Below are 66,884 nucleotides of genomic sequence, written 5' to 3'. Positions count from 1 at the left end.
TTTTACAGTTAAAGAAACTGAGAAACACAGTTTAAAAAACATAACAAGGTCACAACTCCACAGTGGTGGAGCTAAGGTTTGAACCAAGCAGATACAGTACTGTTAACCACTCACTTACCAGCACTCATTCCAGGGTAATTTTTAGAGAGTTTAAACAGTGGACAGAAATCCTAATAGAGTCTATTTTACAGGGGTAGTTCTAGGTAATTGATGGTTTTTGGTTTTAATCATATTGAGTCAAAGTCTGCTTCCCTGTAATTTATACCAACTGGTCTTAGTACCTCCATCTAGAAAAAATATAACAAGTCAGAGAATCAGTAGATAATGATTTGAAAAAAAACCTTAACAGTTACATTGTCCAAATATCAAGTGCTTCCTCATCTAAATGGAATTTGCGGAGAGCTATCATATCTCTTGTACTATTCCTGTACTATTTCCCAAGCTTCTTTTTTCTAATTTTTTTTTTTTTTTTTTTTTTTTGGAGACAGAGTCTCACTCTGTCACCCAGGCTAGAGTGCAGTGGCATGATCTTGGCTCACTGCAACCTCTGCCTGCCGGGTTCAAGCAATTCTCCTGCCTCAGCCTCCCAAGTAGCTGGGATTACAGGCATGCACCACCAAGCCAGACTAATTTTTTGTATTTTTAGTAGAGACAGGGTTTCACCAAGCTGGCCAGGCTGGTCTCGAACTTCTGACCTCGTGATCCACCCACCTTGGCCTCCCAAAGTGCTGGGATTACAGGCGTGAGCCACTGTGCCCAGCCGCTCTCTTTTCTAATTTTTTCAATCTGGCTCTTTGGGAACCAGACTGGGAACCACATTTAAGATGTACTTTGGGAACCACAGCAGTTTGTCAAAGTTTCTCTTGAGTTTTGATATGCAGAATTGAATATAACATTTTAGTATAAAATTTGTATACCACAGAATGAGAGAAATTATATTATATGTGATATATAATGTAATTAAATTATAATATGGTAATAACATGGTTTGAAGGAGAAGATATCCCTGTTCTGCCCACATGTGTGTATCTCATACTAGTGTCAGACTATTGCATTATGACACAGTTGTCCTAATGAGGCCACGGTGTATTGTAATGCCAACCACATGAGTAGAAATTGAGGTCTCACTGTAATGAAGCAGTCACTCCCAGTGCCAGTTATCCATGGAAAAGATAAATTCTGGGAATCGAATTATAACTTGGAAGAGAGTCTACAATGAGAAAAAAAAATGAATCATGTTCTTCACTCTACTCTGAGTCTTCATAAGTGTTTGGAGGGCTCTTGGGTGATGGGGAAAATAGACACTGCACAAGGAGGCAGACCAGGTAGTTAACAAGGAGATATAACCCTCTCAATGGACAGGGGTCACACCCACAGTGGACCCAGAAGACAGCTAGGGTTCTGTTATTAAGAAAAGCCATTCCCAGAGCCCAATTGTATATGATGCTCCTTATATAGAAATTCTCTCCAGTTTCCTGAAGGCTTTAGTTAAATTATAGTCATAAGACTATCCTATCAGCTTAAATTATGGCTGTGCCAGAATAAGAATATACAGGGTGCAATTTGTTGGTGCCCATGAAGTTTCTTAAAAGATAAGAGAAGAGCTGTGAGGTCCAGCTGCCCCCCCTATCTGGAGACTCTCTGTCCATGACCAAGCCTGGAGAATTGGAAAATTATTCCATTAAGGGAGCTGGCAAGTTTCCTTGTAGCATGCTAATACTTTTAGCTTTTCAACAATCACATTACACTTTATAGTTACAGTAAACTTTAAGTCAACTAAAATGCTCAAGACTTTTTCAGATATCTTAACTGTACATATACCATACTTTTCGAAATATATATATATAATGTTTTGTTTTGTTTTGTTTTGTTTTGTTTTTTTGAGAGGGAGTCTTGCTCTGTCGCCCAGGCTGGAGTGCAGTGGCGCGATCTCGGCTCACTGCAAGCTCCGCCTCCCGGGTTCACGCCATTCTTCTGCCTCAGTAGTCCCGAGTAGCTGGGACTACAGGCACCTGCCACCATGCCCGGCTAATTTTTTGTATTTTTAGTAGAGACGGGGTTTCACCGTGTTAGCCAGGATGGTCTCGATCTCCTGACCTCATGATCCGCCTGCCTTGGCCTCCAAAAGTGCTGGGATTACAGGCATGAGCCACTGCACCCAGCTTTGAATTATATTTTTAAATTAAATATGAGACTTCACAGTTCTCAATTACATAAGGTTTGTTTTTGCCCTAATATCCCAGCATGTCAAGATCATATAGTCAAACTCCATTTGAATTGTTTTAGTACTAGTGAGCCCTCCCAGCCTTGGCCATATTCAAGTTGGACAAACATGTGTCATTAATAGATAAGGCCAAGGATATAACCTTGCTTTATTTATTTGCCCAGCCTTGAAACTTGAATTTGCTTACTATTAACTAGTACATATTTCATCATCAGGTACTCAAGGATATCATAGGAGGCTTGTCAAATGCCTTGCAGCACTTAAAATACACTATATTTATATCATCCCTGGATAACCTAGTGATTTTACTTGCAAAATAAAAACAAATAATTGGTTAATTTTGCTGTTATCAAATCTATCTTATGGTTCTTGTAATCAACTTATTCTTTTTTAAAATACCAAACTATCTGCTTAATACTTGTTTTGTACTTTTTGCCAAGAATCTATTTCAGCATTAATAGAATTCACATTTCCAGTTTTCAAAAAATATGAAAAGCATTATTCCATCAATCCATTTTCTTCTTATGAAAGATAAAAGTAAAAACAGCAACATACCAGGTATCTCTTCCACTAACTTCCCTTTTTGCCGGTTCTAGGTATTAGGCAACAGAAGCAGAACAATAGAGATGTAAAGCCAATAATCAGAGATGGGCTTCCTCTGTTCCAATAGTTTTCAAATATGAGTGACCATTGGAACTAAGTGGGGAGTGTTTTTTTTTAATTGTTGGCTGGCTTATTTTCATATACATTCCTTGGACCCATCCCCTAGTATTCTGACACAACAGGTAAGAGGAAACCAGAAACCCCCAGGTAGTTCTGTTTAAGAGCCAGGTTTGGGGACTACCATGCTCATATCTATAATCTTTTCTTGGATATGATGGAACAAATTATTTTCATAGAGAAACAATTATTACCGCATTTCATAGATTCCAAGACACTTTTTATGCATTTTAATATTTTCTAAATGGGGACATATTTTACAATTGGTAATGTTAACAGCTTAATTGACAGCATCTTCTTTTGCTGTGCTTAAAATGATGGTTCATCTTACAGTTGATGGCGTATTTGATTCAATGACATATGGTTGGTACAAGTTGTCAATTAATTTCACTATGTTTTATAGTCACAAACTTATCTTTAACCTTTAATCACGTGACAGATAAATACATGCCTTTGGTCACAAGGTGGAACTAGTTGAGAATGCATAGGAGAAACTACACATTTCCTTAGGACTGCTGGAAAAATCAGCAATCATCTTTGTGTTGCAAGAAAAGCCAATAATATCTAGGTATTTTTGGTAACAAAAATCGAGGGGAAAAAAAAGAAGACTTATTAGGAGTTATAGGCAATTCTAAGCTCTCAGCTTAATGTGGCCAAGAGAAAGCTTTCAGGAATAATAACTCGCCTGTAATCTCAGCACTTTGGGAGGCTGAGGCAGGCAGATCACAAGGTCAGGAGTTTGAGACAAGCCTGGCAAACATGGTGAAACCCCGTCTCTACTAAAAATACAAAAATTAGCCAGGTGTGGTGGCGGGCACCTTTAATCCCAGCTACTTGGGAGGCTGAGGCAGGAGAATCACTTGAAACTGGAAGGCAGAGGTTGCAGTGAGCTGAGATCGCACCACAGCACTCCAGCCTGGGCGACAGAGGAAGACGCCATCTCAAAAAAATATTATTAATCAATTAAAGAGAATGAAACTGCATGCCACATAGGAGCCTTTTATTTTCTTGCTTTCAGGAAAGCTTCCTTGAGGTGGAGGTAAAGCTGGAAATGAAACTAATAAATAAGGGTCAGACTGTGATCCATGCCAGCACATAAGGGTAGGCTGCACGATGAACTACATGTGACACAGTCATAGCAGGAAAAGAATTCAGGACTACCAATCTGGCCTAATTAATTGTAAAAAAGAAGAAAATGAAGAAGAGTTGCAAAACTGTTTAGTGGCAGAGCAGGAAGAGGAACCCAGGAGCATGGCTCTGAGTCCAGTGTTATTCACACTATGTTACATTTCTTGACATCTAAGCAGAGTGTACAATTTCCATGAACCTTAGAAGTCAACACTTTTAAAAATGTTTACATTATTTCAATAATCTATGAAACTTACATATCTTCCAGATATATGATGCTAACTACATTTCAGTGACTAGGCTGCTTCTTTTTTCTTTATATAGAAGTCCAGATTTTTTCAACAAAAATATGCTTTATCTTCAGAAAAATATTTGACCCTAAGCATTTATCCATTTTATTTCTTGACAATTATTCAAAAAGAAACAAAAGCAAAACAAAAATCAGTAAAAGTCACTTTCTCAAGACCATAGTCAGACCTTGCTGTCACCTTGGTTTAAGAATCATTAAAATTTAAGACTGGTTAGTCTGCATTAGCAGAAAATAAAAACTTTAGAGAAATCTTTTACCATAGATTTCAGATACTTACATAAGCAAAAAGATACAGTATAAGTGATGAAAAAGAACATTTTTCTCAGCTTTTACTTCCTGTGGTTAGTGTTATTTAAAACCAGTTGATTAAGATGATATTGAAGAACAATGGTCTTATCAGTAAGTGGCACTGGTTAAATTGGATATCCATATAGGAAAATAAATTAATTTTGACCCTATATTCCATGATAAAAAAAAAATTCTAGATATATTCCAGGTGTAAACATGAGAGGTAAAACAATAAAGCTTCTTGAGAACAGCATAGTGATATGGTTTGGCTGTGTCCCCACCAAAATCTCACCTTGAATTCCCATGTTTTGTGGAAGGGAGCTGGCGGGAGGTAATTGAGTCATGGGGGCAGGTCTTTCCTGTGCTGTTCTTGTGGTAGTGAATAAGTCACAATGAGATCTGATGGTTTTACGAGGAGGAGTTTCCCTGCATAATCTCTCTCTCTCTCTTTGCCTGCTGCCATCCATGTAAGACATGACTTGCTCCTCCTTGCCTTCCACCATGATTGTGAGGCCTCCTCAGCCATGTGGAACTGTAAATCCATTAAATCTCTTTCTTTTGTAAATTGTCCAGTCTCAGGTATGTCTTTATCAGAAACATGAAAATGGACTAATACACATAGTTATCCTCTAGATAGTATTAATGGCTTTGGTTTAAACAAAGATTTTTTAAGCAGGACATAAATATACTATCCTTACAGAAAAACGCTGTTAAATCAGGCAACACGGACATTAAGAACTTCTCTTCCTTTCTTTTTAGGAAAAAAGAGGGGGATCTTCCTGTGTTGCCTAGGCTGATCTTAAGCTCCTGGCCTTAAGTGATCCTCCTGCCTCAGACCCCAAGTAGCTGGAATAAAAGCACGTACCACTGCATATGGCAGAACTTTTGTTCTTTAACATAGACTGTTAAGAGAAAAAAAGGCAAGCTGCCAGAATGGGAGAAAATGTTCACTAGACATTTAAGTTGGACTAGTGTTGCTATGGGCATTCTTGAACCTCTTCTTTGGTGCACATTCTATACATTTCTCTTAGGTATAACCTAGGAGTGGTTTATTACATAAATCATATATGTGTGTGTGTGTGTGTGTGTGTATTTGTATGCAATCAAATATTAAACATCAATGAAGATGAACAAACTACCATCAAAATGGCATGAATGAACATCACAAAAATAATATTGAAGGGGGAAAGGCAGGCACAAAAGGGTGTATACTATTATGATTTTATTTATATAAATTTATAAAACAAAAAATCTAGGATAATAGAAGTCAGACAGTAATTACCTTTGATGGGGAGGGTGGTAACTGGGAAAGAACACAAAAAGATTTCAGTGTAAAAATGCTTGACACTGCAGATGTGTAATCTGTATACTTTATGTATGCTATACTTCAATAAGACTATTGTTATAAAAAGAATAAAATAAAAACATTATAGTAATAATCATGACTTGTAGAACTGATTGTGAATTAATAGAGTTGTGAACTAGAAATGATCCAAAATAATCAATAAATTTTAGCTAAAACAATTACTGAAGATGACTCTACACATTTCTGGTTACAGAGGATATTTATTAGTATATTAATCTTATTCTAGATAAAATTTGTTTTATTTTGAAGTAATTAATAAATTTACCAGGTGGTGTTTTTAATTTTTTAATATATTCTTATTATTTTTCTCTTTTGAGATAGGGCCTTGTTCTATCACCCAGGCTGGAGTGCAGTGGTGCAATCATGGATCACTGCAACCTTGACCTCCCAGGCTCAAGTGATCCTCCCACCTCAGCCTCCTGAATAGCTGGGACCACAAGTGTGTGCCACCATACCTGGCCAATTTTTTTTATTTTTTCTAAAGATTGAGTCTTGCCATGTTGCCCAGGCTAGTCTCAAACTTCTGGGCTTAAGTGATCCTCCCACCTTGGCCTCCCAAAGTGCTGGTATTACGGGTATGAGCCACTACACCTGGCCTATCATTCTAATTTTTATTTAGTTTGCTTCTATAACATAAATTAATCTGGAGCAATTTGATGAATTGCAAATTTTCTTCAGAGTTGCTTTTTTCCTGGTTAATTCTCTAATATTAGGCTTTCAATAGAAATTACATTATGTAGTTTTCTCTGATCATAAAGATAAAAAATTCAGTAGTTCATATGTTTAACAGACTATGGAACCTTTTAATCTCATTTTTCTAGAGAATATATACTTGCTATGGTCTGTGTATTTTTGTCCTCGCAAAATTCATATGTTGAAATCCTAATCCGTAAGGTGAAAGTGGGCTTTTGGGGCACTTCTCTCATGAACAGAATTAATGTCTTTATAAAAGAGCTCCCAGAGAGCTGCCTTGCCCCCTTCTTCCATGTGAGGACACAACTAGAAGGTGCTGTCTATGAACCAAAATAGGACCTTTTCCAGGATAGTATAGTGATATGGTTTGGCTGTGTCCCCACCCAAATCTCAAAGCACCTTGATCTTGGACTTCCCAGCCTCCAAAACTGAGACATAAATTTCTGTTGTTTAAAAGCTATCCCAATTTATGGTATGTTGTTACAGCAGCCTGAATAGACCAAAACAGCACTACTATATCTACTTGATTTTGACAGACAAAGAAAGAAAACAAAAATCTTCAAAATAGAAGTACTAGAGGCATGGAGATCAGGTAGGAGGCTGTGGCAGTCAGCCAGGCCAGAGAGCATAGCCACTCACACTAGCTTAGCAGCAGCGGAGGTGGTGAGAAGTGGTCAGATTCTGGACATATTTTGAAGGCAGAGCCAACAGGACTTCTGATAAATTGAACATGTGGTGTCAGAGAGATGTCAGGAGTGACTTCAAGGACTCAGGCCTGAGCAATCAGAGGAGTTGCCATCAACAAGTATGGGAATAGAAGGAGGATCAGGACATCAGGGCTCCAGGAAGCCTACAAGGATCCTAGCTTTGTGGAATGCTCTATTGATCTCAGACCAAAGAAGGGATCCATGAATAAATTATCAAATTAGAAATGATCACTGAGAAAGAAACACATCTGTCATCAAGACTGTTCCTCCTGTGGAGTAATTTTCTCAGGGGTTAGAATGTGGTTAGCAGCTTCCTAAATACGGATGACATCCTCATCAAAATTTAGAAGGTGGGTTGCAACTTTTTCTACCCTCTGGATACTGAGGCCTAAGGAGAATGAGTAACTTACCTAATAATAGTCAATAGTAATTCCCAGGTATCCTACTAATCCTAGAATAAATACATCTTTAATCTTAAAACACTTATTTTTTATCAAATGAGAATAGAAAGCTAGACACAGGAAATTTGACTCGAAAAAATTCTTAGCAATGATAAAGCAGAGGTTCTACATAAACTAAACTGGAAATTATCAGTTGCAATATTCCCAGTAATAATAATAAATTCAGTAATTAGTAATTTATCATTATTATTATGAAATACTTCTTCTAAGAAAGGCATCACACTAAGTTCTTTTATGCTTTATCTCATGTAAACTTCATCACAATTTCCTGATTTAACAGATGAAAAAAACCTTAGAGATGGGTTCACAGCTCGGAAGCATGCATCCAGATCTTAAATCTACATCTGTCTGATTCCACAAACCATGCTAGCTAGTTAAACTGCAAGAAAAAGTTTAACAATTTAGAATTAGGTAAGTCTCTATCTCTTCTTCTCATATTGCTTCATTTTGATATATATCTTCATTGGACGGACTTAGGAGTTTCCATAAACACATCTTAAAATAGAAAGCGTTAATTTGAGTTGGCGTGGTCACTTTTCCAGTATCATGTGATAGCTACCAAAGGGCTGCTTTATCTTGAACAGAGCCTCCTCATGACAGAATAGGGTAGAGGAGAGGGACTTTCTGGGAGACCTTGAGGTCCTATTCCAGAAAGTGACATTCTTTCATTCTTAAGTTATTTTCTCATCTATTATTCATTATCTTAATTTGTCCTTACAATAATTACATGTGTTAGACTTTTATTAGCAATCTCATGTTAGAGAAGAAAATTGTTGCCATAAATATTGAGGTGATTTGCCTAGAGTCTGAGAGCATGTTGGTTCCATCTCTGGAACTAGAACAGTTAGATTTATTTTTTAAGTGAGCTGTGCATTATTTTTCTCCTTAAAAGCAGATTTATTAGGTTTTATTTTATATGTAATAAAATTCATCCATTCTAAATGTACAATTCAATGAGTTTTGTTAAATGTGTATGGCTGTGTGACCATCACTACAATTAAGAAACAAAACAGCTCCTTCTTACCCTCTATAGTCAATTTCCCTTCCTGACTCCCAGCACCTGGAAACCACTCATCCACTTTCTGTCACTAGAGATATGTCTTTTCTAGAATTTCATATAAATACAATCCCATATTCTATAATTTTTTGTGTCTGCCTTCCTTTGATTGCCATAATGCTTTGGATATTTACCCATATTATTACGTGTTTCAGAAGTTTGTTCTTTCTTATTGCTGAAGAGTATTCCCTTGTGTGGACGTACCACAACTTGCTTATACATTCATCAGTTAATGGACATCTGGGTTGTTTAGAGTTGTTTGCTGTTATGCATAAAGCATAACCTAACATAAATTAATATCAACATTCACAACAAGTCTTCGTGGGGACATGTTTTTTGACTTTTTCCTTGGTAAATGCCTAGGAGTGGAAAGGCTGGATTGTATGTTAATATATGTTTAACTTCATAAGAAACTGCCAGGTTTCTAAAGTGGTAGTAGCATTTTAAATTCCCACCAACAGTGTGTGAGAGTTCTGGTTGTTCTATACTTTCACCATCGTTTTGTATTTTGGCCATTATGGACAAGTTACTTAATGCCCCCTAGGCCTGGTTTCCTCATCTTTAAATTGCAGCTGATAATAGTACCAACCTCATAGGATGGTTGTGAGGATTAAATAAGTTAAACATATTCATATGTCACACCACTGCATTTCAGTCAATGAAGGACTGCATATACGAGAAGTTTCCATAAAATTATAATGGAGCACATATAGAAACCTGATATATGGCACTTGATATTGGCATTGCAGACCAAGGTGTGGAAAAGACTGATATTCAGAAGTGGCATTGGAACATTTGGTTTTTTATATTAAAAAACATGTAAATACAAATATGAGCCAGGTGCAAAGGCTCATACCTGTAATCTTAGAGCTTTGGAAGGTGGAGGCAAAAAGATCCCTTGAGGCCAGGAGTTTAAGACCCATCTGGGCAAAAGAGCAAGTCCCTGTCTCTACAAAAAAGTAAAGAACAATTAGCCAGGGGTGCTGGCACACACCTGTATTCCTAGCTAATTGCGAAGCTAAGGCGGGAGGATTGCTTGAGCCCAGGAGTTCAAGACTTCAGTGAGCTATGATTGTGCCACTGCACACCAACCTGAGTGACATAGCAAGACCTGGTCTCTAAATAAGTAAAAGCAAATATACATACCATCTAGGTTTGTGTAAGTACATCCTATGATGTTCACACAATGACAAAATCTCTTAATGATGCATTTCTCAAAATGTATTCCTGTTGAGTGACTCATGACTGTATGTGCAACATTTAGAACAATGTCTGGGGTTTGGTAAATGTTTAATAAAGATTAGCTGGGTTTTTTTTTGTTATTGTTGTTACTATTATTATTATCTTAACTCAAAAAGGAATTGAAAACTTTTGCTATGTGGTCACACTGTAAATAATCTTCCTAGAGATGTGAAACTTGTTGCAACTGTTTTATAACACTAGTGGGGAGAGTGTAATAAAGAATGGTTTGGGAGCATGTCCACTTCTTCCATCCCCACATACCCCAGATACCAAATCCATTGGCAACAAGCAAGATGGTGGTTTACCTGGTTTCCATATGAAGAAGGGGGAAACTCATTTAACGATTCACACACAAAGGCAATACAATATTGGGATTGGAGTTTAAGATAAAAGACAGAGAAGGAGGAGAAAAGCACTTCAAGATAGATGCTCCAAGGACAAGAGGGGAAGGAAGACTTAGGGAGTAGAAGCAAGTCAGTCAGTCATGGACAGCTCTGGGAATGATGGTTAGAATGAGGAGAAGACAGGTAGGATAGAAAGGATTTCACAAGCAAGATCTAGACCCAACTAAAGAGAAGATCAAATTGGCACTAGAGAATTAAATCAGATTTGAGAAGGGGTAACCTGGTAGTTTTTGTAGGCTGAAGATAGAATCTTTCTATAGTTTCTCCACACTGAGAATTATAAACTCCATTCTACCCTCAAGAAAGCCAGCAAATATTTCTACAGACAAAATAGTAAAACCCTCATGACAGATAGATCACATCTACATCAGGGAAAGAATGTGAGTCCAAGTCTTTGGCAGATAACTTCCCACTCTTACCCTGGGCATGGTAGTCTCTAAGCATCATAGTCTGTATGATCTTAAGCCACATACCTACCCACTTCGACCTTCCTACCTTGACTCCTAGGCCAATCAAAACTCTTCCTCCATCTTTCTAGATCTATTTCTGATGGATTTTTCTATCCCACTCTCCCCATCCTCATCACTTCTACATTCAGCCTCGGTCTCTGTCTCTCTACCTGCTGCTTATCCTGACACATGGCTTTTGATCTCTGCTTTTTCCTCTTCACCTACACTGGCCCATCCTTATCCCACCCCATTATCTGAGCCTCTTCAGTCTAACGAAAGGCACAAGGCATACATTTAGCATCCTTGTCTGCTGAATTGTATTATCATCACTGTGAAAAACACCGTCGGCACTGCCAAGTCCCCCTGTGCTCATCTCCTTGACTTTGTTGAGCTAACAGGGCTTGGCTTCACATCAAGCTCAGTTCTTGTTTTGGTCTTCTCTGGAACTCCCCGTCTCTCTCTCTGTGACCTTAAGTCAAATAGATGTTTTACCGCTTGCTTGGAGGCAGATAAAAAATGTCCTACTTCATGGGAGAGTTGTGAGGACTAATTAAAAGCTCCTGAGGTATTTTGAGAACTTGCTTGGTTCTTAGGAAACCTAAGTTCTTGGCAGCCTGGCTGCACAGGTTCCTTGTAAACATGTCTGGGTTTTAGGTGCAACTTCCTCAAGGTAGGAATGGACTAAAATGAAACTGCAGTGTGACCAGCCATCACTTCAAATGCAACCCTAATCAAGTATTTGTTTGTATAGCATCCCTTTTTGTGTTCAAAGTGATTCAGATATAAATATTTTCTTTATTCTGATTTCCTCATTTAGAGGCTTTCATATGGGAGACCCAATGGTTACTACATGCAAGAGTATGTAGTAATACTTTTTTATGGTAAAGAAAGTAATCTTGGAGAGAGGTTTCAGGCCAAAGTGTCTCTTATGTTACTTGGCTGAATGAAATCCCTTGCTAATTTATATCTACAAATATGCCTTTGAAGTGACAACAATCTATCTCAAAATATATGGTATAATCAAAATGTGGATGAGGGATACTAAAAGAAGCAGATGATGCCACCCAGAAAGTCCATCTGTGTGACTTTCAACGTAACTATCTTAAGCAGGAAGATAGTTCTGCCACCACTGTGGCAGGAAGCCTCAGACACTGTTTTAGAATCAGAGTCAGAAAGGAGTCCAGGAGATTTACAGGGCTGTGGACAACAGCATCCTTAGCCCTAATCTTCCTGAGAGTAGCAGGGTGATGGGCAAGCGCCGTTTTCTGCTCTGTCCCAGTTTACTCTACCATGCTACTTCACAGAATCAACCTAAATAAATAAAAATGGCAGAAATCAACACTCCCTTTCTATAACCTTAAGCCAGATGGATAATTTTACAGGAAAAGATACGAAGGAGGAAATTCAAAAATATAAACAACAGATAAATCAAGCTTGATCCAGCTGGAGTCATTTCCCCCAGGCAGAACAGGCTCCTCCGTTGGTTGTAGCCTGACAGAATTCCTCAGAAAAGGAATAGCACGTGTTTGTATGGACCCTAGAAAAGAACCATGCCCCGACGCTATGAGCCTCTTTTAAAAGAATTTATTTTATTATTTGATGTTCTTTTTCTTTCTCTCCTCTCTGTGTTTCATTTCCTGATCATACAAATGAAACTCAAGGCGGTTACAATACAGTTTCATGCCACACAGAGGTATCAGGGGTACTACTGAGTTGGTGCAAAAGTTACTGTGGTTTTGGCTATTACTTTCAATAGCCAAAAGTATTTTACTCAGGCCTGACAATAGCTCACTAGTCCCTCAAATTCCTTCTCCCAGACAAACAGGGTCCTACACCCCTGGGCTCTAGCTGAAGCTGTTTCCTCAATTCCAGGTCAAGTGGAGGCATGTGTTACTTGCACTCAGACTGAGGTGTGTGCAGCCAGCAGGTCAGGATGATCTGAGAAGCAGCTTCATGGAAAGAAGCCAGTTGGATGTGAGCATATCATCCACGGGAGGCATCAACCTGAGGGGCAGAGCATGAAGTTCACTGAATACAATTGAAAATCAGTCACCAGGGGAAATTTAAAACACAGCAGAGAGGACAAAATCTGATTTCAGTCCCAACTCTCTTACTGCTATCTGTGTAATTGTGGCTATGTCATTTAGCATATCTAAGCCTCAATTTCCTCATCATGGACATAATGACAGCTTCTATCTCAAGTATTATGAGGAACAGATGTGAGGATACATGCAAAGCACTTATTAGAATACTTGACATAAAGTAGAGGTTCCTTATATTTCATCTACTAGAATTACTACTATTATTGTTATTGTTACTCATCCTTAACAAAGAGGAGAGTGGCTGTATCCATATTTAGAGGTCATTCATGTATTTAGTGTGGCAAGGAGGGATTAAAGAAATCCTACTTGGGCAAACACAAGATGCCTAGCACATGTTGACCCCAACTGCTCTCCCATATTAAAAATGAGAAAACAGAGGCAAAAAGAGATTAAATAATTTGTCCAGGATCAAAGAAATAAATAGTAGAGTTAAATTCAAGCCTGAGCAGTTAGCTCTGTCTCGATAGCTAAACATTTCCCACATAACTCTTTAGTTTCTTAGTGTCATCCACACTCCCCGACATTTCCCAGATTATGACATCTCCCTTTTTAGTTTCTGCCTGGAATATCCTGTCTCCTCTTCTCGACTTAATAAACTTCTACTCAACCTTGAAGTTGCAGCTCAAATGTTATCTACTGGGTCCTTGTGAAGCCTTTTCTAAGGCCACCAGGAAAGGGAGTTTCTCCTTTCATTGGGCTCATATGGATCTTTGTCATCACATTGAATTTGGGGTTCAGTTGAAGGGGCTATCCACTCATTTATAGTAAGGATCTTAGCCTGATGTCTGCGGAAGGGCATCAAAGGGAGGTCTGTGAATCAGGCATGTGGATATGTACCTGATGCACACATACACTCACAAACAGAAATGCACACGGATATGCAGCAGTGATTTTTATTTTATTTACCCAAATCTTCTTGCTGTACACATTATTTTCATGTCTATTATGGGCTGCTCCTGTAGACAAGCACTGTATACTCATCAGTGTTGTCATGATATGTCAGAACAGCTTCCCACTGGTAGGAATTAGTGAATCTGTGTCCTGCAATGATGATGATGAGCATCTATCTTTACTTTAGGACTGGCTTAAGTTAGAAAAATGTCACACACAAAAAAAACCTAACAAAAAATATCAAATATCCTTTGGCTTTGCTTTCTACTATGTGTGATAGAATACCAAAGCCCAGGTGCTTTGTTTATGACAACATTCTTGCTAATGGAAGGAGCATTAAGCCAAAAACGCTGAAGTGGCATCTCTTACTTTTTGTTCCAAAAATATATTAGCATAGATCTGTTTTAAGAAGGGAAGGCTGGAGTTGAAAAGGCAAAACTTCGCCAAAATTTGATCTGACTTGACACTAGGCAGCAGCATAGTGTCAAAATAGGAACAAGGTAATTGGTAAAAGCTATGTACCCCAGAAATAATTTAGTGTGTGATTTGAGCAGAAGAAGAAGGTAAAAGTAGTGCTTATATAAAATGAAATTATTGGCCAAGCACGGTGGCTCACTCCTGTAATCCCGACACTTTGGGAGGCCGAGGCACAAGGGTCACTTGAGGTTAGGAGTTCGAGACCAGCCTGTGCAACATATCTCTACCAAACATACAAAGAGTTACCTGGGTATGGTGGCACGTGCCTGTGGTCTCAGCTCCTCTGCATAGGCTGAGGTGGGAAGATCTTTTGAGCTCAGGAGGCAGAGGTTGCAGTGAGCCAAGATCACGCCACTGCACTCCAGCCTGGATAAAGATTGAGACCCCATCTCAAAAAATAAATAAAATAAAATAATTCCATGATGACTGACTTTTTAAAATTAGTATTTTGAGACATGTGATGAAGGAATTAGAAGATTCTTTATGCAGCCGGCTGATGCCTTCAAAGATGATTTCCTATTTAGCAAGTCCTTTTTGGAATTTAAAATCCATCAACATCTTTGGAATGTTGATAAGCTTCTGTTACATATAAACCTCACTGGACACTTTGTGAACAAACAGAACACCTGTGGTGCAGAGTAGCACACCTTGGAGTTTCACAGTTTTAGAGGAGGAAGTATCTTTATGCAGTGTGATCTGACTCACTGCTTTCTATGGTCCTGCTTGTCTATAGCAAAGTGTCAACTAATGCTAGGACTTTGAATCATTGCCTTTCGAATATGTTTTCACAGAAAATGAAAGCAGAATATGAACTTTTTTTTTTTACAAATCCGTGATATAGAAATATGCAGACAACCCTCAGCATAACTCTTTTTAAAGTACTTCTGCTCAGACAACCCTTAAATTGAAACATGGGCTCTTCATCCTTCCTTTGCTGACATCAACAACCTCCCCTTGCTGAAGATGAAACTCAGTGATGTGAAGCCAGTGATAGTCTTGAAATATTTTGTTGTTCCCTCATCACAAGCCCACTGTCTCATCTGTGAGCTTGAACTGATTCTGTTTGCTACAACATGCTGTTGTGAGCCCAGCTTTTTAGAATGTGTTACCATCAAAACAGAAAGTCTACAGGAAAGTGAACATACTGCCATGTCAAAAACCATTCTCCAATTTCAGATCTCATTCAAAATAAAGAGGAGGCTGGGTGTGGTGGCTCATACCTGTAATCCCAGCACTTTGGGAGGCCGAGGCGGGTGGATCACTTGAGGTCAGGAGTTCAGGACCAGCCTGGCCAACATGGTGAAGCCCCATATCTACTAAAAATACAAAAATTAGCTGGGCGTAGTGGTGCACGCCTCTAATCCCAGCTACTTGGGATCCTAAGGCAGGAGAATCACTTGAATCTAGGAGACAGAGGTTGCAGTGAGCCAAGATCATGCCATTGCACTCCAGCCTGGTCAAAAAGAGTGAAACTCCATCGCCAAAAAAAAAGAAGAAAAAAAAAGATAAGGAAGAGATGCTTTCTCATTAAAATTTATTTTTCAGCAAAACCGAAATTTATTTTTATTTATACACTATGGATTTCTCTTTTTCTTCCCCCAATTTTTAAGCATATTGCCTGAAATTATTTTTCCATGCTAAAATTGATGGAAAAGGCATAATTCTTTATAAACGGCATTTTGATCCAATGCAATAAAATAAGCTCTGTACATAATTTTTCTTATAATCTTATATAAATATCTTCTGGAAGAAAATCGATAGGCTTCATCAGATTCCCAAAGCCTCCATGATGTCAAAAAGGTTGAGGATAATACCATGAAAATCTGATTATCTTGAGGGAAGGTCTATCTTTGTAACTTGCCTTCTTCCCACAGCATCTAGGAGAGTGACTGCACTTAATACCCAAGGATGCTGGTGATGATAGTCATGGTTTTTTCATTTCCTAAAGGATATTGATCATGAGACAGAGTTACCTGAGTAAACAGAAACATATATGGATTTTAATTTTAAAACTGAGTTCAAAACTGTATTCCTTATAAAGTGAAGGAAGAAAACCTCTTTATTTAGTATCTAATGAATTGGAAAAGGAAGACCAGACTGGGAGGATGTAGAACAAAAATGTATTTCCTTTGTTTGCTACCACAAAAGTATGGAATAGAATATGTTTCTTTACTTGTAGTGCATGCATTTGTATACTGGATTCCTCAAAGTTAAAGTCTTTATTAATTAAAATAAACATCCTAAGGGTACTGATTTTGTTATGGACTGAACTGTGTCCTTTCAAAATTCATATGCTGAAGTTCTTAAACCCTAGTGCCTTACTATAATTATTATTAGTAGTAGTAGTAGTACAGATGGGATCTCACTGTGCTGTCCAGGCTGGCCTTGAACTCCTGGCCTTGAGCAATCCTCCTCTCTTGTCCTCCCAAACTCTGGGATAACAAGCATTAGCCACTGCACCCAGCCTTAAACCCTAGTATCTTAGAATGTGACCTTATTTGAAGACAGGATCTTTAAGAGGTAATTAAGTGAAAATGAGGTCTTTAGAGTGTTCTCCAATCCAACATGACTGGTGTCCTTATAAGGGGAAGAAACATGGTCACAGACAGAAACATATGGAAGACACAAGGAGAAGATAGTCACCTATAAGCCAAGGGAAGAGGCCTGAAACACATTTTTCCCTCATGACTCTCAGAAGAAACCCATTCTTCTGAGAATTGCATCACTAGCAAATATAATGGAGATATACAGAATAAATCCCAGGAGACTTCAGGTGAAGAAAGTGAACCCGGACTAAAGGACTTGAGGAAACACTAAGCTGGGGCATAGAAGAAGATATGATTTATCGATTCATGTGACCACCACTCTAGGAAAAAGAGAAACCTCTCTTAAAACACAGAGCTAGCTCTGAGGTTCCAAGTTCTCAGTGCCTTCACCATACATCAAAGCTATTAGATATTCTATCCAAAACAATCTATAGATTCAATGCAATCCCTATCAAAATACCAATGTCATTTTTCACATAAATAGAAGAAACAATCTTAAAATGTGGGTGAATCAAAAAAAAAAAAAAAAGCCCAAATAGCCCAAAACAATCCTGAGCAAAAGGAACAAAGCTGGAGGCATCACACTACCTGACTTCAAAATATACTACAAGGTTATAGTAACCAAAAGAGACAGCATGGTATTAGTATAAAAACAGACACATAGACCAACAAAACAGGACAGAGAACCCAGAAATAAATCCATGTTTCTATGGCCAGCTGATTTTTGACAAACGTGCCAAGAAGATATATTGGGGAAAAGACACCCTTTTCAATAAATGGTGCTGGGAGAACTGGATATCCACACGCAGAAGAACGAGAATGTACCCCTATCTCTCAACATATACAAAAATCAACTCAAGATATATTAAAGACTCAAACATAAGACCCCAAACTAGAAAAATACTAGCATAAAACATAGGAGAAATGCTTCACTACATTGGCCTGGGTACAGAATTTATGGCTAAGACCTCAAAAGCACAAGCAACAAAACCAAAAACAGACAAATGGAACTATGTTAAATGAAAGCCTTCTGTGCTGCAAAGTCAACAACCAACAGAGTGAAGAGATAACTTGCTGAGTGAGAGAAAATATTTGTGAACTGTTCATCTGACTAGGGACTAATATCCAGAATATATAAGGAACTCAAGCAACTCTACGGTAAAAAACCAAATAATCCCATTTTAAAAATGGGCATGCCAACCTTGGTTTGCATCTTGACCCTAGCCCTTGTTTTCTAGTGGTTTACTTTGGGAAAGTTCGTCAGAGTAAGGTCTCAATTTCTTCAGATAATAACAGCGTCACCATCACAGGGTATTATGGAGATTAAATGAGAAAATGCCTATTATTTCTTAACACAGGCCTGGCCCAGAGCAAGTAATCAAAAAATATGAGCTAAAATAAAAATAACAACAATACAAGCGTATGGTGCTTACTATGTACCAAGTACTGATCAAAGAGCTTACACATATCCATTCATTTCATTCTCACACAGATGAAGAAACAAAGGCATGGACAAGTTATGTAAACTGCTCAAGCTTACACACCCAATGAACGATGGGCCTAGAACTCAAACTCAGGTAGTCTGGCTCTAGAAACCATATTTTCAAGCTATTAGACACACTATCTCTCTCTATTATTATCCATTGTTAAAGACACTGCCCTTATCTTTTTATTGAGCTTTGAGATCACATGGCTTTGGAAAAAAAAAAAATTGTCAAGATACCCTACAGCCACCTCAAATACAACATGCTCAAAACCTAATCCCCCAAACCTGCTTCTCCACCTGTGCTCCTTTCTCAGGACTCGATGACATTGTCCTAGCAAGGAACTTGGTGTCAGATTGAGGTTAGGAGGCAAGACTTTACTCCAGATCAGATTGAAGATTAGCTGAAACATGAAAGAGGCACCAAAAGCAATTCTCCATAAGACACGCCTGCCAGCGTCATGACAGTTTTTCATTGCCATGGCAACACCTGGAAGTTGCCTTCTCTTTGCATGCCAATAGCTCAGAAGTAACCACCCCTTTTCTAGAAATTTCTGAATAACCTGCTCTCAGTTTGCATATAATTATAAGTGGGTGTATATACGACTGCAGAACTGCCCCTCAGCAGCTACTCTCAAGCCCTGCTCTGCAGCAGCAGTCATGAAGCTCTAACACTGCCACCTCAGTAAAGCTGTTTTCTTCTGCCTCTGGGTCACTCTTGAATTCTTTCCTGAGCAAAGCCAAGAAACTTCCTAGGCTAAGCCCCAATTTTGGGGCTTATATGCCCTGCAAAAAATTAGGTTCCTTGCTTTCCCTTGACCCTCCCACATCCAATCATCCAAGTATTGATTTCTAATTCTATCCTTTTCTCTCTATCCCTAATACTTTCCTAATTCAAGACTTTATCCTCCCTGGCCTAGATAATGGCAATAGCCTTCTAACTAGTTTTCCTGCCTCCAGACTCAAAGACCCAGTTTCTCCACAATGTGCTTTCTCTGCAGATTTAAAATACAAATCTGGCCATTTCAATCCGGGCTAAAGGATAAATTGCTGTTTCACTAACATCACCCCAGAAGACACTTCATATCTGACACCTACCTTTCCAGCCCCAACTCCCATCTTCCACCACATCCCCCTTCCTTCTTGCATTTCAGCAATCTCCAGAGGCTCTCACACTCTCTCCATCTCTCTAACACACACATACATACATACACTCACACATGTGTACACATGCACACACACACGCACAGACGCCATGCTGTTTCACAAATACTACATTGGAGTCTACGTTTTAAAATTATCAGCATACCTAATAAGAATATATAAAACAATCACAGGGAATATACAATCACTTAGTTTCCTACCCTACCATTTCCCTCACTGACAAAATAACCACAAAATTAATTTACTTGTAGAAAAAAAGTTTAAATCAGTTTTATAAGTACATTTTTAAAATTGTCTTTCAAGGACACAGGAGAACTTGCAGACAATCACAAAACAGCAACATTGTGCATATAGTGTTTTTAGCATTGTAATACCAGATTTATCTGAAATATAAGCTGGCTGATTTCCTTCAGGATACGTACTGTGACTAGCACTGTGACTAGCTATTATTTCTGTTTGCTGAAACTAAAAGGCTTCAAGGACACAGAAATGTTACTGTTGAAGAAGCACAGGGGACTTGATGCCATTATCTTACTGCCCCCTGCTGCCATTATTGTATGTTATAAACAAGGCCCAGGAAATTTTAAAGTGATACAAACTTCTAATAACCTAAGCTTCCTCTTTTCTCAATTGCCAGTGTCTCCTTTAATCCATAAAAGCCATATTGAAAGTATATAAATAATTAACAGACAGTCCTTGATAACCTATTCCTTATGATATAGCACTCAGAAAAAAATTGTATTTTTTTTGCTTCAACCTTTAAGTTCCAGGGTATATGTGCAGGATGTGCAGGTTTGTTACATAGGTAAATGTGTGCCATGGTCGTTTGCTGCACATATCAACCCATCACCTGGGTATTAAGCCCAGCATCCATTAGCTATTCTTCCTAATGCTCTCCCCCTACACAGGCCCCAGTGTGTGTTGTTTTTCCCAGTGTGCCCATGTGTTCTCATTGTTCAGCTCCCATTTGTAAGTAAGAACATATGGTGTTTGGTTTTCTGTTACTGTGTTAGTTTGCTGAGGATAACAGCTTCCAGCTCCATCCATGTCCCTGCAAAGGACATAATCTCATTCCTTTTTATAGCTGCATAGTATTCCATGGTGTATATGTACCACATTTTCTTTATCTAGTCTATCATTGATAGGCATTTAGGTTGATTACGTCTTTGCTATTGTGAATAAGGCTGCAATGAACATACATGTGCATGTGTCTTTATAATAGAATGATTTATATTCCTTTGGATATATAGCCAGTAATGGGATTGCTGGATCAAATATTATTTCTGTTTCTAGATCTTTGAGTAATAGCCACATTGTCTTTCGCAGTGGTTGAACTAATTTGCATACTCCCCAACAGTGTAAACGTGTTCCTTTTTCTCCGCAACCTCACCAGCATCTGTTGTTTCTTGATTTTTTAATAATTGCCATTCTGACTGGTGTGAGATGGTATCTCATTGTGGTTTTGATTTTCATTTCTCTAATGATCTGTGATGTTGAGCTTTTTTTCATTTGTTTGTTGGCCACATGAATGTCTTCTTTCAAGAAATATCTGTTCACATCCTTTGCCCACTTCTTAATGGGGTTGTTTGTTTTTTTCTTGTGTATTTGTGTAAGTTCCTTGTAGACTATGGATATTAGATCTTTGTCAGATGGTCAGATTACAAAAATTTTCTCCCATTCTACTAGGTTATTCCTTTGATGATAGTTTCTTTTGCTGTTCAGAAGCTCTTTAGTTTAATTAGATTCCATTTGTCAATATTGTTAAAATGGCCATATCACCCAAAGTAATTTATAGATGCAATGCTATTCCCATTAAACTATCATTGACATTTGTCACAGAATTAGAAAAAACTATTTTAAAATTCACAAGGAATGGAAAAGGAGCCCAAACAGGCAAGACAATCCTAAACAAAAAGAGCAAAACTGGAGGCAATACCCTATCTGATTTCAAACTATACAACAAGGCTACAGTAACCAAAATAGCATTGTAGTGGTACAAAATAAACACATAGATCAATGGAACAGAATAGAGAACTCAGAAATAAGACCACACATCTGCAACCATCTGATCTTCAACAAACCTGACAAAAATAAGCAATGGGGAAAGGATTCCCTATTTCATAAATGGTGCTGGGAGAACTGGGTAGCCATATGCAGAAAATTGAAACTGGACTCCCTTCCTTATACTTTATACAAAAATTAACTTAAGATGAATTAAAGACTTACATGTAAAACCCAAAACTGTAAAAACCCTAGAAGAAAATCTAGACAATACCATTCAGGGCATAGGCAAGGGCAAAGATTTCATGAAGAAAACGCCAAAAGCGATTGCAACAAAAGAAAAATTCTTCATGATGGATGGATACCTATGGTCAGAAGCTATTCTGAAGCCTGGAGTGAAAAGGAATAGGAACTAGTTCCCTTGTGTTATAATGTTACTTGACTTCACATCCTTGCAGGAGCAGTATTGTATAATGGTGGAATGCACAGGCTTGGGAGTCAAAGCCACCCACTCCGATCTTCTTTCAGCCTCTAGGACTTATTAGCTGTCTGACCCAGGGCAAGTCACTTATCTAAGGTGTAGTTATTTCAACTGGAAAAAAATAATTAAATGAGAAGTTGCATGTAAAGCATATGATTGTTGTATAATAAACAGAAGCTCTTCTTATTTATGAAGAATTGTGAAGTGGTGATTAACAATTTCAGTCAGACTAATTGTCAGCATCACGTGGAAACAGAACATCACTAAAAGTATTTGTCACTAAAGTCAACTCTAACTATTCAGGGACTAAGGTTTCCTACAGGATACAAAAATTATACATTTATTTTTGGCTGCTCAGCCCTCAAAACCATTTGTATAATACATATTACAGTTTTAATGGTTTTTCCTACTTTTACGAAGTGATAAGCACAGTATATTAAACCCAGAAATGTCTTTACCTCCAGTCTTTAATTAAAACCTAGTAGTGCCGCATGTGGTGGGTCACACCTGTGGTCACACCTGCACTTTCAGCTACTAAGGAGGCTGAGGCGGGAGGATCCGTTGAACTCAGGAGTTCAAGGTTACAATGAGCTATCACCATGCTAGTGCATCCCAGCCTAAGCAACAGAGTCAAATGGCAAGATACCTTGTCTCTTAAAAACCAAAAATTTTTAAAAAGTCAAAAATTTAAAATCTAGCAGAGAAAAATAAAATCATTTATAATGATATAGTCTAAAAATTACATAATTGAATATTTATCCTTGTCCTTATATCTGTTATCTAGGATTAGCAAATTAGAATAAAAGAAGTGATATGTGATACATAATAAAAATTATGTATTCCACCTACTACTTTGAGGTTTATTATTAAATATATCCTGTATTGAAATGATTAGAAACCAAATAAATGAGCAAAGTTATATTAGCATAAAGTTTTAAATATTTATAGAGTCTAATTACAGATGTAATGCATCAGTGATAATATAAAGACCTTCAGGGAGGTCCCAATATTTTTCTGATAATTGACATGTACATCTAATATAGTATTTTTAAAAAATGGCACACAGTGCTTAAATTAGATAATTTGTAGTTTTCAGTCAAATTAAAGATGTTATAAATACATTTTACTTAATATACTGTCTTATAAAAATATTAAGTCAATTTTATATTTCAAATATAAACCTTAAATCATCAAATAGAGGGAAAATTTTGGAAACTAGATACATTCTCCAAATAAATAATCATTGCTATGTATTGAGCACGTACCATTCTTATAACAAGCACTGTACTAGCTAACTTTTGTTTACTTTCTCTAGTCTTCTAAATAATTGACCTTCTATTTGAGGAAATAAACTCAGAGAGGTTAAGTAAGTTTCCCAAAGTCAGCAGTTTACAAATTGCTAAACTGGGATTAGCTTGCTCTTCTCCCTATATCCTGCTACCAAGAATTGGGCTTCCCATGAAAAACTAACAGCTCATGAACTTTTGGATTTTATTTAAATGATATTTCTTATAAAAAAGTAATTTGCCAAAACTTTGTATAGCCTTATGCCTTTATAAAAGCAATGAGAGTCAGCAGATAGATGAATTTGTAATTCTTTGTAACTGATGTACTTTAAAAATATAATGATGATTATCATAGACAAATGCCACATATAAAATATAAGGGGATAAAAAAATAAAATGTTCTTTTTAATGCTAATCTTTGGTTTCTCTTTTCATACTATAATCTAATGGTATCTAAAAAGCCTTATCTTAAATTTTAGAAATGGCAGCGGTCTACTAAAATCGAATTTAAGTATAAATGAGAAAACAAAGTTTACTCTGAAAAAAAATAAAAGATACCCATAATAAACTATGAAAAAAATGGCAACATTACTGATTAGAAACCAAGTTAAAATGATATGTCATTTTCACCTATCAGGTGAACTTAGGTGAACAATGACTGCAGAATTGTACAAAAGACCACTGTTGTTCATCTCTATTAGTGAGATCATTAATTGGAACAAAATTTTTTGAAAGATAATTTTGCAGTATCTATCTAAATTAAAATGTATGTACCCTTCACATCAGCAATTCCATTTCATCCTGGCAAAAGTATGCCAAGGTATATATGTACATGATACTAACTATAAAATTTTTGGTAGAGAAAAAAGTTTCCATAAAATAAATATTCACTAACAAGAACTTTCCTTTAAAATTTTCATATAGTGGTTGGCATGATGTGGTCAGTACAAAAATGTACTGATATGGACAAACACCCAAAATATATTGCTATATGGAAAGCAAGTTATCAAAAATTATGGCACCAGAGCCCAGTGTGTTATTTGTGTATATATACACACACATTTGCTTCCATATTATTAGCAAATTTACAGAATTATGTACAAAAAAACTGAAACCAGGAGTTGCCACTCATAGAAGGAAGAGAGAAGGAAACTTTTAGTTTTCCACTTAGTATTGTTTCATAATGAGCAGCAATGACTTTATAGAATAAAAAAAATTTTCACAACTCAAAATTGATTAAAGACTTAAATGTTAAGACCTGAAACTATAAAACTACTGGAAGAAAATATTGAGAAAACACTTCAGGACATTGGTCAAGGCAAAGATTTTATGGGTAAAACTATAAAAGCACAGGTGACAAAAACAAAAATAGGCAAAAGGGACTATAACAAACTAAAAAGTTTCTGCATGGCAAAGGAAAAGCAAGGAACAGAGTAAAGCAAAAATCTGTAGAATGGGAGAAAATATTTGGAAACTATGCATCTGACAATTGATTAATATATAAAATATACGAGGAACTCAAACAATTCAACAGCAAAATCAACCTAATCAAAAAATTGCTGCAGGATCTGAGTAGACATCTGTCAAAACATACAAGTGACCAAGAGGTCTATGAAAAAAATACTCATCTTTACTAATCACCAGGGAAACGCAAATCAAAACCACAATAAGATATCCTTCACCCCAGTTAGAATTGCTATTATCAAAAAACAAAATATAGCAAGCACTGGCAAGGATGTGGGAAAAGGGAACTCTTGGTGAGAATGTAAATTAGTCCTGCTGTTATGAAAAATGGTATGGAGGTTTCTTAGAAAACTAAAAATAGAACTACCATAGTGATACGGTTTGGCTGTGAGCCCACTCAAATCTCATCTTGATTTGTAGCTCCCATAATTCCCACATGTTGTGGGAGGGATCCAGTGGGAGATAATTGAATCATGGTGACAGATTTCCCCCGTACTGTTCTCGTGGTAGTGAGTAAGTCTCTCAAGATCTGATGATTTCATAAGGGGTTTCTCCTTTCCCTTGTCTCTCATTGTCTCTTGCTGCTACCATGTAAGAAGTGGCTTTCGCCTTTCACCATGATTGTGAGGCCTCCCCAGCCACGCAGAACTAAGAGTCCTTTAAACTTCTTTTCCTTTATAAATTACCTAGTCTTGGATATGGCTTAATCAGCAGCGTGAAAATGGACTAATACACATAGGATACAGCAATCCCACTATTTATCCAAAGGAAAAAAATCAGTATATCAAAGAGATATCTGCATCCCGTGTTTATTGCAGCACTATTCACAATGGCCAAGGTATGGAGTCAGACTAAATGTCCATCAACAGATGAATGGATTAAAAAATGTGATATATATACACAATGGAATATTACTCAGTCATAAGAAATATGGAGTCATGTTGTTTGTTGCAGCAACATGGATGAACTAGAGGCCATTATCTTATGTGAAATAAGGCAAGCACAGAAAGACAAGCATCTCATGTTCTCACTCATATGTGAGAGCTAAAAAAAATTGAAATCACAGAGAGAGGAATTATTGTTATGACTATTAGAGGGTAGGAAGGACGGGAGGAGAGAAGGATAGGGAGAGGTCAGATAATGGGTACAAAACAGCTAGAGGGGAGGAATAAAACCTAGTGTTCTATAGCACTGGGGGGGCGACTATAATTAGCAATAACATTGCGTATGTTCAAAAAGCTAGAAGAATCTTACATGTTCCCAACACAAATAAATGTTTGAGGTGCTGGTTATCCTTATTACCATGATCATTACACATTGTATGCATGTATCAAAATATCACTCTCTACCCCATAAATATGTACAATTAGTACACGTCAACTAAAAAGAGAAAAAAATAAAAAAGATTTTAAGCTAACATAATGTAAAAGACTATACAAGTGGTTCAATTTTAAAAATTTCAGCCTTAAAAATGCATAATAAATTTTTTTAATTTTTAAAAAATGCATAATAATAATTTGAATTATTTTTATTGTTTTTTAGAGCTCAGTTTCATTTCAGATATTAAACAAAGCTTAAACATAAAGAAATGAGATCTGTAACAAGTAAAACATTTTCCTTTTTTTTCACGGAAAATGTAATGCCTCAAAAAAATTAAGATCCTAATGACTTGTGTCATAATTTGAGAATACCTAGCTGAATGGATTTGGAATATGTGGTCTCATCTCTTTTTGTTTCTAGGGAGGCATGGGGAAAGGAAGGAGGCAGTAGTAGTATTTGTACAGGTCAGACTAGGTAAGGAATTTAGGTACAACTGCTCTGCGCTTTCAAAGAAAGTCGAAGGTTAATTGTATATGCTGAAAATATTCCTTTCGATCCTGTACAAATTAGAGTCTTCAATGGCACCAGAGAAAGCAAAAAATACTAATACTTTTCCCTTATCTCTTCCCTCCTTTTGTTTTCTTCTTTTCCACCCAAACTTTTTCCTTCTCCCTCTCTCTCTTGATTCTGAGCAGAGGAGAAATAGAAATACCCAAGCACTCTAAATGTTATTGATGGCTTGTATTGAAAGGGTTTTCACTTTCGAGTTCTTCAACATTCTATATCGTTTTATTTTATCAAAATGTCAGTATCTTGTGCAGAATGATAGTGTTAAAACAATCCTGGCAGTTTTGCAAGTGAAACAGATAATATGAGTTTCTGTACTCTAAACGGCAGAATTTACATAAGCTATTGATTCCTGGAATACAAATCCCTGAACTCATGGTTGAGAATTCATACAATATAGCAGTGTTTGTCAAGTTCAAAGGAAATCATCATTTCCTAGGTATAGTTATTCAGAAAGAACTTTCCAAAAATGATCTTTCAACGAGAGCTGTTCTTTTCAAAGATTTAATTAGTCGAAAAGGCACACTTTAAGATGGACATATTGTTCATTTCAGCTAACCTGTGCAATTATAAACTCACTACAGAAGAAATGATAAGAAACAAAATACTAACAATGAACATTGTGGCAGATAGTGTGGAGGGTGAGGCATTGTAGAAAATTTGAGATTCTTCTGTCTCCATGGGAGGTTTTAGAAAGGCATCTATACAGACACCATCAGCAATACACACATCAACAGCATCAGTGTCTTTTACATCAGCTTTCTCCTTACAACTCAAGGTGCTATAACAGCTGCAATAAAATTTTTCAGAAAATTGCTCCAGGTCTTCAAGTGTCGGTTTTCCACGTACTGTGAACTTTCCACCTTTCTCAAGTTGAATAGCAAAATTATCTGGGTTGAGGTGAAGATAGTCACTTGAATTCCAGTCTTTCCTTATACACACTCCTTGCTCCTGGCAAAGCACTTGGCTACACATTTTGGCTGCTAGTGTGACGTTGATTATGTAAGGATTCAGTATAGTCTCCATGTAATTGTCTAGGAGCAAGCAAGATTTCTGTAAAATTATGAGACAGTCAGAATATCAAAGGACAAGTTAGTTCAAATGTGAATTAATTTAGTGTATTAAGCAATTTTTTTTACAGAAGAATGCAAAACCAGAGGTAGCAAGAAGTAGAAGATAATTTCTTTTTTACCTTAACCAACAAGATTATTCCAACTGCTTTTTGTAAGACATATAAGTTTCACATGCCACTTCATTCCCCTGAATAATTGACTAATTGAGGCTTAGTATTCCTTACCCTTGCTCGTCCTTTGTAATTCATAACATAATCAGGGGATAGAATGCTACAGCTGTTACAGTGTGTTAAGAGTATGTTCTCTAGGATATTTGCCCTGATTGGAGTCCCAGTTCCATTGGTGACTAGCTGTAGGAACTTGGGAATTTCTTAAGCTTTCTAAGTCTTAGTTTCCTATCTGGGTGACTTTGGGCAAATTGATTAACTTGATTATGCTTCAGCTTTATCATCTGGAAAATAAGGATAATTATGATGCCTACCTCATAAAGTTGTTATAAAAATAGATAAAAAAGAAAAATACATATAAATGTGCTTAACACAGGGGCCTACCATATTTTCAGTTGACCCTCAATAAATTATAAATAAATGTAAGAAGCACATTTGTCAGACAATTTTTTTTTCCTGAGACAAAGTCTCACTCTGTTGCCCAGGCTGGAGTACAGTGGTGCAGTCTTGGCTCACTGCACCTTTGATCTCCTGGGTTCAAGCAATCTTCCTGCCTCAGCCCCCTGAGTAGCTGGAACTGTAGGCACATGCCACCAGATCTGTCTAATTTTGGTTTTCTTTTGTGGTAGAAGTGAGGTCTTACTATGTTGCCCAGGCTGGTCTTGAACTCTTGGACTCAAGCAATCCTCCCACCCCAACCTTCCACAGTGTTGGGATTACAGGCATGATCCACCATGCCTCACCTGCCAGACAAGTTTAAATAGCATGGAAAAGGATGGCTTACAAATTGCTGGCTTGAATACATTAAATGGGTTCAACTGACTATACTTTCTATTAAATGTTATATATAGTCAAGTTATGGATAAATAATGACAACTCTTTTACAAATTTGGCAGAGTATGAGTGATAACTAACTAAAATGATTCATCTTCATCTTGAGACTGGTATGTTCTAAACCCTGGACACTGTCCTTTGAGAAATATTGAAGTTGATCACTTTTTTTCATAATCAACAGTTCCATTGAGTGAGGTAGTTGTGCTAATCCTTTATCAGGCCAAAGGAAGTGGTATTGTTAGATATGCAGGCATGTGAAGGAATCTTGGCAGCTTCCATCTGAATATATTTCTTTTCATCTTCCTTGAGATGATGTCATCTATTGTTGGCAGAATAACTGATTCCCAAAAATGTCTGCAACCTAATTCCCTGGAACCTGTGACAATGTGAACTTACGTGGAAAAATGGACTTTGCAGATGTGATTAAGGAATGGATCTTGAGAAGGGGAGATTATCCTGAATTATCAAGATGGAGTCAATGTAATTACATGAGTCCTTGAAAGTACAGAAACTTTTCAAGCTGGGTTAGAAAGATGAAGTGAAGGAAGGAGAGATTCAAAGTGTAAGAGAGATTCAACCCACCTTGGCTGACTTTCAAGATAGAAGAGGGCCATGAGGTAAGGAATGTACTGGCCTCTAAAAGCTGGAAATAGCCATTTGCCAGTAGCCAGCCAGATAATGGGGATCTCATTGCTACAAGCACAAGAAAGTGAATCTGCCAACAACCCAAATGAGAAAGTATCTTCTCCTAGAAAGGAATTCAGCCCTGCTGTCACTTTGATTTTATTCCATTGAAACCCATATTGGACTTCTGATCTAAGAACTACAAGATAACAAATTTCTTCTGTTTTTTTAACCCACTAAGTCTGTTGTTATTTTTATGAAAGCAATAGAAAACTAATACACCACCCATCTTCTTAACAATCCAATATTTTTGAATGGTATTTAGAATGAAATTCAACTTCTTCTCTTGACTTGTGCACAGTGTGACATTGTATAACCCTTTCTTCCTCTTGTACAACCTTCCCACATCCATTCTACCTCAGATATAGTAGCTATTTCACTAGCATGGCAAGTTCATTTCAAACTGCATTTACTGTTCCCACTGCTTGGAATGGTCTTTCCTCTAATTTTTAACACAATTGACTTCATCTTGTCATTCGGATGGCAGCTTTAAATTAGACAACGCCCTTCTCTGATACCTTCCTTGTTAAACTCTCCATATCTCTGTTTTAATTCTCTGTATAGCACTTGCCTATCAAATATGTCTCTTACTTGTGTACTTTTTAAGTACTCATAAGTTCCAAGAGTACATAGACTTTGTCAATATTCTTCAACACTATGTTCCCAATATAAGGGACACGAGAATTTATACCAAGTTCAAATAACATTGCAGTTGCTTTCTCAACTCCACAGAGACAAGGGTTACACAAAGAGTAGTAAAAGGATGAGAATGGCTTGAGAATCATTAACTTGCATACTTTGTAGTCTATGGAAATGCATTAAAATTGGCTCTCTAATAGGTAAGACCTGGTTACTGGATGGAGATCTGGGAATCAAGTACACCACCATTACACATTATGGTACCATGGTGTGAAGTAGCACATTATTACATAGTATTTCCGTTTATAAAGATGCAAAAGATGTAAATAATCTCAAGAGCGTGGATCATGGTAAAATGAGGTAAAATAATTGGTATATTGAACTGTGTCACCTGTTTTTAACATAATTTCTTATTGTAAGTTTTTATCATTTAATTTTTAATAATGGCAGTGATTAACAACTGGTTCACAAAATCCCTGAATATTTAACAATTAGGTCTCAGCTGGGAGCAGTAGGGCTGGCTCTGTCACACCACCAGAACTAATAAAATGGAATGAAAAGAAATGGCTCATTTGCATTTGTTTTATGTCAATTCCAGTAACTGCGAGTAAACTTGCAATTATCGGTTTCTTAAGTTGTCAATGAATCAGAGAAAACATGACAAGTAATCCATGACTACTGATTAAAATGGCATAGAAAAAAGGTGAAGTAATGATAGATCTATTATTTAAAATGATCAGAAGTTAAGGTAGAAAAATATATACAACAGAGTCTATAGGGGACAATTTTGGGACAATGCCATTAAGGAGAAAATAATCATATAAAAGTTGAAGGACTGTCTCTGGTATGGATAATACCGAAGATGATTTGAGAGACATAGTAGTAGAATTTGAATCTAAGCTTAAAGTGCCATTAAAAAACAAGCGTGACACTTAAATAGTATGTCATGTCATCCTATTCATTGAGGAGTGCCTGATTCACTCCTCCTCAGAGTAACAGTGGAGCCTTCAGTTTTTTAAAAAAGAAAAGAAAATAGTATGGAGAATTTATAAATATTCATAAGTTTTTAAATAATAGGACATTTGAGAAGGGAGTTTATGGATTTGGGGAAACAACTAATAAAAATTAAGAATTTACTTAAGAAAATTATCATTTTACAATGATTTTCTGACACATAAAATACTTTACCAAGGGCCATATACCTTTTTCTGAACTTATATTTTCTGTTATTTCTTTATATTAGAGATCCAGTTACAGACAAAAGAGTTATGCAAAATAGGCCGATAGGCTCAGATTACCTTAAAAAATTCTCATAAATATAACTGCTGTTAAGTATTTTTAAACAAAGACTATGTCATGTCTATTCTATCCAAAGAATAAGAGATGAATATAATGCTTCTCAAAGGCTTTCTTAGACTACTAGAGTATAGACTATTTGCTGAGGTCCTAAGATAGAACCCCTGGGCCATGAGCTTCATCTGGCATTCTTCATGGCATGTTCATCATTGGTATTTCCACAACCACCAAAGAAGAAAAAACTCAGCTTCAACTCAGCAATGTCCATACGACAGCTTTCCTCTTGAGTCAAGAAGGTTGATGAGGTGGGGGATAAAGATCTGATATAGAGAATTAAACAAGAATAAAGGAACAAGGACCTATCTCCTGACACAAAACACCATGCCATAAAATTGAGATTGTAGTCCTGTTTTTGCTACTTAATAGTCATGTAGCCTAGAGAAATTCAATTATTCACTAAAGTTCTATTTCCCCACTGGAAAATGGGTATACTATTTTCTGCCTTACAACCACCACACAAATGTATTTTGATTCAGCCAGTATTAATTGAGCACCTATTACTACAAGCCAAGCATAGTACTACTTATTTTCTTATTTAATACCAAAACAATCCCCAAAAACATTAAACATAGAAATATTTTCATCTATTTTCTACCAATTCAACTTACCATACTTCTCATTATACTGAGGCTTCCCCATATTACAATTCCAGAAGCACCCAGAGCAACAGTTTCACCAAATGTATACACAAGTTCATCCTGGAAAATGTGACAGAAAGAGTTAGCAGATAAAAATGAAATGAAAGTGCTATACATAGGACAGTAACACAAAAGCTAAGCATGCTGACCCAGTAATAATAATTTTAATATTTCCCCACTATTTCTCTCTCTTACACAGCCATTGCCTTACTATAGAACAAATAAGATACTATCATTGTTTCAATCACTTCTATTGAAAAGAGAGCAGGCCTAAGAAAGAAAAAAAAAAGAAACTGAGTTCATACACTGTCTATACTACCTAATTCTCCCTGCTTACTAAGAGATAGAGATTACATTAAAGATTAAGCGTATTCTTGTTTTGCATTCATATAATAATGTAGACCTACTTGTGTACACATTCCTGACTAATATTAAAAGCTAGATTTCACTCCCTTCAAAAATAATATTAAATTTCAATCAACATCTTTTGTGAATTTCATTTCCTAGCCCTCATATCGTGATTTACTTACTTGAGAAAGGAATTTCAAAACTTGATCAGTAAAAACTATGCGGGCATATACAAAAACCGGAAGTGGACTTTTTGCATCAGGTATTTTGGAAACTCTGATGGCTTCCCGAACTCGATTGCGCACATAGAGTGTAGCAGCTACCGGAGACTGCTGAGTGTTCAAATAAATGGATGGGTAAAGGGCAGTGCTTTCATTCCACAACCAGCTGAGATCATCATTTCTTTTTATTTCTACATTGAAGCAACTTCCATTGTAACCGGGTTTCTTATAGTGATGGTTGTAACAATCCGGAAAAAGATAATAACCCCACAAGTGATTTGGCCGAAGTAATTTTCCCAATTTTATAGTCTCTACCATGAAATCCTTCCCTGCCTTTTCAAATTCTTGTTTTGCTTTCTCAGTGGCCTCTGTGAGATTAAGTTGTACATTTTGTTGCTGAACCAACTCAATAGACCTATTCTTGTAAACATCTTTAGGTTTCCAGTTTCTTGCCCAAGTGGGTCTCCATTCTTCCCAGTCAATAACAGCCATTCCCAAATTGTCTACTGGCATATAAAATAAAATGTCTTTCTTAGCTTTGTCCAGATGGTCTTGTAAGGAAATCTTCTGGGGGATTCCTCCATTCACAGTTACTCCTGTGATTGAATCTATATAAGGATAGTAGCCAAGTCTATCAACATAAAATATTGTAACAGCTTGCCCTGTGACATTTATTCGGGGGCTTCCTATTAAAGAGAAGAGGCTCATATCTAGTGGCTCATCAAATTTTCCAAGACAAAATTCACTTGGGGCATTCCAGGCCCAGAGGAAAGGCATATTTGGAATAATAGGAGGTGCTCTGAAATTCAGAGTCAAGCAACATGGAATCAGAAGGAAGGTGAGAACTATCTGGGATACTCCACTTGATTTAACAAAGCTTCTGAAAAAGATGTGCTTGAATTTTAGCACTCCCATTATAAACAGTAATGACTATGAAAACATTTATTTCTTCCTACACACTTTGGTTAACCCAATATTTGATGCAAAGTATGAGCACAGATGAAAGGGAATGGAATGAATTCACTTTGATGGATAAAGAGGTATAATGATTAAGTTACATTTAAATATTATTATTCTTGTTTCATGTTTCAGGATTGTTTTGCAAGTTGCATCACCTATAACTGAAAAAGAAATACAGAATACATTGTTATGATGCATTTCATAATAAAGAATGTAAGCTTCACCAAGTTCTCAACTTTAAGTGCAGGGGTTTTAATTTCATTTTAGAAGATGGAGGACCTACTCCTGTGTTTGAATCTATGAAATTATTTCCTCTCATATATGATACAAACTCTATACTAGTTAACATTTTTCTCACCTTCCCAAATCACTACTGGGCCTACAGAGAGGAGAATGTAGCTATTTTCCTTTTGCCTTGCTGGTTGTACAGAATGCTGTACCAAGCAATGCCTTAGCAAAAGCCCATTGAAGGAAAATAAACTCCAAGTTGATCCTCTCGTTCTGTTTCTTGCTTCTTGAAAGACCACTTTCTAGCGGTCTGCCATATACTGAAAACAATCTTTCATAGAATTGTGAAATTTCATCTTTCTCTTTCTTTTTTTTTCTTTTTTCAATTTTTTTTTCTAAGGGGAGCAAAATCACTTCTGCCAGAAGTAGTAAATCAACAGTTTGGTTGAATTTATTGAATCAACCAAAAACTTCTACCAAACAAGTTGAAAGGCCCCTTGGTACGCTGCTCGATCACATCTTACAATAATGTACTTCCATGTCTAAAATTAATAAAACATTTTACTATTTTGTATTTTCTACTAAAAGGATCAGTTCTAGCCTAACTTAAGAAAAGCAATATATAGATTTTTGTCTTCTTATAGTGTTTGATAAGTAAGATTGTGTTGTGATTCTGACTGTGACAAAGCGAAGTGTTATAGCACATACTTTAGCTGTATTAAACCACAAAAGTGGTACAATAAAATGGTCTGGGCAAAGGTAAAGAAATTAAACTATGTATATACTCAGCATTTAGTATTTGCAAAAATTACCTGCAAGAAGATATATTTAAATGTTCTGTGATTCTAGGAGGGAATTGGAAACTTTCTTTTTAATTAGATTAGTAGTATACTGCTATATGAAATTATAACAAGAATTATACTATTCTTCCCAGGAACATATGTCCTTACCATAGCAAATTATCCAGTCATTCCCATTGCTGAAAAATAAATGACTCTGAAGAGATCACCATAGTCAGAATAAAATAAAATAAAATCATGAGGACTATTATAGTCTCATGTTTTGAAGATAACTAATTTTCCCTCATGTTTAGAACATATAAAGTAGCTAAATATTCTTGTAGTTTAAATACTTACAAACTTCTTTATTCAGGACCTAGATAATCTTCACCTAAAATAATATTAGGGGGAAAAACTAATTGCTTTTAAATACCAACCATCAATACTAATGCCTGAATGGCAGGGACAGGGAAAAGGAAATGGAATAAAGGATTAGCTTTCCCTGTATCTCAGGGAAGGAGTAAGCTAACCTTATTGAAGTTAACATTTAAATCTATTTCCATGTGTTCATTTTATGTAAGAAAAAGATGGGAGGTTGGGCGTGATGGCTCATGCCTGTAATCCCAGCACTTTGGAAGGCCAAGGCAGGCGGATCACCTGAGGTCAGGAGTTTGAGACCAGCCTGACCAACGTGGTGAAACCTCATCTCCACTAAAAATACAAAAATTATCCAAGCATGGTGGTAGGCTTCTGTAATCCCAGCTACTCAGGAGACTGAGGCAGGAGAATCACTTGAACCCGGGAGGCGGAGGTTGCAGTGAGCCAAGATAGCACCACTGTACTTCAGCCTTGGTGACAGAATGAGACTCTGTCTCAAAAAAGAAAGAAAAAGAAAAAGAAAAACATCGGGAAGAATGAGCCTGTTGAGAACGTCTCTACCCATAGAAGTCTTCAAAAAAGAATGGACACTTCTATGCTTGAAATTTTACTCAATGAAATATCTTTTCCTCAGCATAAATCTAAGGCAAAGCCTTAGAACAGAGAATTGGCACAAAATTGAGGATAGACCTAGCAGTTAGCATCAAGAATAACATCTTCTTTTTGTTTGAAGTATCTAATAGAGAACTTTACCTGTTTACAAAGAAAAGCTGACATTGGCCTAGACAAAGAATTTATGACTAAGACCCCAAAAGCAAATGCAACAAAAACAAAAATGGAACAAACCGGACTTTATTAAACTAAAAAGCATCTGCACAGCAAAAGAAATCATCAATGGAGTAAACAGACAACCTACAGAGTGGGACAAAATGTTTGCAAATTGTGCATCTGACAAAGGATTAATACCCAGAATCTATGAGGAACTCAAACAAAATTGAAGAAGAAAACAAACAACCCAATTAAAAAGTGGGCAAAGGACCCTAACAGACAGTTTTCAAAAGAAGACATACAAGAGGCCAATAAATGTATGAGAAAATGCTCAACATCACTAACTACCAGAGAAATGCAAGTCAGAACCACAATGAGATATCATCTTACACCAGTCAGAATGGCTATTATTAAAAAGTCAAAAAAAATGTTGTCATGGATGCAGAAAAAAGGACACACTTATACACTTCTGGTGGAAATGTAAATTAGTGCAACCTCTATGGAAACAGCATGGAGATTTCCCAAAGGACTAAAAATAGAACTACCAATCATCCTCGCAATGCCACTACTGGCTATCTACTCAAAGGAAAAGAAATCGTTATATAAAAAAGACAGCTTCACTCAAATCTTCATTGTAGCACTATTCACAAGAGCAAAGTCATGGAATCTACCTAAGTGTTCCTCCTTGGTGGATCGGAAAAAGAAAATTTGGTATATATACACTATGGAATACTATGCAGCCATAAAAAATAATAAAATCATGCCCTTTGAAGCAACATGGATAGAGCTGGAGGTCATTATCCTAAATGAAATAACTCAGACACAGAAAAATATTGCATGTTCTCACTTTTAAGTGAGAACTAAACAATGAATACTCATGGACATAAAGATGGAAACAGTAGACACTGGGGACTCCGAAAGGGAGCAGGTTGGGAGGGGGATGAGGATTGAAAAATTACCTATTGGGTACATTGGTCACAACCTGGGTGATGGGTACACTAGAAGCCCAAACCCTATCATTATGCAATATATTCATGTTACACACTTGAACATGTAACCCTTAATCTAAAATAAAATTAAATTTAAATGTCTTTTAATGAAAAAGATACTAGTACAAAATAAAAAATAAATACATAGGTACCCTAATAGAGAACCTCATCTTCCTGGAAAATCTTAACTAATTTAACCCCAGGTAATAATGCCTGACCTTATCTCTCCACTAGTATTCCTAAGCTCTATATTCAATTTATACCTATTAAAGTTGCATTTTTAAGTGTCTTCCTTGCTCATTGTATAGATAATTGCTTCTTAAAGCACTTCTGCTAAGTCTTTGCTATCCCCCAAACCCAAACAATGGCACTTACCCAGAAGTCTGCTTTCAAAATCCAGCCACCCAATGTCTCTTCAGTAGTATCAAGGCAAGAAGTTGGCTGGTCTCAATGTCTTCCTAGAGCATTGGCTAGTCATTAGCATCCCTTTGAAAAAAAAAAAAAGATTACTTTCTCTCAAAATAGATTTAGAAACTTAAAATTCTGAATATATCTAAAATTCTACTTAAACTCTTATTCCTGTTGTAAAGGCATTTTATCACTGGAACACATGCTAGCTAAATCCTTTGAACCAGGAATCCCTTGTCTAAGGATAAGTTCAAAATGATTTTGTAATAAAAATTATGTAGCTACGTGTAGATATTCACACATGTAGTATTCACCACTATGTATTGTAGCATCTATGAAATGAGAAAAAATAAAAAGCAAGTTCAATACCCAATTGATAAGAAATACCAATGATAAGTAACGCTTAAATACGGTATTTCATCCTGAAAGAATGTATGCAGATATCAGAACTAGTTACAAAGATAATGATGCAACATGTAAATATGTTTGCCTAAAATACAAAGTGAAATAAAATACAAAAATACACACAGTTGAAGTATACAAAAACATGTAAGTGCATGCTTAAGGAATTAAAAATATTCAAAAATATGAAAGAATATTTGTATTTTCTGAGTGTCCCTTATATATTTCTGATCTTCCAATTTTCTTTCATCCAACTATCATACTGTTTCTCAAATAAAAAGTGGAAACAAATACAATTTTAATGTTAGAAAGTAGTTTGCCAGAACAAACTTGAATCTCAGCTTCCCTTAAGTGAAAGACAAATAACCATAAACCTCTCCACACATTATCTACCAGGATGCTTGTACAGGGGATTCTTGTTCTTGTACGAGGAAGTGGAGTTGATGATTGGGAAATTTTTTTTCAAATAAATTTTACTGAGTATATTTAAGGTATACAACATGAGGTTATGGGAAGATTAGGATTTTTGAGGTAAGGAGAGGAGATTATCAAACAGGAAAAAAAAAAGAGCAAAATTTCTTGGCTTAGTCCTCAGCTCTTCTTTTCCACAACAAATGCTTTATTTCCATGACAAATGCTTTCTCTCTAGAGAATCATAACAGATATAGAAGTCAGTCAAGACACTGCCTTCAGAATCTACCTTTTGGAGTTCCCATTTCCTGTGAGTTTATGTATATATTATCTCAATGGAATTAAGAACTGAATTTAGATACAATCCTCTTACCATTAAAATTGTTATAGATTTTGAATATAAATTATCATAAATATTATTAAAAATTCAGAAATATGGACAAATATTGAAAAAGGCAAGACTATAACTTTGGTGAAAGCAAACCATAACATTACCAAAGGGGGAGGAGCAAAGAGAGTCCCAAATCTAAGTCATTCACAAAGCACCTCCTCAGTCTCCATTTTCTACAGACCTCACTCAAAACTACTAAACTTTGTTACAATACTGAAAATGGCCTCCAGCCTCAGGAAGCCTCAGGATACTGAGATAATTTTAGTGTTTTAAATTACTTCTGTACATACTGTGGGAATCATTCTTTAACATGAAAAATGAAAAGCAAATTTCCACATGAGTGGTAGGCCCCAAGTTGATTGCCCTCGTATCCTCATCACATTTGGTAGGGTGTGTGGCATTTCCAAGGTACATAGTTCATAAGTCCAACCGAAAGGCTGACTGATACCTCCAGTTACAAGTAACAGTGACTCCAAGCTAAGAATTTTAAAGAAACTTTTAAGTGACCAGCGTAATATCCCCGAAAGCACATTTTTTCTCCTAAAGCAAAAATATTTACAAGTATTTTCACGAATGAAAGGAGCTTTTGTGTAAGATTTTTTTTCTAGGAAACTTCTTAAACTATTGTATTTTATAAATAAATTGACCAGAAATAGATAACTTGATTCAACAAGATAAGTTAATCCCATTTTAGGTGGCATTTCATCAAGTCTTTTTTCCTTCCCCTTTATTATTATTGTCATAATTATTCCTCTCCTTTGGTTCTTTCCAGCCTCATCTTAACTTTCTCAGTGTCACCCAGATATGTTTTGAACAAGCCAGAGATTCTTGAGGCTAAAGAAACTGCTTAAAATGTGGCACATTACAGAATTTTTTTCTTTTTTTACGAAACAGTACTTGCTTTTTCCTACTAAGCTATGCAGTAGAAAGAACAAAAAGCAACTTACTTTTAAAGTAAAAACTGAAAAGTTTTCCTTTAAGATGTGACTAGGTCAGAAGTCACTCCAATCTATTAGCTCTGCAGTATTTAACCTGTTGGGTGAGAAAAGACAGCCCTTTGCCCAGTCAATTAAAGGAAGATTTAATCTTTTGAAATGTTACTGTGTGAACCTGTGTGTGTGTGTGTGTGTGTGTGTGTGTGTGTGGTGTTTTAATCTCAGCAAATTCAATCTTTGAGACACAATCTCGGTCTGTTGCCTAGGCTGGAGTGCAGTGGCACAATCTTAGCTCACTACAACCTCCAACTCCCAAGCTCAAGTGATCCTCCCACTTCAGCCTCCCAAGTAGTTGGGACTACAGGCGCGCACCACCAAACCTGGCTAATTTTTAAAATTTTTTATAGAGATGGGGTTTTGTCATGACATCCAGGCTGGTCTGGAACTCCTGGGCTCAAGTGATCTCACCACGTCGGCCTCCCAAAGTGCTGGGATTACAGGCTTGAGCCATGCACCTGGACTTATTGCTCAGCATTTGGTTAAAGTAATAACATATTTCTGTAGTGTAATACAAATGAAGCATATACTTCGTGGAACTGTTTTCAAGAAAATACAGCATTTATTATAAAAGAAAAATAATTTCTCCTTTAAAAATTAATAAAATAAATTAAAATGAACATTTTCAAAATGATAAAGCGGGTTTGACATTTTTTATGATAGAAAAATACTACTTTTGTGAGTTTTGAAAGGAAAATAAATCTTGGGACCACAAAATCACTAAGCCAAGGGAAACATCAACCTAGAAACTATGTCAGGCAAACCTGCTTCCCATTTTATTCCTAAATAAGCTAGCTACAAAGTTAAAAAAGCTACACACCTACCTAACAATTTGCCCACAAGGAAATGCATCCTGGACAAAGGACAGACAGAACTCAAAGTCATCCCACTGAGGCTCACCTGAGACATGCATATCTGATTGCTTCCTCTACCTTATTGTTTATATAAAAATGCAGATTCACTGAACCAGACTAAATTTTGTATTCAGTGAAAGGTTGATCAAGGACTCAAAAGAATGCAACCTTTTGTCTCTTATCTACTTACAATTTGGAAGCCCCCCATCTCAAGTTGTCCTGCCCTGTTGGACCAAACCAATGTATATCTTACACATATTGATTGATGTCTCATGTCTCTCTAAAATGCATAAAAGCAAGCTGTACCCTAACCAACTTGGGGACATTTGTCAGAACCTCATGAAGCTGTGTCACAGGCACGTCCTTAACCTTGGCAAAATAAACTTTCTAAATGTATTAAGACATATCTCAGATACCTTTGGTTTACAATTTGGTGACCAATGGAAGGGACTCTGCATGGAGGTAGCCCCTGACCTTTGACAAATCTCCAACTGGGCTTGGTACCAGCTTGAGCTTTTATGGCCCAAACCAACAGGACAATTTGCTGAGGCCTGGAAGCTTCCCTCCCTCCAGAGAATCCCCAATCACCCAAAATTTCGTTGAGATCTAACGTTTATTTTGCTGTACAACTCTTTTTCTGAGTTTTACTTGCTTGCAACAAGGAAGGCAAGTTTTTCTGCTTTCACGACAGTGGAAGGCAGGTAACTCCTCTCTGGAATTTGAGCTCACTTCCAACAGGGAAGGCCAGTTTGAATTTTTTCCTGCTTCTAGGATAGTAGAGAGCTGTCTTCAGCCTGAGACCCACTCCTAGGTAAGTAGCTCAATTGGGATTTTGTCTTGGATAAAGTTATGATTAACAGTCAGCTGGTCTTAATTCTCCTTACCATTAGATGGTTCAGTAATCATACTGTTGGGGTTTTTTGTTGTTTGTTCTGGTCTTTCTCTCTGGTGCCAGAGTTGACCAACTCTACCTGACTTGGTCAAATCTGAATGAGAATTCCAAATCATGAGGAACAAGGCCTGTCTGAATTAGGTAAAATTCCTCATAGCTGCAAAAGAGGGAGGAAAAAGAAAAAAAAAAAACAAAAACAAAAAAACAGGCGCTTGGTTTCTGTGTTTGCTTCCTCTCTTAAAAAAACAACTGTTCTTTCATTTACTTTTCTTCACCCTATTCCTTCCTCCCCTTTCACCATCTTCAACACCAGGAAAAATCTAAAGAGGCTTCTAATGACTCAAACCCCCTAAAGAACTCAGAACACAGGCACCTCTTGCCCCTTTTTGGGGTGTTCTGTTTTCTTTGTAGAGTTTCAAGAGTCATGGGCAGATTCTTCTTAGGTCTAAAGGTCTGCTCTCCTGTATTTGCATTACCTGACCTCTTTGGCTTTGGAGGGTACCAAAGATTACTTTGTACTGTGAGAGGATTTGACCTTGGCATGTGTAATGGTGGACAAAAGCTAACAAAGTTAAAGCTGGCTGAGGACAGTTACAGGAAGTATTCTTCACTGTTTTTTTTTCCTCCTAGGAAGCTGTTGTTTAGGATCCTAATTCTAATTCAGAGGTGCATTCTGAAGAATCTTCTTCATTGCCTTTCCTCCCAAAATTAACGTCCCAAAATGTTAAAAGATGAATACTTTTTGTCTAATTCAAACTTTTTTAAAGGTTATGTATAAAACAAGGTAAAAGTAACCTGGAAATAAGAGAGATGTAAAGAAAGTTACAGAAATAAAGAGGTATTTTTGGTAAGAAAGCTTAAAGAAAAATAATTTTATATGCAAAAGAATCTTGTATGGTAAATTTTTGTCCTAAAATAAAATGACTGGTTGTTAAAGAAAGAGGGATGTTCAAGACAACCATGCCCAAGCATGTCATGAATGGTCTGTGTAAGTAATAGAAAGAGGGTTTATGAAAAGAAAAAAAATTATATGATCAAGTTGTCTATATTTAATATTTTTAAAACCCCACTTATACGCTAAATAATTGGTTAGAATAATGAGACTTTCTTAAGGTATTGCTTTACTCTTAATAAAATTACAAGACTTTATAATTTTTTGTACGCAAAGTTCAACTTTTACTGCATCTCCCTGTTTTCAGGTTTCTCTTCCCTTTTAAAAGGACTGAAATTATAGTTCTGTCCTTCAATTCGTTTTCAGCTACTGTTAAGTTTTTTCTTTGGGTCATAATTGTTTTGGCCTGATGCTAATAATGTTTTATCTTGAAGGTCTAAAGGAAATGTTTTCTTCCAACATAATATTCTGTGCTCTTGGCTTTAAATTGCTCAGGAAGCACCTTCTATGTCTAATTAATTCAAGTGTCATTCTCATTAGGTCTGATGTGAGGATTATCTAAATGAACTCCCCACAGGGAACAGCAGTCACATTGCAGAAGTTCTTTTCTTTTGCCTTTTGGTAACTGGGCCTAACAAACAGATTTTACATTTTATCAAAATAATTTCTATGTCATTATTACTAAGTTTGGGTTTGCTTAGGAAAAAAACAGAGATTAAATTTTTATTTAATTAAGGTTAATACATCCGTGTAACTTTCTGCATGTGCTTTTACAGTCCTTGTGTCATTGAGTATGGGGCTTTGACTTCTGAGTCTAAAAGGGACCCCAAATCTTGCTAAATCTTAAACACCAACAGCAGTTAAAGCCTCATCTTCAGACCCAGTATAAGATGCCAATCAAAATAAACTGTGTTCATGAGACACAGGGCCAGAAACTAAAACTATTCAATTCAAGGCCCAGGGACTATAGCAGAAGAGCTAAGCATGTGAGATCATAAGGGCTGATTTTGAGAAAAAATAAGTTCAGTTTCTCTATAAATTAACCATTAATGTTGAAGGCATGCTGAGGCAAGACCAGAATATGGACTCCTATGTTAGATTAACAAGGTTTTCTTGGAGCATTAACCCACTTCTTAATAAAAGGTCATAAAGGTTATAAAAAGGGCTTATGGAAATTATCTCTTATGGTCAAGATAATTAAAGTTTTATAGGCGGTTTATAAGATTTGAGAGACATATTTAATTGACTTCGTTCTGTCTTTATTAAGGCTTATTGTTTGGTCTCCTCTCTCAAAGTCTCCTCTCTCAAAGATAAAGGTTTGTGCTTTTGTTTTTTTAATCTTTGAGTTATCACTTTGGCTAAATAAATGACTTACTTTACAATGACTGTGATCCTATTTTGTGATATCGAATGTTCTAAACATTTATATTTAAAACACTTTCCAAAATCAAATTCTAATTTTGGTCCTCATAAATTTATTGATATTAATTCCCTACAGTTTATAAGAGATATTTCATTTATTTGATATAATAAAATCATACAGGAAGTATTGTCAAATATGCAAAAATGTTTTACCTTCTTTGAATTATATTTACATAAATGTGTTATTAGTGTGTGTTCCAAAATTGTATGAAATTCCTGTGCTTCTAATACATCTTAGCATATGTTATCAGTAATAATTATGATTATTATGTGAAATTGTTTTATGCCACAGAAGTAACCAATTTTCTTGTAAATTGTGTATTTAACTATGACTGTTCTAAGACTTTTGTCATCTGCAGTTTTATTTTTATCCTTTTCAAAAGATGGCATTATAACCAGCATAGGATTCTGACAGGTGCGCTTGAAGGCAGGTTTCTGATAACTTTGGAGATTGTGACACTAGAATAGAGGAAAAACTTCCAAGATTCTTAAGGAGAGCTGAAATGTTCATGAATATCAAGCAGAATAGGAGTTAACTGCATAGACTAAACCGCATGGAAGACTGAAATAAATCCTTTTATTACTTTTTGCTTAAAATGTTGCTGATCCTTTGTTTATCAGAGGTAAGAAAAACTTTTCTTTTGAAATATTTATAGCTTTTAATAATTGAGTAAAGTGTACTCCTATAAACAAAATTCGGAGCATATTTCTGTCTACCTGATTTCTCCAAAATACGGAAACTAGTTGCAAGTATGCTTAACTTATAGCAATATAGTTATTTGCATAAGTGTAATAAGAATCTGTTTTCTTTAGTAACAGGACATAATTGTAGACACTAGTTATTTTACCAAGGTTTTTTACTGGAATGGAATTCTTTCAGATACAGACTCCTTTAAGGAATCAAAGTTGAATTAAAGAGGCAATAAAAGCCCCTTCAGAAAGCTGATCTTATATCTTGTCTACACAGTCCCTGCACAGGTTCCTGACCTGTGGTAAGTAAAGAATGTCACTTTCTGACAGTCCCAGGAGCCCCAAGATTCCTTGGGACCTTGAAGTGAGGAATTCACTCCATTAATACAGGTATTTGCAGGCACAGGCTGGGCTTGAGGCATTAAAATCAAATCTGAGATTCCTTATGGAATAAAGTTTTCAGCAAAGCCAATTTTTTAAAAAAAGAAAAAATTATTCTTGCTGATTTTATGCATGTACTACGGCCAAGTATAATAAGACTAAAACTTATTTTGCAGCTGAATTTGTCCTTTGACTTGTCTTTAGTGAAAATAGGACTGGAGAAAGAAAAAACATGTTTCAAACTATCTCAGAGACCTTTGTTTTAAGCTACAGTTTAGAAAAAAGGTCTCTGAGGCAGTAAATAACTATAGTACACCTGTTGTTAGATTCTAGTCTTGCCAAATATTTTTCAATTTGTATTATTTGGACTGAACTTACAGTTTGGACTGAATTCTAAAATTTTTCCTACCAGTCTACAAAATAATCTATTCAATTTTTTCTTCTATTCCTCTTTTTCCCCAATTTCCTGGTTTGAAATCACTAAAAATTAAGCTGTGCTTTTTTAAAGTCCTGCAAACTGAAGCTAGACAACTTAAACTTCAGAAGAAAATAACAGCAGGCTATTTACATACGTAAACCACTTTCATACCAGCCTACTGACACAGACTTCAGAGTAATAGTGCCTATATCAGTTTTCCAGTATTGCTCACTTCTTTGTTTGTTGTTGTTTTTCTCCCTTCCTCTCCCTATTTTCTTTCTGTAGAGTGTGAGATTTCACAACCTGCTAAAAATGAGCTTTACGAATAATGTGGGACCTACCTGTCTAGGAATAAACTGCCCTAGCCACAAGGGATGAGACAAAACCTGACACCAGGGACCCACTTTCTTCTAAAATGATTTTTCTGAAAGACTTTTAAAAGAAAAGGGGAGAATGTGAAAGAAAAATAAACCTTAGGATGCCCAAATCACTAAGCCAAGGAAAAAGTCAACCTGGGAACTATGTCAGGCAAACCCGCTTCCCATTTTATTCCTAAATGAGCTAGATACAAAGATAAAAAGCTACATACCTCCCTCACAATTTGCCCACAAGGGAATTCCTCGTGAACAAAGGACAGACAGAACTCAAAGTCATCCCACTGAGGCTCACCTGAGACATGCATATCTGATTGCTTCCTCTGCCCTATTGTTTATGTAAAAATGCAGATTCACTGAGCCAGACTAAATTGTATATTCAATGGAAAGCTGATCAAGGACTCAAAAGAATGCCACCTTTTGTCTCTTATCTACTTATGACCTGGTAGCTCCCACCTCAAGTTGTCCTGCCCTACCAGACCAAACCAATGTACATCTTACACATATTGATTAATGTCTCACATCTCCTTAAAATGTATAAAAGCAAGCTGCACCCCGACCAACTTGGGAACACATTGTCAGGACTTCCTGAGGCTGTGTCACAGGTGTGTCCATAGCCTTAGCAAAATAAACTTTCTAAATGTTTTGAGACCTGTCTCAGATACCTTTTGGTTTACAGAATCCTGCTTTTTAAGATGGGAAGAGAGAGGAGAGGGAGAAAAAGAAGAGCCAAATAAATAATGAAATCCTTCAAGAGAAGTTCCCAAAATAAAATTTTATTTAATTACTCTTTTGAAACATAGAGATATAATTCACACATGTCCAATTTGTACAGTAAACTTGTCCTATTGTAATGGCATAATTAGGAATTAATATATGTAAGAGACTAGAAAATCACAATCATTAAACATGAATTGGAAATATTGAATCCTTCAGCATTGACTCAATATTTAACATGAATTGAAAATATTGAATTCTTCAGCATTGACTCAATATTTACATTGATATGTTATAAGAAATATTAGTACTTTCACATTTTACAAATGCATTATAGGTCCAAGCACCACCATGGCTCATGGCTGTAATTCCAGAGATTTGAGAGGCCAAGGCGGAAGGATCACTTGAGGCCAGGAGTTTGAGGCCAGTCTGGGCAACATAGGAAGACCCTCATCTTTAAAAACATAGAAAATAAAAAATTTAGCTGGGCATGGTGGTATGAACCTGTAGTACCAGCTACTGGGGAGGTTATGGTTGGAGAATCATTCTAAGCCAGGAATTTAAAGCTGCAGTGAGCTGTGACTGCACCACCACACCCCAGCCCGGATGACACAGTGAGGCCCCATCTCTTAAAATTAAAAAAAAAAAAATAGCATGATAAGTCAATACTAATTAAGTTGTATTAAAAATAAGAAAATAATTCATCTTATTCTTGGAAGATAATTCCTTTGGGGAAAAAATGTGAATAACATTTTATGTCCAAAGTATCTTTGTAGGTCTCAGAGCTTATTAAAGGATGCATATAATACACCTTTAATTTTAGGATTAGTTTATTGTTCAACTTTCAGAGCCACTCATCAATTGGTACTCAATTGATGCATGCTAAGTGAGTTAATTAGTAAATTATATAAATGAACTTGATATACTTTAAATTTCACTAAACTCAAAATTATGACCAATGGTGACACTTTAAAATGAAGATGTTCAAACACAAACTAAATCCATCAATCAGAAGCCACAGTGCAGTCAAAAAGAAAAAAAAAAAAAAAAACAAAAAACAGAAGTAAGCAGTAATTACAGCAGTAAAAACAGATTTAATTCAGAAAAAAAACAATTGCAATAGGGGAAACAAAACCTCAGTATAATACTGGGCTCAATTCCAAAAACAACAAGGAAAAGTGATAATTTGTAGCCAAAAGGCAGGGTGGGGATCAGCAGGATAGAAAATTACTAAGAGGAAAGATCTCAGGTAAGACAGGTTCTGGTGAAAACAACCTAACAGTATTCTTACTGAAGGCTGGCCGGGGTGATCAGACATCTCCTGGGGGGTGACGGAGGATGAGGAACCCCCAATAGTAATTTGAAATAGAAGATGGGGAATTCTTGCTAAACTGACTTGCAGGTTCTTGCTAGAACTGGACTCTGAAAGGAAGGACACCCTAGCCCAGACTTTGAAACTTAGACAAAAATAATGCACAAATGAGCCTGATTAGAGTTTGATTAGCAGAAAATCTTTGTCTCTCCTCTTGTGCGTGCTAAATTAGTTAATTAGTTAATTCACTAAACGAATTTGATGTCCTTTGAGTTTAAGTAAACTCAAAATTGTGGCTGATGATGAAACTTAAAGTCAAAATATTCAAAGAAAAACCAAGCATGTCATCCAGAAGCCACAGAACACAAGCATTATTCAGAAGACTAGTATGTCTTTCGTAGGCAAGCGTAAGGCTGACGCACCCAGATAGACTGAAATGAAGTAATTGAATAAAGACTTGAGGCCGGGCCCAGTGGCTCATGCCTGTAATCCCAGCACTTTGGAAGGCCGAGGCGGGCAGATCACGAGGTCAGGAGATCGAGACCATCCTGGCTAACATGGTGAAATCCCGTCTCTACTAAAAATACAAAAAATTAGCCGAGCGTGGCGGCGGGCGCCTGTAATCCCAGCTACTCTGGAGGCTGAGGCAGGAGAATGGCGTGAACCCGGGAGGCAGAGCTTGCAGTGAATTGAGATCGCGCCACTGCACTCCAGCCTGAGTGACAGAGCGAGATACTGTCTCAAAAAAAAAAAAAAAAAAAAGACTTGAAGATCATCTAAATGCAAGACGCTAACTAAAAACATAATAGCTTTGCTGAGGATGCTCTCTGTCAAATGTCTCTTGTTAAACCCCAGGCTGAGATCAGTGATAATTGACTTTCAGTCAATCCAACATCCCACTATAAAAAAAAACCTAGGACCAATCCCAATTCCGTGATTACAGTGGTTCAGCCGCCTAGCACTAAGGCAAAGCGCTCAGCACCAAGTTAGGCTAAAGTTTAAGAAGAATAACAAACACCTTTATTACTGCTAGTGCATTGCATAATGAAGTTCACAAAAGTATAATAACCATAATGACAGCTGTGGGTTTGCAATGAACCGTCTATTAGCAATAACCAGTGTTTCTCTTCTCTCGACCAGTCAGATGACTTTTGGGTTTTATTTCTATGATTTGCCAAAGTCATAGTTACTAAATCTTCTACATATGGGATTGTATCAAAGATCCAAATAGCCACTATAGTCAAACACAAACAGAAAACACCTTTGTCCAAAGGCAATAGGGACCCAATCTCATCAATTGTAACTAAGCACATTAACCAATGCTGAAGATAAATGCCAATAAATATATATTAGCTCACCTTCAAAAGATAATGCAACAAGTATTTTTCCTCTTATCTATTTAAGGTATCTGATGCCTACAGAGATATCAAGCCTCTAAATGGAGCACTTAGGATGCAGACTGAATTTTTCCTTAGGATAGATGACTTGTTTAAAAATCTTATCAGAGTGTTAAGTGGCTTATTATTTATCGTCCTAAAAAGCTATGTCCTGAAGTCTACCTTAAGAATACACATTTTGTACAGCCAGGCATGGTGGTATGTGTCTGTAGTCCCAGCTTCTTGGAAAGCTGAAGCCAGAGAATCACTTGAGGCCAGGAGTTTGAGACTGCACTGTGCCAATATCATGCCTGTGAACAGCCACTGTACTCTAGCCTGGGCAAAACAGTGAGACTCCATCTCTTTAAGGAAAGAAAAAAAAAAGCACATTTTGTGATAGCAAAACTATAACTAAAGTCTTAGGTAATCAAACATCTCCCCAGCACCAACTGCCACCATTCTTTCTAACTAATGTGATATAGTACAAGATTAGAATATACTTGTGCCACAAAACAACACTAGAAACATTTATTAATGTCTTTCTTGACAATGACTTTTTTTCTGTCTTCTCACATTCACTTTTTACCTTTTACTTTCTATCTTTACTGTCTTCCGTCTGCCCATGGGAGGTGGAAGCTGATGAAACACATGTCTAAAAAGACTAAGAAACTCAGATCCAGGAAATAATTGAGGCTTTATTTCTATTTGTAGTTCTATTATACCACAGCTGGAAGATCCAAATTATTCAATCTTTAAGCATCACTTAACTCTTTAAAAATACATCAGTAATTCCTGAATCTATCTAAATTCCAGAAATGCTGGGATAATGAGTAAAATGATACCTATGAAGTGTCTTTTTTTTTTTATTTTTTTGAGACGGAGTCTCACTCTGTTGCCCAGGCTAGAGTGCAGTGGCGCGATCTCGGCTCACTGCAAGCTCTGCCTCCCGGGTTCACTCCATTCTCCTGCCTCAGCCTCCCGAGTAGCTGGGACTACAGCCACCCGCCACCACGCCTGGCTAATTTTTTATATTTTTAGTAGAGACGGGATTTCACCATGTTAGCCAGGATGGTCCCGATCTCCTGACTTTGTGATCCACCCGCCTTGGCCTCCCAAAGTGCTGGGATTACAGGCGTGAGCCACCACACCCAGCCTGAAGTGTTTTTTTAAGAAGCTATGTAAACTAAAGTGTAGCATTATTTCCCCTGGGCTACCAATATTATTAAATCTTGCTTATTATGGCTCATTTGCATTTATTCCAAACTATGAGAAAGATAACTGTAATAGGTGTGGAGAGGATTCCTTTTGACATTTTGGGAGCCATAAAAGCCAATGTATGCAATTAGATTGGGGTATCTCTATAAAAATTTAGAGATTGTAAACCCCTAGCCTAAGAACATTAAAGAAATATTTGCCATGGATACTGATTTAGACAATACAGAGATGCTTGGGGGTAATAACAATAATCTAAGTCTTCTGTAAAGAATGTGGTTAATAAGAAAGGTGAGGTGGGAGGAGGAAGAGTTATACATAGCAAAATTCATTTCAAATTGTAGAAACTCAGAGCACGTTGTATTTACAATTGTCCCTTTATCTCCACCAATAAACTGAGACACTACTGGTGTTTTGCCTCCATAGAGATCACATGCTTCTCATTAAGAGGGAAATTGGAGAGCTAAAACAACACTTCTGAAGCAGAATTCAGTCAGCCCCTCCACTCTGAGACCATCTCTAGCTAAAATCTATTTAGAAAGAGCATTACAGAGTGAAACCATTCCCATAAACTTTATAGAATTTATCAGGGGAGAAGGGAGGGGGAGAACTAAGATAAACCAAGCCTGCAGCACACTCAGCATTAAACATTAGGTTAGCTTGCTCTCTGACCCACTTCCTTACACTGTTTCCCTGTTGCTGCAGAATCACGTAGACTGCTGTAAGATTGCAGTTCCCCCTAACTGCTCTACATGATAACGTGAACATTACTAAATGTAAGTTTTCCCTTTGAGATGTTTTTTAAGTCCTGTGTACCAGTGAAACTACTGAGACCAGCTGGTCTGAGGGACCCCATGAGGAGCTAACTCGTCTCCTTTTACCAAAGAATACAATTTCCACATCCTAATGACTTCATCCCTCTTACCCCAACCAATCAATAACCCTAATCTTCCAGCCCATTGTCCTCCACAATCCCCTTAAAAACCTCATCCCAGAAATCCTTGAAGAGATGGATTTGAGAGTCTCCTCCCATCCCCTAACCTGGCTGCCCTGCAATCAATAAACTCCTCTCTGCTGCAAACACTGCTGTCTCAGTGCATTGCACTGTTACTGTGCAGCAGGCATATGAACTTGTTAGTCTTACAACAAAGCCACAACTAAATTTCACTTAAGTAGTCCAATTCATTTTAAGCACAATAGAGGGTAATTGAGAACACAGTAATACAAGAAAATGATATTAAGTAAGCCTATACCTCGCATTTTTTCCAGACTGAAGGAAAACTATTTCACAACCTATTAGTGAGTCATAAAGTAAATTTAATTGCTTGTAATAAGCCTTTAAAAAACCCATAAAATAGACTATAATAGTGCAGAATAGGATAGGATAAAATAGGTTAGGATAGAATAAGAAGTACCAGAGTGTCATTGCATGAATAAGGGTGAGTATTGTTTTATGAACCTTTTCTATCAGTCATATATTTGTATGTGTATGTCTACTGAGTAACAGTATAAAATGTATTTTTTAACTGTGGAATGGATTAATTCACTTGAATACACAAAAACTTTGGAGGCTGACACACTTGGGTTTTAAATCCTAAGGGCAGCCACTTTCTAATCAACTAGCATTAGCAAGTTACTTAATCTCTTTAATCTCATCAGCAACAAGAAGAGAATTCTTATCTGTCTGAGAATTCCTTAAGCAATGTCTGTAAATACCTAAACTACTGGACTAAGTAATTTAGTTTTCTAGATTAGGATCAACAGGCCTAGAATCTGGTTTCTCAATGTAGTAGCAATGTGATCTTACCCAAACTATTTCACTTCACTGTGCTTTAGTTTTGTTTGTATTTTAAACTGTAAAATATGGGCAATAAAGCAACTATCTCATAGGTCCCTTGTGAAATTTTGATGAAATAATGTATATAAAACACTTAGCACAATGCTTATGAAAGGATTCAGGATATGCTACCCCAAAATATGCCACTTTGGCATATTAGTTATTTTGAGTTGAGAGTGATTGAAGGCGCAAGAAGGGCACTCGGCTTTCTTCCTTTCTGCCGAAAACAAGACATTAAATTTCCCATGTACAGGCACCCTCCCTGTATTAGGAAGAAGAGAATATTCTCTTTTTAAATCTTTAATTGACAAATAATAATTGTACCTATTTATAGGGTATGGTGTGTGTTTCAATACACGTATACAATGCATAATAACCAAATAAGGGTAATTAGCATATCTGTCATCTAATTCATCATTCATATTATGAACAATCAAAATCTTCTAGCTATTTGAAAGCATACAATAAATTATTGTTAACTATAGTCACAATAAATTGTTAACTATAATGCTATAAAACACTAGAACTTATTCCTCCTGTCATGCTGTAATTTTGTATCCATTTACCAACCTCTGCCTATTCCCCCTCCCTCCTCTTCCCAGCTTCTAGTAATCACTATTCTACTCTCTGCCTCTGTAAGATCAACGTTTCCAGCTTCCAAATATAAGTGAGAACATGTAGTATTTATCTTTCTGTGCTTAGCTTATTTCACTTAATGTCCTCCAGGCTCATCCATATTGCAGCGAATGACAGGATTTTATTCTTTTTATGGCTGAATTGTATTCCATTAGGTTTATATACCATATTTTCTTTATCCATTTATCCATGATGGATGCTTAGCTTGATTCCATATCTTAGCTGTTGTGAGTAGTGTCACAATAAACGTGAGAGTGCAGATATCTCTTTAACACACTGATTTCATTTCCTTTGGATATATAACCAGTAGTGGGAGTTCCGGGTAATATGATAGTTCCATTTTTTAGTTTTTCGAGGAAACTCCTACTGTTTTCCATAATGGCTATACTAATTTACATTCCCATCAACAAGGTGTGAGTTCTCTTTTCTCCATATCCTCACCAGCATTTGTTATTTTGTGTCTTTTTGATAATGGTCATTCTAACTGGAGTGAGATGATATCTAATTATGATTTTGATTTGCACTTTCCTGATGATTAGCAATGTTGAGCATTTTTTATATACAGTTATGCATCCCTTAATAACAAGGATATGTTATTTAAAATGCATTTGTAGGTAATTTCATCATTGTGGGAACATCATAGAGTATACTTATACAAACCTAGATGATATAGCCTATTACACACCTGAACTATGTGGTGTAAAATATTGTTCCTAGATTATAAATCTGTACAACATGTTATTGTATTGAATACTGTAGGGAATTGTAACACAATGGTAGGTATTCATGTTTCTAAACAAACATACCTAAACATAGAAAAGAAGTGATGTGTTGCACTATGACAGTACAATGACTATAACATCATTAGATGATAGGAATTTTGCAGCTCCACTATAATCTTATAGGACCACCATGGTGTATATATACACATATATACATATATATATATACACATATATACATATATATATACACATATATATATATATATGGTCTATCATTGACCAAAACATTATTATACAGAGTATGTCTGTACTTCTTGGCCATTTGTATGTCTTCTTTTGAGAAATGTCTATTCAGATTATTTGCCCACTTTTTAATCAAATGATGTATGTATTTATTTTTCGTTGATGAGTTGTTTGAGTTCCTTGTATATTCCAGATGTTAATCCCTTGTTGGGTGAATAGTTTGCAAACCCTTTCTCATAAGAAGAGAACATTCTTTTTTTTTTTTTTTTTTTTTTTATTAACCTTTTTTTTTTTCTTTTATTATTATTATTATTATTATCATTATTATACTTTAGGTTTTATGGTACATGTGCGCAATGTGCAGGTAAGTTACATATGTATACATGTGCCATGCTGGTGCGCTGCACCCACCAACTTGTCATCTAGCATTAGGTATATCTCCCAATGCTATCCCTCCCCCCTCCCCCCACCCCACAACAGTCCCCAAAGTGTGATGTTCCCCTTCCTGTGTCCATGTGTTCTCATTGTTCAATTCCCACCTATGAGTGAGAATATGCGGTGTTTGGTTTTTTGTTCTTGCGATAGTTTACTGAGAATGATGATTTCCAGTTTCATCCATGTCCCTACAAAGGACGTGAACTCATCATTTTTTATGGCTGCATAGTATTCCATGGTGTATATGTGCCACATTTTCTTAATCCAGTCTATCATTGTTGGACATTTGGGTTGGTTCCAAGTCTTTGCTATTGTGAATAATGCGGCAATAAACATACGTGTGCATGTGTCTTTATAGCAGCATGATTTATAGTCCTTTGGGTATATACCCAGTAATGGGATGGCTGGGTCGAATGGAATTTCTAGTTCTAGATCCCTGAGGAATCGCCACACTGACTTCCACAAGGGTTGAACTAGTTTACAGTCCCACCAACAGTGTAAAAGTGTTCCTATTTCTCCACATCCTCTCCAGCACCTGTTGTTTCCTGACTTTTTCATGATTGCCATTCTAACTGGTGTGAGATGGTATCTCATTGTGGTTTTGATTTGCATTTCTCTGATGGCCAGTGATGGTGAGCATTTTTTCATGTGTTTTTTGGCTGCATAAATGTCTTCTTTTGAGAAGTGTCTGTTCATGTCCTTCGCCCACTTGTTGATGGGGTTGTTTGTTTTTTTCTTGTAAATTTGTTGGAGTTCATTGTAGATTCTGGATATTAGCCCTTTGTCAGATGAGTAGGTTGCGAAAATTTTCTCCCATTTTGTAGGTTGCCTGTTCACTCTGATGGTAGTTTCCTTTGCTGTGCAGAAGCTCTTTAGTTTAATTAGATCCCATTTGTCAATTTTGGCTTTTGTTGCCATTGCTTTTGGTGTTTTAGACATGAAGTCCTTGCCCATGCCTATGTCCTGAATGGTAATGCCTAGGTTTTCTTCTAGGGTTTTTATGGTTTTAGGTCTAACATTTAAGTCTTTAATCCATCTTGAATTGATTTTTGTATAAGGTGTAAGGAAGGGATCCAGTTTCAGGTTTCTACATATGGCTAGCCAGTTTTCCCAGCACCATTTATTAAATAGGGAATCCTTTCCCCATTTCTTGTTTTTGTCAGGTTTGTCAAAGATCAGATACTTGTAGATATGTGGCGTTATTTCTGACGGCTCTGTTCTGTTCCATTGATCTATATCTCTGTTTTGGTACCAGTACCATGCTGTTTTGGTTACTGTAGCCTTGTAGTATAGTTTGAAGTCAGGTAGTGTGATGCCTCCAGCTTTGTTCTTTTGGCTTAGGATTGACTTGGCGATGCGGGCTCTTTTTTGGTTCCATATGAACTTTAAAGTAGTTTTTTCCAATTCTGTGAAGAAAGTCATTGGTAGCTTGATGGGGATGGCATTGAATCTGTAAATTACCTTGGGAAGGATGGCCATTTTCATGATATTGATTCTTCCTACCCATGAGCATGGAATGTTCTTCCATTTGTTTGTATCCTCTTTTATTTCCTTGAGCAGTGGTTTGTAGTTCTCCTTGAAGAGGTCTTTCACATCCCTTGTAAGCTGGATTCCTAGGTATTTTATTCTCTTTGAAGCAATTGTGAATGGGAGTTCACTCATGATTTGGCTCTCTGTTTGTCTGTTATTGATGTATAAGAATGCTTGTGATTTTTGCACATTGATTTTGTATCCTGAGACTTTGCTGAAGTTGCTTATCAGCTTAAGGAGATTTTGGGCTGAGACAATGGGGTTTTCTAGATATACTATCATGTCATCTGCAAACAAGGACAATTTGACTTCCTCTTTTCCTAATTGAATACCCTTGATTTCCTTCTCCTGCCTAATTGCCCTGGCCAGAACTTCCAACACTATGTTGAATAGAAGTGGCGAGAGAGGGCATCCCTGTCTTGTGCCAGTTTTCAAAGGGAATGCTTCCAGTTTTTGCCCATTCAGTACGATATTGGCTGTGGGTTTGTCATAAATAGCTCTTATTATTTTGAGATACGTCCCATCAATTCCTAATTTATTGAGAGTTTTTAGCATGAAGGGTTGTTGAATTTTGTCAAAGGCCTTTTCTGCATCTATTGAGATAATCATGTGGTTTTTGTCTTTGGTTCTGTTTATATGCTGGATTACATTTATTGATTTGCGTATATTGAACCAGCCTTGCATCCCAGGGATGAAGCCCGCTTGATCATGGTGGATAAGCTTTTTGATGTGCTGCTGGATTCTGTTTGCCAGTATCTTATTGAGGATTTTTGCATCAATGAAGAAGAGAACATTCTTATGAAGACTGGGAGTCAGTGCTCAAATGGATCTGTACAAACAATCCTATTAAAATAATTCTTATCTTCCGTTAGTTCCCCAATATATTTCCTAGTCATTTTCCACAAATCACTACTCCTAGAAGGTTAAACCCCTTTCCCATTTTCTCACGTCTCCACAATTTATCATTTTTGTTTTAAAAGTATGTAAGCTCTCTATCCTAATGTTTTCTTTGGGTTTTCATTTTTTTCTATGAAGGCTTCAATGTGCATGTAAAAATAACAAATAAAAATTGTTTGCTATTCTCAATAACACAGGAACAGAAAACAAAACACCCCATGTTCTCGCTTATAAGTGGGAGTTGAACAATGAGAACACATGGTCACAGGGAGGGGAATATCATACACCAGGGCCTGTCGGGGGTCGGGGGCAAGGAGGGGGAGACCATTAGGACAAATACCTAATGCACGCGAGGCTTAAAACCTAGATAACAGGTTGATAGGTGCAGCAAACCGCCATGGCACATGTATACCTATGTAACAAACCTACACATTCTGCACATGTATCCTGGAACTTAAAGTAAAATTTAAAAAAAAAAGATAAAATAAATAATATTTTAAAAATTGTTTGCTATTCTCCTGTTAATCTATGTTTTTGTCACTTCAATTCATGAGCCTCAGCCACAGAACTTCAGGAACTTCAGGAAGTAGAGGAAGAACACAGGAAGTAGAGGAAGCCACAGAACTTCAGGAAGTAGAGGAAGGTTACTTTTCTTTCCCTACAGTTCTGGCAATGAGATTGGGATATCATTGGCTGGGACACCCTGCGCACTCCACAGGTTACCATTGAGATCTTGGGAGCACCCAGCAAAGTTAGCAAAAGGTAAACATTTTTACCACATCAACCTCCTAATTTCTGCCTAATCTCTGCCTGTAGTGTCTGGTCAGATGAAAATGGCAAGAGACTATCCTTGTCTTTCCCTTTTCATATTCAGATTAGCAGGAGAAACCATTTGTGTGAACGAGTTCTTTGGGTATAGATACTCATTATTTTTTTGCACGTGACCAATCAAAGTTTAATTTCTTTAAGCTACATTTTGCCACAAGCAAGGAGATGGCAAATCAGTTTACTGGTCATCATTTTATACAAGTAAAGAAGGTGAGATTAGGGTCTTGTACACTTTTTCTGGTCCATGTGCAGAGTAATGGTTCAAACCAGTTCTGTGGTTCCCAGTAGATTTGTAATGATTCAGGTTCTCTTTATTCATCTTCATAGGCAGTTAGAAACAGATTCACATGAAAGTTATGAAATACAGTATGGTTACCATCTCCTCAAAGAAAAGATTTGGATCTAATGCAGAGATGGGGGTAAGGAATCAACTCAGGTCTCCTGTGCTCTCCATGATGCAACTTCAAGAAAACAATTATTATGCTCACTCCCACCCAAGGGAGCACAACAAAGTAGGTGAGGGTCTTCCACATACTAGCTGAGCCCTCCTAGCCATAGATACCACTTGACGTGGCTGCCCCAGTTTGGGATCGGACTGACCCCACAGCCGAGGAACCCAGAATGCAGCTGCCACTGCCATTTTCAACCTGGACTCCTTGTGATTTTTATTTGAAGTACTCTTGGTTTTAATTCATCCTTTCTCTCCCAGAGATGGTCATTGTTTTCCTATGTCTCTGTCTTTTGTGTCATTTTTCATATGGAAGGGAATCACAGGGTAGCACACAGGCATATGTCCTATAGGCATGTTGTTAAAACTGGTTTTATAGACTGATGGGTTTACTGTCCTCACTGGGCTGGTGTTTGGACAAATTTTGCTGTGGGTCATCAATTTTTCAAAAAAGATGAGATTCTCCTTTCATCGCTTTTTATGTTCTGAGATCCTGGCTTGTAACCAATGAGGATATGCTCTTTGGTTTCTGCCAGCAGGGGGTACAGGTTATCAGGGATGCACCAAGTGGCTACCATAAGGCTAGAAACCCTAGACATTGGAGGGTATGCTGAAAAATCAATTGGAAAAAAGCAGACTAATTGGAAAAAAGGCATGCAAATCTATTTAATGTGTATATACAGGAGCCTTCAGAATGAAGTCCCAAAGATAGAGGGGAGATTGTCTATTTTTATGCTTCAGTTCAGCAAAGTATGAACAGCCATATGGAAATATGACTGGACAAAAAGGGTAGGATCTAATACTAATAGATTGAAGGAAAGAAATCCAGTCAGGCCTACCTGTCTAGATTCTTCTTGGCCTCTCTGTGCATGCATTCCTTCCTTCTAGGTATAGGACAGGAACCTCTCTGGAATGGGGGTCTTACGACTTACAGTCAAACAAGGTAGGTCACATAATTTATTTATGGCAAGTTTTTATATAGAAAGGCAGAGGGAAAGTTAGAGTAATATTTTAGGTTTTACGTCTGACTTTGGGAAAAAGAGGTTCTGCTATCTATGACCTGCCCATGGGAAAAGAAATTCTAGTTTTTATGGCTAGCCTTGGAGGCAAATGGGACTGAGAGACAGGAGGGCAGAAGAAGGTCAGATAAAAACTTTTGCTTCTGAGGCCTTCATTATGGGGTATTACTTTCTGAGCCCCAACAACATGAAGTGTGCAAGCAGCATTTTCATTGTCCAATGATGCCAGCTTTCAGGGGAGTTTGTTTTAATGAGGGGTCAGTATGGCAGATGCACTTGAGAGTAGTGACTTAAGAACACCCTGACAATGACCCTGTGGTGAAGAATCCAGAAGTGGCCAACCCAGAGTTTCACTCCTTAGCTAAGAAGGACATCTGAACCCCTGACCCATCCCTTAGAATATAGGCCATACAGGGGATCGAGGCCCTTTGTTTTGGGTTAGATGGAGCTTGCTAGGTGGTGGGTGCTAAGTAAAAATGTTATATAATCTGCATGCTTTTTACAAATGGGAGCGGTTTTCCTGTCCAGTTCTCCACGATCAGACCATCCTTGTATGTAAATTCCCCCAGTAAATCCTATGTCTCATTTCTCAAGGTCCCAGTTTATAAGGAGTCTTTGTTGTCTCTACCCTTGTTGCTTTGCCAGTGCTGGTAAGTCCTATCCAGTATCACCTGTCCAATATCACAGAATAGAGAGTCTGTAATTGGATGCATCTCACTTGTGTAGGACACCAGAGACTATAATTGGTTGCATCTCACTCGTGTAGGACACCAGAGACACTAATTTTCACAAACATTATTCTTACAATGTTCGTGAAATGAGAGTCTTTTCATGTGTGACAACGAGAGTCTTTGCTTTCTTAGGATATTTTTGGGAGTGGCTTTTTGGATCATGGGAGCTGCATCTTCTGCACCTCTTTGGGGATACCTCTTGAATTCATGATAAAAATGTATTCTAAGCCTGGAAAGTTACCTCTAGGCTTTTTCATGAAAAGATTTATTGGACTGAGTTGCTGTTAGAAGGATATATGCTTGGAGATCCTACTTGCAATGGCCAGATGATGAATCCATGGATTTGGAAAAACTTTTATATTTGAAAAGATTTTTAAAGAACTCTCATCCTAAACAAATGGTTTTTTGGTACCTATGGGGAGAAGAAATTGAAAGTAGGACAAAAAAAGAGCATTATGGCTAGGATTAGGGATTCCCTCAAGATTAAGAATAGAAATCAGACTTAGAACAAAAGTTAAAAATCCACATCTACTGTACATGTCCCTTTCCCCTTTACTCTCAATTCCGAACTATCCCTGACCTTCCAGAAGATATTTTGAATCTCCAGACCCTGACTTATGTTTCTCTCCCTCAAATCCAGCCCAGCCTCCTAAGCAAATTCCTTTAATCCCTGAAGCTCCTCTGACTTCTCAAAAAAAAAAAAAAAATTCCTAAACACCCAGCTTTCTTTCTTTAAATTCTTTTTCCCTGCAAGAATAGCAGAAAGCACTCTGGCCTAATCTCCAGGCCAGGGAATACAAGTTACTTATGTAAATGCTGATAGTCAGAAAATAACTTTGTCAGAGGCCCCAGGGATACACAGCAGGGCTCATTTCAATGTCCCTTGTAATTCTATCTACTTTCTGGGTTGATATAATCAGACCCCATCAGCTGCAAGTCTTCCCATGAAATTCCTTTTGTGGATGTATCCTTAATACCCAAAACAAAGAATTCATGTCCTCTGGACAGCAGCATATCTTTTAAAATAAAAAGCCCTTTTATAGCACACCCCACCCCACCTCCAAAACACACGCCTTTCAGAAGATCCTATCAAACTTAGAGAGAAGTTAGAAAAGTTAGTGACAATATACTACTCCCCTCATAGGGATTTTGATTGGCTCTTCCTACCCAGGGTGATACTGTAGTTACCAGACAAGCCAGACAACCCCCTAGGAACAACTACCTCTCCCAGGTAACAAACACACATAAAGAAAACAGGTAGCCAGAACTTCTCCCAGGCTTTCCTGCAAATGACCAGGAAATGACTCAGCTGGCAGCTGATATTTAGGGCCTCTTAAAAGTGATAGTAGAGACCTTTCCCACCAAGGTGAATTGGTCTAAGGTTGAAAAGTACACTCAGAAAGAAAGGGATGCCAAGGTTTTTGTGGAATGCTGTATACAGACTTTCCAAAGGCATGCTGCATTTAACCTCAAAGCCCCAGAATATAAAAATCTTATTATTTCCACCTTTATTGGAAATCCTCTGTCTAGAATAAGGAAGCAAATCCAAAGTAGCTTTTTTGTCTGGGCAGGACAGTCTCTTCAACATTATGATTGAAGATTCTACCCAATTCTTTGAAAAAAGGCTTGCAGGAAAACAGGAGGGGGAAAAAAATTAACATCAACTGTCCTTGCCTTGCAAATTTAGTCTTTATAAAAACACACCTAGGACTCTAGGGGTAATTCAAATCCCACCCATTTTTCTTACCAACCACAGAGCTTCCCCTATTCATTTCAAGATGTTTGCAGGCACTATATACAAACTTAGACATTGAAAAAAACAATTGTCCTGCACTTAAAAGAAAGGAAAGTTTAAACAATCTCTCCAGACCCCAACTTCCTCAGAGGACCCATTTTCCTCTTTGTGAGAGAGGAAGTATATCCTCCATCCTTAAAATAGAAGATCAAGGACTGGATTTTTCAATTGACATGGATGTGACTTTCTCTACTTCTGGCTCAAAGTATTCATCTCTATCTATCATCTCTAATTCTATTCAGCTGTTGGAATTCCAGGGAAGCTGTTTCATTGCCTACATCTTAGGCCACCCCAATATTTGTGGGCCCTCTTAACATCCTGCCTTTCTAGTTTCTGACTTCTTACTGGCAAACCTTTTAGGCAGAGGTTTGTTATGTAAATTTAATGCCACCATAGAGTATAATTATAAAGATTTTTTTTATTTTCCTACCTTCAGACCAAACCTCAAGCTTCCTACCTTCCCTAATGGAAACCCATATCAATTTAAAATCTTCTGAAGAGGATGCAGTCTTAAAAGATATCCCAATTAGTATCTGGGCCTCACATTTAAATGAGATTGGATAGCTACTGAGTGCACAGTCAATGGATGTTACCTGGAAAAGTAATTAACCTTTCCTATAAGTAGCGCAATACTCTCTCTTTCAAGATGAAAAATAAGGAATTGAACCTATAATGAACTATTTTATAGCAGGGTTTTCTTATATCTTCTTACCCTGCAATACCCTAATCTTGCCAATAATAAAAGTAAAATTTGATTTAGATGGGAATCAAATCCATAGATTTGTACAAGATCTAAGAGCCATGAACTCTTATAATGTGCCGTCACCCCATAATTCCTAATCCAGCCACTATTCTGACCTCAATTCCTGCTGATGCAGTCTGGTTTATAGTAATTAACCTCTGGTCAGCTTTCTCTTTAATTCCATTACTCTAGGACTCAAAATTTATCTTTGCATTTATGTTTAGAGGAAGACAATCAACATAGATGCATACCTCATAGATATTATGAGTTCCCTTCAATAATTTTCTACGTCTGTAAAACCAATTTCGACTCTTGAAATTGAGTAGCTTTTACTCAAGGCTTCACTCTTGTTCTATACATTAATAACCTCTTTCTTTCTTTATAGCCAAACTAAACAGGGTGCTCTTATAGACTCCCTCATTCTCCTAAAAGAACTAGCTGAATGAGGCCTTAAATCCTTCATATCTAAACGTCAGTGGATGCAAACAACTGTTACCTGCTAAGGACATGAGATATCTCAGGGCACTAAAAACAGCACAAAATGATTTGAATCAGCCTTGCCCATCTCTCTCCCAAAAACAAAAAGCAGCTGCATAAATTCCTAGGGACAGCTAGCTATTGTCATCAATGAGTTCCTACTTTTGCTGCCCATGCTAAATTGCTATAGATGCCCTCCCTCCTCCCGATGCTACTTCAGAGTTCATTTCCTAGCTCTTGGAGCCATTGAACTCCGGCAAAGCCTTAAAATGAGCACTTCTCACATAGCCAGCTCTTGGCTTACCCAACTTTGGCAAACCTTTTCACCTATATTGCCATGAGAAGAATAAGATTGTTTTGGGTATTCAAAACAACCTCTTGCCTCTTGGATATGAGGACTAAGCTCTGATTTTTTATCTTACCCAAATTCCTACCTAAGAAGTCTAGGGAGTCATGCCCTACAAACTATAAATTCTCATCAGATGGGTTTTATTGGACCCTAATATTGTGGCTTACTTTTCAATCTGACTGGCATAATATTATGAGACAAGGAAAAAAATATTTAACCCCAAGATCTATTTCCTTGCCATACTTTAAAATTGCCCTGCAAAGTGTCTCATGGGAAGAATCCACATCCTATAGAGAATCCCCTTCCCCTTTGTTTTCTTTCCTTCCTTCCCAGATCCAGGAGATAATCAACTAAGAGCCAGGCACACTTTTAAGTCCTATAAAAAAGCTATTTACAACCTGGCCTCTCTAAAATCTCCTATCTAAGAGCTTCCTCTGCACAATAAAACTTGGTCTCCATAATCCTTTATCTTTAACCTTTAACCTTTCTATCGATCCCAGGTCTTCAGACAACCTCAATCGTCAGCCAGAAAATCTTTAAATTTACCTATAAGCTAGAAGCCCCCACTTTGAGTTGTCCTGCCTTTCTAAACCAAACCAATGTATTTCTTAAACGTATTTGACTAATGTCTCATGCCTTCCTAAAACACATAAAACCAAACTGTACCCTGACCACCTTGGACACATGTTCTCAGGACCTCCTAAGGGCTGTGTCATGGGCCATAATCACTCATATTTGGCTCAGAATAATTATCTTCAAATGTTTTACAGAGTTTGACTCTTTTCGTCAACAGGTATGTCCTATACTATATTTCTGGTAAACCAAAAAGTATCAGAGACAGGTCTCAATCAATTTAGAAGTTTTTTTTGCCAAAGCTAAGGATATGCCCAGAAGAAATAAACATGGAGTCACAGAAACAGTCTGTGGTCCGTGCCTTTTTCTAAAAATGAATTTGAGGGCCTCGGTATTTAAAGGGGAAAAGCAGGCTGGCAGGGAAAGAAGGAGGGTATGATAATCCACATGTTGCAAGGGAAAAGAAGTAGGTAGGGGAATAGTCAATTATGTATTCAACCAGTGCTCAGTAAATCTGCACTTTACATAAGATAAGGTGAACACAGAGTAACTACTTGTGGAGTTAACATTTTATCTCTAGCTATCTGCTTAGGAACAGGAGAAAAGGCAGTTTTTTGCACAACTCACATTTCAGCTTAATTTTTTTTTCCTTTTGGCATGATGAATTGGGGCACAGAGTTTTTATTTTCCTTTCACATTCTCAGGTCAATTAGACCCTATGGCATCAGGCATGTCCCCATTCCTGCATGAAGTAGTCACATCTGGTGCCTTAATTGGCAAATTCAGTATTCTTACATTAGGTTCCCCCCTTTACCTATCCCCCCGTTCCCCCATTCTGTGTCCATTCTCTTATGACTTAATAAGACACAGCACCTCTCAACACAGTAGCAGACCACCTATACACAGGCTTTATTAACCAATCCCTCCATTGTAACGCCTTTTTTTTTTTGAGACAGAGTCTCACTCTGTCACCCAGGCTGGAGTGCAGTGGCGCGATCTCGGCTCACTGCAGCCTCTGTCTCCCAGGTTCAAGAGACACCATGATAGTGGTAAAGAAACTAACAACTGAGGTTATTCCTCATTTTGGCGTTGCTTTATAGATTGAATCAGACCAAGGAACTCATTTTTTAGTAGAAATAAACCACTCACTCACAAAATCTCTGGATTACTCATTAAAATTTCTTACTTTGTACCATTCTCAATTATCAGGTCAAGTGGAATATAAAAATCTAGACATAAAAAGAACTTATAAGAAAAAATCCATCCAGCCAACTCTTTCAACCAGGAGATCAGGTATACATCAAGATTTTTAGAAAAACCTTGTACTGTTACCTTGCTAGGAAGGACCTTATGAAGTACTGCTAACCACCTACACTGCTATCATACTTTCTGAATTTACGTGAGCCACATCAAGGTAGAGCCAGTCATCACTCTCAGGACAACTGGAAGACCATATCTACAGGTGACCTCATAGTAAGGATTTCAGAGCCAAGGCTCTAGAAGCAGGATGACACCACAAAGCAAACAGCTTTCCTCAAGATCACAGATCAAAAAACTTTGCTTTCATCTATTTTCCCCCTTTAAGTTTCTCTCCTCCCTGGTGTGGGGAGGGGAGTAGAGGGGGAATCTTTTTCAACAAAACCTCCCATTTATTGAGAAGCTGACTGGAGATTACTTGTCTCAATCTATCCTATTCTCTCTCTAATCCTCCTCTGTGGGCTTTCTTTCAAATGCTGCCTCTTTCATATTAACCTCACTCTTTTCTTCATAGGTTAAACACAAACCTGACACCACCCTTGCACCAGTTTCTCAAACCTTGGTCATGTCAACTAAACAATATAATTATTGCTTATGTCAACATCTGATAGCATGAATAAACCTGAATTAGTTTTTATTTCTGTCCATTGGGTACCAGGTGGACCAACTATGGAAGATAAATGAATGAAAGAGTATGGTATCCATGGCCAGAAAAACAATGTCACTCTACTTTTCCTTCTGGTGAGTTCATTGGGCAAGGAAAAACCTCTGTAAGCTCAAGAATTGTCCCTTGCTCAAATAAAGACTTTGGAAGAAAAAAACTTTTCTAATTAAAAACAAATATGGTACTGATCTCTTCCCAAGTAACACCAAGGCAATATTGCAATCAAACCCTGTAGTTTGACTCCATACACCACATCCTCAAACCCTTCATGGAGGTCATAATGAGGCAGGAGAATAGGGTCGGGAGACAGGGAGCCTGAGGACAAACTGGCTGACTTCTTGGAATTGGACCAAAAGGAAAACCCCACCTCTCCAGGCCCAGGTGAAAAGAGGCCAGAGTTCCTGACCTCTACAAAATCCTCCTCCCCTACCTCACAAATGAGAAATGCCTCTGATTGGTTGTGGCCCAAGCCGCCATTTCAGCCTCTGATTGGTTGCAGGCCAACCTCCACTTCAGCTTCTGATTGGTGACAGGCTGAGCCTCCACTTCAGCCTCTGATTGGTCTCAAACCAAGCCTCCACTTCAGTCTCTGATTGGTCACAGGCCAATCCTTCATTTGCATAGGGTGTAACCAATTGGAGGCCTCTAAAGGGTACCTAGGGGTGTTACCAAATTCTTTTAGTTTAATTTAAAACCCTGAAGGACATTGCAGTCAGGCTCTTGGACCACTTGCTCAAGCTTGCTCCTACTCTGTGGAGGCTACTTTCACTTCAATAAATCTGTGCTTTTGTTGCTTCATTCTTTCGTTGCTTTGTTTGTGCGTTTTGTTCAATTCTTTGTTCAACACTCCAAGAACCTGGAAAACTCACAGTCAAGACTTTCTATTCGGTAACAATAAGTGATTCTAGAACTACCTTTTATAGCACAAACTTTTGCCAAATCACCAAATGTGTTGGCTGGTTCATAGGCCACTCTTGCACAACCTGGGTGGGGTTGCTCAGCTGCTCTCCTGATTAGGCTCCTTAGCACCAGAAATTGTATATAAATAGATCAAAAATCTGGATTAACTTGGTCAGGTGACAAAATCAAGCCTTTTAGCTGCCAAAGCCAGATTGCAGGTCTCCTATGTCAAATGTTTCACGACATTTTCTGCTTTTACAAACTGACAGAGGCATGTGAAAATGAAGATGTGGAGACATCAATATGACCAATAACAAAAGCTGTGGAACACACTAGATCTTGGGAATTACAGGTTCCACTTTTTGTTCATGAACAACACTGGTCATTTTATCTTGTGTGGTTGATGAAAATGCTGCCTCTTTGTGAATCAGTTGGGACAAATATTGTCTGATTAATACCTTTGAACAAAAAAGATTAACATTCTCCATAAGATAATGAGGCTCAATCATTTGATTAGACTGACCTATTCCCAGAGTTGGGAGATTGGTTTAATGGGATATGGAGAAATGTGCTTAGATTTGCACTTTTCTGCTTATTTGTTCTCATTCTGATCTATATATTCTTCTTTTGAAGATCTATCACTCAGCTGCTAAACTGATTCTTCTCTCCACAGCCACTAATTCAGATTTTATTATGAGAAACTTATGGTAAAGTTTCAGATGGGGGAAATGAAGGAATTCAGAATATGCTACCCCAAAATA

The 66,884-nt window shown here is 37.2% G+C and overlaps 1 protein-coding gene across 9 annotated transcripts; it reads right to left on the bottom strand.

Moving 5' to 3' along the window:
• Window positions 1-26,484: 26,484 nt before the first annotated feature.
• Window positions 26,485-65,814, bottom strand: SPAM1 (sperm adhesion molecule 1). 9 transcript variants are annotated; one of them, XM_054496738.1, is made up of 7 exons: window positions 64,635-65,617; window positions 63,930-64,044; window positions 39,453-39,537; window positions 37,269-37,379; window positions 32,753-33,912; window positions 32,193-32,282; window positions 26,485-27,884 (listed from the first exon to the last, which is right to left on the bottom strand). In XM_054496738.1, exons 5-7 carry the CDS (start codon window positions 33,704-33,706, stop codon window positions 27,399-27,401), a joined length of 1,530 nt encoding a protein of 509 aa, XP_054352713.1. In that variant the 5' UTR covers window positions 33,707-33,912; window positions 37,269-37,379; window positions 39,453-39,537; window positions 63,930-64,044; window positions 64,635-65,617; the 3' UTR covers window positions 26,485-27,398. The 9 variants fall into 9 exon arrangements, with proteins under 9 accessions (XP_054352713.1, XP_054352716.1, XP_054352714.1 ...); XM_054496741.1 differs by lacking the exons at window positions 63,930-64,044; window positions 64,635-65,617 and adding an exon at window positions 65,654-65,735; XM_054496739.1 differs by lacking the exon at window positions 63,930-64,044 and having other exon boundaries at window positions 64,635-64,766.
• Between the last annotated feature and the right edge of the window lie 1,070 nt (window positions 65,815-66,884).

Source organism: Pongo pygmaeus, chromosome 6 (genome assembly GCF_028885625.2).
Source record: "Pongo pygmaeus isolate AG05252 chromosome 6, NHGRI_mPonPyg2-v2.0_pri, whole genome shotgun sequence".
NCBI lineage: Eukaryota > Metazoa > Chordata > Mammalia > Primates > Hominidae > Pongo > Pongo pygmaeus.
This window is presented reverse-complemented; position numbering and strand designations above follow the sequence as displayed.

Bases quoted from the DNA above. Each gene is read 5' to 3' on its own strand.
- SPAM1 (XM_054496746.1), bottom strand. From the start codon at position 33,706: ATGGGAGTGCTAAAATTCAAGCACATCTTTTTCAGAAGCTTTGTTAAA. The intron at 32,283-32,752 runs GTAAGTAAATCA...CACATTTTCCAG, and splicing joins TTTTGAAATTCCTTTCTCAA to GATGAACTTGTGTATACATT. The intron at 27,885-32,192 runs GTAAGTTGAATT...ATAATTTTACAG, and splicing joins TCAGTATAATGAGAAGTATG to AAATCTTGCTTGCTCCTAGA.